This window comes from Mixophyes fleayi, chromosome 5 (assembly GCF_038048845.1).
Source record: "Mixophyes fleayi isolate aMixFle1 chromosome 5, aMixFle1.hap1, whole genome shotgun sequence".
NCBI classification, from domain to species: Eukaryota; Metazoa; Chordata; class Amphibia; order Anura; family Limnodynastidae; genus Mixophyes; species Mixophyes fleayi.
In genome coordinates this window covers 122,498,182-122,570,270 of record NC_134406.1, presented here as the reverse complement: position 1 = coordinate 122,570,270, position 72,089 = coordinate 122,498,182, and the positions used below count along the sequence as shown (strand labels likewise).

Below are 72,089 nucleotides of genomic sequence, written 5' to 3'. Positions count from 1 at the left end.
CTAGATTCAAGTTAGCGCTCCTTAGATAATGCAAAAATGGACATTCGGTTTCACAACACAGAATGATAAACAGGTTTTGAACACATTGCGTTCTTACCTGTATATGACGCATCTCCACCCTTTGTTGAGGAACCAAAATCCGTAGTCCTTGCGTATTGTCCGGTAGCGCAACATCCACTGCGAGCCCCCAAATTGTTATGCATGTCTAATTGCTATCCAATAACGATTGTCAATTGCCAATATGTGGTTCCAAAATACAATGTGATTTAATAGCCAAAGGTAGCAGAATAACAAATCAGAATAAAATAAGAACAGCCGTTACTTATTGCAGGCGCTCTGGATCCAGTGTACAGTCATTCAGGTCTGAAGGCTTTGGTCAAGTAGACTGTCCACTAGGTCCAGAGCCCCTGCTTATATACAGTCAGTGAATACAGTAAAACAATGCAGATTATGTGGCTTGCTTCTATAGGTCCAGGCTTCAGGAGGGTCCAGTGTAATGCAAGTCATAGGCCAGTTCAAATGAAAATATCCAAAAGGTGGGGGCCAGCTCTCCAGGGGATGCACTCTGATTTTCCCGCCAAGAATCCAGTTTAAAATAGTCTATTTACATCACACAGACAGTATATTTTTAAACATTTATTCCCTATCATCACTAACTAGAGTATGCAATGTGCGATTTCTTTGGCGAATGAACAGGACAACTGAGGATAAATAGGGGATTAAAATTATACTAAACATGATATGTTTCCTGTAACCTGTACCTTTAATTTCACTAACATATATATATATATATATATATATATATATATATATATATCTTATAGTATTAACCGTAAATATTGCTACAGCTCGACATAAATAACTAATGTGTACTATTTATAAATGTGTATGTTCGTGTGTATGCGTGTAAATGTGTAAAACCTGTTGTTGCCATGTGTTGCGGCTGGATACGCTTCTCCACACCGTAGCGTGCTCTACGCATAATTTTCAGACAAAGACAATCAAGTTTGCTAGATATTAATTGAAATGACTTTATCCAATTTACTGACTTCGACACTGCCCCAGGTAACAAATCCACTGGACAATCATAGGGTCTGTGAGGTGGTAATTTGTCAGCATTCTTCTTACTGCAGACATCAGAGAAGTCTTTATATTGTGGAGCTAGCCGGTCCAAAATGTGAGGAGGGGAATTATATAACTTGCTCACATCTTCAACAGAGGATTCAGGTTTAGTCTTTGGAGCATATGTTTCTTGTGAAAAAGTCTTTGATTCCAAGTTAATGGATGGATTATTTGCAGCCAACCAAGGAATTCCCAGAATAATAGGAAACTGGGGAGAAGAGATCAGTAAGAAAGTCAGAGTCTCATGATGGCTTGGCTCAATTACGAGGTCCAGGGGTTCAGTTTCATGAGTAGCTGGACCAGAGTTCAAAGGAGAACCATCCACAGTTTCCATTAACACTGGTATCTGCTTCTCTCTAAATTCAATCTTATTTCTCTTAGCAAGCATAATGTTCATAAAATGCAGTGTGCACCGATCTGGAATCGAATTGGAATTGAGAAATGTGAGTTATTATTTCCCTTATTCTTCTCAGTTGATGCTAAGGAGGAGAGACAAGGAATAATTGCATTCACATACTAAGGAATGTCGGAAATCACAGACTCCTGATCTGAAAGTTCTGCATCTGCTAAGCTAGCCACGGTCTTCTGAGGTCTTCTAGGACACTTTGAGACATAATGTCCTGGTTTGCCACAATAAAGACACAAGTTCTCTTGACATCGTTGCTCCTTTCTCTCATTGGAACTACGCTTGTGAGGTGTGTCTACTTGCATGGCTTCAGACTCAAATTCCTTAGTGGATTTTACCTCAGAATTCCCATAATAGTTTGAAGTTGTGGGTTAACGATAACTAGGGTTAAGGCCTTCCTTTCTTGTCTTCTCTCAATCAGTCGAGCATCAATTCGAATGCAATGGTTAATGAAAGGTTCAAGTTCAGTGGGTGCCTCTGCTCGGGCTAATTCATCTTTAATGGTCTCAGAAAGTCCCTTACGGTAGACAGACACCTGCGCCTCAGATTTCCAAGTAGTGTCAAGGACCCATTTTCGAAAATCTGCAGTATATTCCACAACTGAACGTCTCCCCTGAAGTAATTTCAATAATGTTTTTTTAGCAGTGTCTTTCCGGTTCGGCTCATGAAAGGTTTGTTTCATTACTTTAAGGAAGTCATCAAATTTCTCTAATATTGGACTAGAAGATTCGGTATATAGGGAGAAGACCATGCAAGGGCGGTGTCCTTAAGTAGCAAAAGCATACACTGGACCTTTGACTTATCAGAATTGAAATGGGACTCTTACAGTTGGAAATGCAACTGGCATTGATTGATAAATCTACAATACTTTTGAGGGTCCCCTCCAAACCGAGATGGTGGGAAAGGAAGAGCAGCAGGGCATGGCGATGCTACAGGCACTTGTGGTGATCCTTTCTGCAACTCTGAGATATGTTCCTCATATTGAGACAATCTATAAAGAAGTTCCTGGAAACCACTATGTGTGTCACAAGCCTTTTGTGAGATAACTTTCTTACGTAACCTGTGATTGGAGAGCCAAAAAACTATCCTTCAGAAATTTCAGCTCCGCCTGGCATTCAACTAGGACGGTGGTTAAACTTGCCATGCGCCACTTAATAGGTATATCTTCAGTGGGATCCATTTCTAGGCTTGAGTATCCTGTAACGACACTGGTGGTATTATCTGAAGCCCAATAGCCGAGTAGATATCCAGCAAGTAGTCAGACATTTGCTGGGTCGGTACACAGGAGGGTTGTCAGACATTTTCTGGGTCGGTACAAAAGAGGAAGTCACAGATTCAAGGATGAGTAGCAAGTAGCAGGAGCTGAGGAAGCAGAATACTCAAGTACATTTCTGAACCAGGAAGTGCCATTTATAGGCCAAAACAGGAAATAGGATCCAAGATGGTTTCTCTGTGATGCCAAACTGGCCATCTTGGATAAGGGCAAATCTAAGGGCAAGTTTGAAAAATGCAGAGACCTCTAGTGGTCGGAGGTGCAAATGTCAAAGCAATTCCTTACACAGGCTTGTCTTATGAATTTGCATTTGTTATATAGCTAACACACAAAGAGGAGTGCTCCATTGCTAAGAGTCATTGCTAAAATAGAAATTATAGGGCTGGCTGTCTTGGTCTACATCTGCAGTTACATTTTATTGTTCCATAGCTCACTCAGAAACAGGAGAGGTGGCAGGGTTCAGTGCTAAAATTGTAATAATAGGGCTGTCAGTGTTCTTAAAAGTCTTCAGTTACATTCTATTGTGCCATAGCTCATACAGCAACAGGAGGGGTGACATTGTTGTTGTCACTCTCCAGTCTCAGTCATGATGATACTAATCCCTCATGTGCTAAAGCCTATGTTCAAGTGCATAGTGGTTTTAAGTCAGGGAAACAAAAATGTAAATAAAAAGCTTGTACCTTTTTTTTAAAGAAATAACAACCTCTCAAAAAAAGGTCAAAGTTTACTGTAGAAAAACATAAAATTGCCAAGATGCCATTCTACCCAAAATATTACCAGGCATACCAGCATCAGGTAGCTCCCTTTTCTTAGCTAGATTTCAGCACCTGCAATCTACACTGTCATCATATTAACCCTCATCATTGTGTGCATCTTACTCAAACAATACTAATTCACCCCCGGTGGAATCCACCATCACAGAAGTCTGTGTACTTTGATGTAATTGCTGATAATGGCCTTCCTCATGGAATTTGCAGTTCATTTTATGGCAGAGCTGTCACGATATTTGGGCAAATTTCTTAGAGCAGAGCAAATGTCAAAATGTTGTGCTGACTCATCTGCATCACCATGGGTGTCTTGTGAAAGCTAAGTTTTTCCTATAACCAGTTTCCAGAGAAACTGAAGGAGGAGACGTCATTACAAGATGTTGATAGCTCTTTGATCCTGGCAAAGCGAATTAAGTACTTAATCTACAATTACAATATAGTTAGCAGATTTATTTAGTTTAATTCCCTCCTTTAATTTCTCTAGTTGCTTCTCAAAAAGTATAATTAGGGGAATCACTTGACTCCAGCTAACAGAGTCTGCAGTCTCTTCACAGGTGACTACTTCGCTGGACTAAAGTACATCCCCCCTCAAATTTTAGTCTTCTTGCAGCTGCTTCATTCTCCTACATGCTGTTGCACAATCCCGAAAATGACCCAACATTTTGCGGGACACAGACAGCATCTCCTGCACGTGATTGTAATTTTTTAAAAAGTTCTGTACCACCAAGTTGATTGTGTGAGCAAAACAGGAAATGTGATGGAATTCCCCCTGCTGTAATGCTCTAACAATATTGGTGGCGTTAGCAGAAATCACATATCCTCAGGAGAGTCCAAGCAGGATAAGCCATTTCGCCATGACATCCCTTAGTTTTTCAAACAGGTTGTCGGCGGTATTAACTCTGACCTACGCCTTGTCCCGTGTCTGATAACCACCTCTCACTACCGCCTTCAAGACTTCTCCCGTGCTGCTCCCCACTTATGGAATTCCCTACCACGCTCAATCAGACTTTCCCACAGGCTTCAAATCTTTAGATGCTCTTTGAAAACCCATCTCTTAGAGATGACCTTATCCTTAATAACACTATTCACACTAATGCACCCTCACAACTATCCCAATCTCCACTCTGAGCCACACTCGCTCCTCTTGGTTTAGCTGTACCCTCTTACCTTTAGTATGTAAGCTCTCTAATGAGCAGGGTCCTCCATACCCTTTGTTTTCATGTCTCCATTCATTTTGTCTGCCTTGTCTGTTCTTTTTTTACGTATGTCTCATTTTATGTATGTCCTTGTCTTCCCTACTGTACAGCGCTATGGAGCACTGTGGTACCTTACAAATCTATGATAATAATAATAATAATAATAATAATAATAATAATAATAATATGCCTCTTAGTGAAGCAGATGATACACAGAGTAGCCTGCCTCAGAAATATGTGACTTACTTGGGTACATGCTGCTGCTGTTCCTGCTGCTGAAGGTGAATCACTGACCCAGTTGGCTGTCACAGTCATATAATCTTTAGTTTGCCCAGTTCCGTATGTCCCCATATCTGTGGTTAAGTGTACAGTGGGTAGAATGGCATTTTGTAGCCCAATAATTACATTTTTACGAACCTTCTGGTAGAGGTGAGGAATAGCTTTTCTAGTAAAATGGTGTCGTGATTGAATTTGCTAACAGGGACACAAGACCTCAAATAATTGTCTAACACCAGCTGCATTAATAGTGGATATTGGACGCAAATCTAATACTAGCCTAGTCTGTGATCCGCTTTGCGACTGGGTGACAGCTTTCTTTCTTTCTTCCTCTAGCAAAGGATTCTTTAACAGTCAATTGTTGTAAACTACTAGTAGTCTTCTTCTGGGTTGAAGATCAACCCCCAGCAGCAGCAGCGGGACTAAGGCTCAATAATTCTTCAGAGGAATCATGGTTAGTGGAGGAGTCATCTAGCCTTAGCAACTTTGATGCAGGACTAACTCCAATCACTTGTGAGGATATTGATGATGAAGGTGTTGGGGGTGTAGATTGCAGGTGCTGGGATCTAGATGAGAGAAGGGAGGTAGATGATCCTGGGCTGCTTGTTGTTATTTTTTTAACATAAGTTTCTGATTTTCCCAACAGCTTTCCATGAACTCGCTTCAAATGCCGTAACATGAATGAGGATCCTAGGTGGTTAAGGTCCCTACCTCTACTGAGTGTGGCTTTACAAACGCTACAAATGGCTAGACAACTGTTGTCAGGATTTGTCAACATTGACTGCAAATGACTTTAAATTAGTGTTAGTGAGGTTAATAATAATATAGGATAAAAAAAAGAGCCAAATTAGGTGATTTTAGCTTATTTTAACAATTTTTCTAAAAAAATACAGATCAAAACCAAAACCAAAACACACAAGGGTGGTTTTGCCAAAACCAAAACCAAAACACGAAGCTAATCCAGATCCAAAACCAAAACCACGTCACAGGGGTCAGTGAACATCTCTAATTCATACCGCTCATTAAGAACTGTGCTGGAGAGTATAAGGAGCTGTATATATATTTATGTACTGCTGCAAACATTATGATTATTGTGCTGGAGGAAGAGGAGTGTAAATAAAGAGTTCAGTTTGTCATAGAGATGGTTTGGCGCCCAAATTATTCTGACTTTTATTGCACTGCACCACAAAGTGACATCACCTGTGTCCTACTACGTACAAAGAAACACCTGCATGTGCAGTGACCCCCTGCTCATTTACACCCATGCCCATCAGCTAGCCAGGGCTTGAGAATGAGGTGCACTGAGTACTTTTTGCACCCCACACCACACACAGTGGCAGGGGGTTTCACTTAAAAGCCAGTCCATAAGGAAACATTTTTGGAGACACAGGAAATAGATCTTGTCACTGGTTATCAGATGACAGCAGGCTCAAAAGGCAGATAAGTTTAAGGTTTATTTTGCTTTGCTGGCACTTTGTAGTTCTACAAGTACCAGAATGATTTGGCAGCCATGGCTTTGCTAGTACTTGAAGTACTACATGCGCCAGCGTGCTCAAGATGTGCTTTCTGGGACCTGTAGTTCACTAGACAAAAATACTTTCATCTATTTTTACTGCAATTATTACCCTGAACCCACCTCACCATGTTGGAACAGCCCTAGTGTTTCCAGCCTGATCCCCTTAGGGAATTCAGCCATGATCTAAATGGGATTGGGTTGTTTGCCACTATGCAAGGGGACCACATGCTGCGGATTTCCCTTCTATAGTGTCACCAGCCATGCCTGTAATATTCTAGTGCTGATATTATCTTTTTTAGAAGAACCCCACGCTGTTTGCTCCCCACCACCACCAATTTTGCTTGTTACACTTTGGAGGGAGGCACACTTTATATATTTTTAATATATTTAGTTATTTCTCTTTTTACACAATAGCAAGGTCGATGCTGTCAGCTTCAGCATATATCTTGCTCGAGGGATCAAGAAATCACAACAGATATGCCTCCTGACAGAAAAAACCTGTACTTGCCCTAGGTTGTTACTCCACTTCCTTCCCCATGTCCATTTCTCTAAGCGTAAGAAATAGTAAATGTAGGTATGAGTCTCCTTTGGGATTTTTTTATGTGCACATGTAGTAACAAAATGTCCAATTCTACATCAGGCCCAATGTTGTCACATAACGAATATTAATGATAATAATACCTTGAAGTTACTAATTGGACAAATGCAATGTACTACACAACATGAGGAAAAAGAAAAGTAAGGATGCAATATTGAATAAATTCTTAAATTATGATCTCTACATTTAATAGACATTTTAAATATTTTAGGTGCAAGGATAGCAAACATCAGCTTGACTTGTGTAGAAAAAATGAAGCCCTTTTCATATAATGTTAAAAGCGTGAGGTTTTTTTTTGCATAAATAAAATATGACTACATTTGACTAAAGTTCCTACTACCGTAATTTAAGTTTAATGTTTCATAAATCATTTATAGAAATCTAAAAAAATCAGACTCAATAATCTAAATTATCCATCATTCGTACTAGATTGCAAAAGCACTTCACAATTTCAATTACAAAGTAGCTATATGTATTTATTGGGCCAGATCTAATGCAATTATTATTTTTTTTAAGTTCCCAAAACTTTTACTAATACTTTTACTATTTTGACTACTTGTTATTTTGTAAATAAAGTTTATATTCCCCCCGAAGTACCGCTGCGTTAAACGTACTACCTTTATTATGGTAATAATTACCCGGCTTTCTGCTCGCAGCTCAGGGAGCTACGAGCTAAAAGCCGGCGCTAAATCTACCTTAATAACGGTATTTACACGCACTATTGCCGTAATAATGGCAATAGTGCGCGGCCAACTGAATTCCCCCCTATGACTGTGAAAAAATACATGTGCAAAAGAAAGAGGATGAGGGGATGCAAAAGGATGAGGATGAATTAGAAGAGGATGAGGGGGAGATTTGTGTAGGCGACGAGGGCGCTAATGATGATGTCGATAAGGATGATGCAGACAGATACCAAATTGCCTTTCTCAATTACTATTTATATTCTACAGTCTATAACGACTGAGTAGTTTTCTATTTTACTCCTAGTGGAGAGGGGGTCTGATGCAAACAGATACCAAACTGCCTTTGTCCATTTCTTTTTTTTATTCTACAGTCTATGCAGGCTGCTTTTTTTGTATTTAACTACGAGTGTGGGGGGGGGGGGTTATGGACAGCCACCAAACTACATTTGTCCATTTCGTTTTATATTGTACAGTCTATGCAGGCCGTCTTCTTTTCTATTTAAGTAAAAGTGAAGGGGGGGGGGGCTGCTGCAGACTGACATCAAACTGTCTTTGTCCATTTATATTTATATTCTACAGTCTATAATGGCTGAATAGTTTTCTATTTTACTAGTAGTGGAGAGGGGGTTTGATGCATTTCTATTTAACGTACAGTGAATGCAGGCTGATTTTTTTCTATTTAACTACAAGTGGAGGGTGTAATATACACCCAAAGAGGATGGCTACATTGCCAATAGTCAAAGATGGAGGGGGAAGACAATCAGGTTTGTCTGTATAATTTGCAGGCAAGTGTTAGAATTAAGGACGGCCTACCAGGGATTAAACTGTTTTTTTCATAATTTATTATCTTTAGAATTACCTCACTTATCCAAGAAACTGGTGGAGCACTAAATTAGGTGATTTTAGACCAAAATAATTGTATTTTTTCAAAAATAGCAAAACAAAACCAAACAAAACCAAAACCAAAACACGCAAGGGCAGTTTTGCCAAAACCAAAACCAGAACCAAAACACGGGGGTCAATGACCATCTCTAATTTTTTCGGTACTCTGCATTTTATTTGGAATGCCCCAATCTTCAATGTCTGGGAAGTTCCATTCATTGTAGTTAGCAAAGATTTGCTCACTCCATTTGCATGTGTTGTTCAGGATTACATTTAACATTGTAGCAGTGTTTCATATTTAAAAATAGGTTTTAGGCTAGAAATTATTTTAATAATTTGTCCGAGCAGGCAGATGTATGAGTTATAAATCAATGCAGACAGTTTAATCAGTATGGATGTTAAAAAGCAATCAAATCATTTTAAATAATCCTAATTATAATACTGCATGTATCATTTTTTCAGTCCAGTCAATAAGTGTTTGAAATAAAAAATGTAAATGTTAAAATGCAATTAATATTTAAGGACTTGATAAAATCATCCCTTTAGTGTACTGATTATATTCTGTTTGATATAACATATATCCTTCTGCACTGTTAATTCTTTTTGACCGTTAATAAACACTTGTTTAAAAAAAAAAAAAATCATCCCTTTAGTACCATGCTCTCAAAAACCTTTAACCAAAAGTATTCTTTTAGTATATGTCATTTAGAGATTAGCAAAATGGTGGCAAAATAGAGTTTAATGAGAATCAAGTTTCTGGCTGCAACAAACATTTGCAGTGCTGCAAAGTTTCAGCAATGCAATCTTTCAATGACAATTACGCTTTTGCTTCACCATTCTGAACTCTTATTTGTGAATTTGTATTTCACGGAGCTGAGACAATGGCGGCCAATTCATACTAAAGTGTGGTGTAGTTGGAGTAGGACTGGCAACACTTAAGAATATTTAGCTGAACAGAAAGTATTGCTTATATCTGATCTTAATCTTCTTGCTTTTTCCATTTTTGATAATTTATTTTTTTCTGTTATGTTTACATTTTTAATATATATTGCAGAAATATCAGGAAAGTTGATTCAATAAGCTCTCACTTCAACTCATGTAGCTTTTGATTCATGGCTGTTTGGCAAGTAAGTGATTTAATAGAATCCAGTAATTTTAATTTTAAAAATTTCACAAAACTTAGCATTATCAATATTCACATTATTGTTTTAAAGAGGCATCAATTTAAAATAAGTGGTGCTCAGTTCACTGGAAACACTTAAGTGCATAAAAGGAAATTAATACTATTTTTCAGTCTATTCCATCTCAATCAAACTAAATGGATCATAAGGTCTTAGAAGATCTATTGGCCCTAACAGGCATAGGGAGGAACTTGGTTGTACACATGCATCAATGGCAATCACTCTTTTTGACAGCGATTGGCAAGAAAAGGTTTCAGAATTAGGTGAATGTTCATTATCATAGACAGCGGCATCTGACTAGTCATGAGCCATTCACAATGAACCATTTGCCACTTTCTACGAAATTCAACATCCACTTTCTTTCAAACCCTTCCTCACCGATTGTTGCGAAGTCTAGAATTTACTATAAGGTGTAGATACAACTCCTTTAAGGATACATGGATAGCTTAAATGTATAATTCAGGCTCAGAAGTGGACAAGGAGGAACTGCAGTGTAAACCTTTCTGATATATTTTTCTGGGATACAGACAGAACAGATTCTTATGAAATTTTTCTGATAACTTTGGCATAACAGGGTAGGAAACTCCTGTTTGGTTCCTTACTTCTCCCTGGTACTTGACCCCTGCTTTGTTCCTACATTATGCAACTCATGTTGTGATCCAGATCCCGGCTTTGTTTGACCTTGAACCTGCTTACTCACTGTTATATTGTGGATTTCACGGTTTATGACTCCTGACTTGCCTGACCCTGTCTTTGCCTGATTCTCCATTCGATCATTCAGTGCCTCGTGCCTCCTTGTTAATCTGTGCCTCGGTCATCCTGCTAACCTGAATCTTACACTCATGGTATGCTCCTTGATCTGATAATCCTGGTAGTCCTGGTATCCTTCTTCATCTGTTATACCTGGACATCATTCTTCCCTGCTCTAGTTCCCAAACTAACCTGGTTATTCTGACAAACCTGTATCTGAAGGTAGCCTGTCATGCCTGTTCTCTAGCTCCTCTGCTATTCGTGGTATCCTGTTCTTGTTACACTTATAAGCTTGTGCTACTGAAGTTACCACTGCCTCTATCTAGTATTATCTGTGTGATTCTTGTCCTAAATAAACACTCTGTTTCATTTAAACAAACTCTCTGTGGTTTTCCTACTAGGAATTCTTAACAATATAGTGTCCTGGAAAGTGTGGAATTAACCAAGTATGGGCTTTTTTACTTTTCTATTTTGTTTCCAAATATTGCATAATGTTGTCATAGCAGCTATTTATCCACCATATTTAAGACTATTTGGGTTTGGTTTATAAACCCATAGTCAGTCCATATACCTGAGAAAAGAGTACAATTGATTTTAATTACATTTATGTGTTGTTTGAAGCAAATATGTTATAGTAGGACTTGCAAACATGAGGACCAGTGATATTGGTTTCTTAAAGGTTTTCATATATATGAATAATACCTCATACTTTAATTTTGCTAGATACATAGGATATGATTTTTTTTTTTAAGTTGTTGTTTGTGCTTGTGCTTACCACTGAATATATGCATGTATCTAAAAACATAAAGTATTGTTTCATGGTTTGATAAAACAATTATGCCTGCATCTCAGTGTCAAGGGTGCATCACAGTATGCAGGTCCTACACTAATATACGTACTTCAAATGCCATTAAAATGCTGTCACCTTCCATTTGCAGAGGCTTACATCTAACGAGAGCTGGCCTTAAAGACACACAAATGAGGCATAAAAGACAGCAGCCAAGACAGCTGTGAGGTCACGTCCCCATGATAATTCATGGGGGTCCGGATTCAGTTGGGAGAGTGAGTTCGTAGTAAATAGTGGAAATTAAGCCAAGCGTCCGAGAATTGAGGGAAAAGGGAGGAGCGGGATATATCGTTTAGATAGCAAACACCTTGGGAGTGTCAGGAGGAGAACGCAGAGGGTAGCAAACCCGATGGGAATTTAGGAGGGTTAAACATGGGAATTATCAGAGAGGGATGCATAGAGAAGCCCTATCGCCTGAAGGAAGTGTCCAAGGCTGCCAGGGAGTGTGCGGCTGTTGAATGTGTCAAGACTCGTTTGGGGCGACAAGCCTGTGGAAGGCAAAGGAGGGTAGCGGTCGTGAGTAATCCCAGACCTTCAGCCTCAAGAGCCATCCACACCCTAAAAGCCGTTTGAACACACCAGAGGACATATTAAGCGAGATGAGCAGACAGATAGTAGCGTCTAAAATCGGGGCTACCCAGGCCACCACCCCGAGAGGACCTCTGAAGGACACGCAAAATCACGCGTGGGCATTTACCAGCACAAATAAATTTGGAGGTGATATATTGGAGGAATTTGAATACATAAGGAGGAATTCGAATGGGGAGCGTCTAACATAGGTACAACAACCATGGGAGTATGTTCATTTTCACTGCATTGATGCGGCTTATCCAGGAAATTAAATGACGAGACCAATACTGGAGATCAGATTGAGGAAACTTGGTTTGAAAAAGCTGATGTTGGGAAACACCTAAATATTTGAGTTTCTGTAGTCGCCAATTGAAGGGGAATTGCAATTCTAAAAGGGATTTGTCTGATTGGGGGATGTAGAAGTCTAAGGTCTCAGTTTTGTCAGGATTTATTTTATACCCCGAGAAATGACCAAAAGTGTCAAGCTCGGAAATGAGGGGAAATATGGACGTGGTGGGTTGAGAGATACTCAGTAGGACATCATCCGTATATAGGGCCAACTTGTGGTCTGTCTTGCCAACACGGATAACAGAGATAGTCTTATTAGCATGTATCCTGGCGGCTAGGGTTTCTATCACTAAAGCAAAAACAAGTGGTGAGAGAGGGCATCCTTGATGTGTACCATTGGAATAGTAAAGGGATATTAGGTAAGCCCGTTAGCTAAAACCGTGGTGGAGGGGGAGAACGATACATGGCGGAGACCTCACTCAATTTCCAGCAAAGCCCATTGATCCTGGCACACCAAACATAAATGGCCAGAAGATGCGATCAAATGCTTTTTCGGCATCTAGTGCCATGAGTAGAGAAGGGATTTTGCCATCATGAATGGAGTGAATCAAATCGATAGCACTCCTGGAATTGTCCAGTGCTTGTCTCCCTGTGATAAATCCTACTTGGTTGGGGTGGATCAGCATCAGGAGGAAGGGATTCAACCTAGTGGCTAGAATCTTAGCGTAAAGCTTTAGGTCAACATTAAGAAAGGAAATAGGTCTATAACTGGAACATTGTGTGAGGTCTAACTCGGGCTTCAGTATCACTGTAATGTTGGCCTGAGTGGTAGCTGGGTCAAAGGATGCCCCCTCTAGAATTTGGTTGAAAGAGGTTGTCACATGTGGGGAGAGCTTACCGGCAAAGTTTTTATATTATTGGACAGTGAATCTGTCTGATCCAGGGGCAGATGAGGGCTTGAGAGTCTTTATAGCTGTCAGGACTTCATCCGAGTTAATGTCAGCATTTAGAGCAGAGAGCTGGGTAAGAGTGAGTTTAGGTAGAGAGGTATCAGCCAAATAGGAGTCAAGCGTGTCCAACATGAGGTCCCCCTGGGTCTGCAAGGCGGGGAGATTATAGAGAGAGGTGTAAAAGTCCCTGAACACATTGACAATATCCAGAGGGTCATATGTAATAGAGTTAGAGGGCTTCTTGTGTAGCTTATCAATAAGAACACTTGAGCGTTTCTGCCGAAGATTCCTAGCCAGCATAGAATCTGCCTTGCTCAGCTTTATCAAAAAAACATTGCTGAAGCTTCTGCAGAAGGGAGGCTGCTTTACATGACACTAACGTATTTAATTAACCTTTCAGAGAGTCAATCTGAAAAGAGGATGGGGTCATGAGTTAATTTATTTTGTGTTAAGAGGTCTGTAATGCATCGTTCAAGGGAGGATGTTTCTAAGGTGGCAAGCTTTTTAACTTGAGAAGCTGAATATATAAGTTGACCGCAAATAGTCGCTTTGTGGGCTTCCCAGATGACACCTGGCTCCACCTCTGGGGATGAATTTTGCTTAAAGAAGTTAGAGATTGCTAGTTTGATGTCAACAATAGCAGTAAATCAATGAGGATGTATAGTTGGTGGGGGGTGGAAAAATGAGTGTAGTTCAGCACAGTGGAATTTTTAAGGTGCCAGGTGTCATAGAGGGTATGTTGTTTACAGCAGCGTAGACAGAGTCAGGGAGTCTCTAGAATGAGGGACTGGCGAAGATCTGGAGGAGGAGGAGGATTTTTCTAACTGTTGGACGAGTATAACATTAAAGTCACCCCCCACTATGTATGACTATGGGCCAGTCGCTCAATGTGTCGAAACACCTTGGTAAAAAAGAGACCTTGTCCCTGGTTGGGGGCATAAATGGAGACTAAAGTGATGGGTGTGGAGCGAAGAACACCTAGCACCAATCGAAAATGACCCTCAAGATTAGCATAGGAAAATGAGGACTAAAAGGATATTTTGCTATGGATTAGAATTGCAACCCCCTTTTTAACAGTCTGCTGAGGTGAAGAAGATTTGGGAAAACTGTTTACCCTAGAGCTGAGTATAAATACCTGTGAGATGGGTCTCCTGAAGGAAGACAATATCTGCTTTTTCTCTCCTGCAGGCTCCCAGGACCATGGTACTTTTGTGTGGGGAGTTAAGGCCATTATCTTTGATGGAAAGGAGTTTCAGTGCCATGGCTTCAAGCGGGGAGTATATCTTGGCGAGAGGTAGTCTGTTTGCTATAATGAGAGAGAGATAGTTATACCACAGGAGATCGGTAGGGGAGACAAGCAAAAAGGGTGGAGTAAACAGAACAGAACAGTTAGAGGTTCCAGAAACTTGGTTATATTACTCCCTGTTATATTGTGGATTTTACGATTTTACCAAGTGGGGAGAGAAAGATAGCCAGACGAGGAGGAAAGAGTAAGAACCCAATTAGGCGAGAACCCTGAGTCAAAGAAATCCTTGGAGGATTCAGAGATGAAGTAGAGAAATTAAACATTTCAAAGTTATCAATGTGAAAGGGTGCGTAGTGAGTGAACCTGAGTCCTTGGGCAAAAGTAGCTAGGACTGTGGACCCACAGTAAAATGTTTAAACATAACAACATAAGTTATGAACTAGAACAACAATAGTGTGTGGTGTAAAAAAAAAATCTAAGCATAAGACACAATATAGCTAAATAGGCAACGGGAGGGGGTAGAGGGAGTGGATAAGAGAGCATGAATCTCAGACTCATATTTGTGTGTGTTTTGAGGGGAGCAAATAGAAACCAGTAGAGAATCCATGTGCCTCAGGAAGTAACACTAGGTAGGATAAATTTAAAACCAATACGGAGTAGGTAATCAGGCAAGGTAAATTCTGTGAACATAACTATCACAATAATAATAATGAACAAGATAACCATATGTGGCATGACAAACAAATTCTAAGCCTATACCAAGTTATAGCTGAAGAGGAGAGAAAGGGAGGGAAGGGGGTATAGGGGAGGGGAGAGAGAATGAGGGAGGTTGAGATAGGGGAAGAGAAGGGGCGGGGAGGAAAGGGGAAGGAGGAAAAGGAATAGAGAATGTTAGCCTCGACAGGCATTTGTGTTTGCAGTTCGAAGTGTACTAATAGAGACAATAGAAAACAATTTGTATGAGTAAATAGCAAATGGCATGAAATAAATAAAACAGAACTGAACAAATGATCAAGTGAAGTCAGCAAGTCAGATTTGCAGTTGAAACGAAAATTCCCACTGATAGCGGATGTTGTGCTATTAGAGAAGTGATGGGCTGAAGATCTTGCTATTTTTGGATGGTGGACAGTGCAAGGTCCTGGAACAACTGAATGTCCATGTCTCGAAAGTGGACCACAGGCTTGTCCCGGGTAGCCCTTAAGATACGTTCTCTGGTGTGGAAATAGTGCAGACGGATGATGATATCTCGTGGAGGTTGGCCGGTTGTAGGCTTGGCTCTAAGAGCTCTGTGAACACGGTACATGAGGCAATCCACAACGGAAAGATCCGGTAGTATGTGGATAAATAAGTCCTAAGTAAAGGAGTGGAGCTCCGTCGTTTGGATCTCCTCAGCCACATTTCTAATGCGAACATTATTGCGACTGGAACGATTCTCAGAATCCTCTTGTTTCTCTTTCAGGGCCTCCACCTCATCATGAAGGCGGAATAGTTCTTTATCATATACAGTCTGCGAGCGACAAGGTAATATTATTGCATAATGATATAACCACCAATTATTCGTCCTTATTCAAATTACTATGGCATTCTCACGAATTTCACTCCAATCATCGGGATCGAGGGCCTCCGAAATGTCTCTTTCACAGGCCAATTCATGGGGGTCCCTTTTGGTCCTTCATAGCCAGAGAGAGTTATGATTAGAGGGTAGATATTAGGCCTTCCTGTGGAGGATTGGCAGAGACATAGGGATTTGAAAAAAGTGAGTGGACGGACAGAGAGCCGGTGTTCGTGTTGTGAAAGTTGCGGATTTGTAGATATTGGTAGAAAAATTTAGTAGGGGCCGTAATTGTTTTCTGGAGATCAGAGAATTGAAGAAAGAGGTCAGTACGGGTAAAGTCGTTCAGAAATCTGACACCTTGAGAGTGCCATGAGGAGAACACGGCAGGCGTGAGGCCTGGGGAGAAATCTGGGGAATTGAATAATGGTATAACCGGAGAGCGTTGAGGAGATAGAGCATATTTCTGAGAGACTGAGTCCCAAATTGTCAGAGAGTGGGAGACCATAGGATGGAGCAAAACGCTTTTTGGGCGGCAGGACAGTGGGAGCCATAGGAGAGATGCCAGAGCCTCGGCCTCAATGCGGATCAACATTCTAGGGGAATTAGAGCAACACCACAGGACACATTGTGCATGGTGAGCAGAAAGGTAGTAGTGTCTAAAGTTGAAATGCCTAGGCCACCACCCCGTGAGGACGTATGCAGAACCTTCAGGCGAACTCGAGGACGTTTACCCGACCAAATAAATCGGGAGATTGTGAATTGGAGAAATTTAAACACATAGTGAGGGACAAAGACAGGAAGAGCCTCAAATAGATAGAGAATTTTGATTGTGTTAATGCGACCTATCCAGGAGATAAGACAATGGGATCATGTGTTTAGATCGGATATCACTTGAGGAAATTAGCTTGCAAAAGTTGATGGTATCGCTTAGTAATATAAATTCCAAGTTATTTTATCTTTTGGAGATGCCAATTAAAGGGAAATATTTGTTCTATATGAGACTTGTCAGGTCCGGATATGTAAATGTCTAGGACCTCTGTTTTGTCTAGGTTGATCTTATAGCCGGAAAAAAAGACATATATAAATCAAGTTCGGTCAAAGAGAGGGGAGAGAAGTGGTCGGGTTGGTCACAGTGAGTAGAACATCATCGGCGTAGAGCGCCAGCTTGTGCTCTGTGGAACCCATTTTAATACCAGAGATCTGTGGGTTGGTACGAATCCTGGCATCCAAAGGTTCTATCATGAGGGCAAAATGAGAGGTGAGAAGGGTCACCCCTGTCGTGTGCTGTTTGAAATTCCAAACGGCGCTGAAATGATGTCATTAGCTGAGACAATGGCCGATGGGGATCTATATAAAGCCAATATGCCTCAGAAACTCAGAAATCTAAAAGAGAAACACAATGACTCGAGGACTCCACCATAAATGACCAAGAGATGCGGTCAAACGCTTTTTCAGCGTCTAGTGCCATAATCACGGAGGAGACTTTACAAGCATGGATAGAGTGGATCAAGTCAATGGTCCTCCTGGTAGAGAGCACTCTATCCCGTGAGATGAAACGCATTGGATACACGTTTTTGCATACACTCGTTTCCAGGAAGTGACGTCAGTGTGTTTCACATTGGAACACACACGGATTATTCTAAACCATAGAAGCTTGGGCAGCACCTCTCGGAAACAACGCCAGATCACATTAAAATGAGCCATTCAACAAAACAGATTTTGCTAACATCTCATTATATCCCTCGATCTGGGTTGCCCAAAACTCATTATAAGCTTTTTCTTTTCTTTTCTTTATTTGTTTTAAAACCTCATGTTTATCTGTTTAGCTTGCTGTACAAGTTATATATCTCAGTTTTACTACATCTGAGGTATGCTATATCTATAGCAGGTGATAATTGGAGTTTTGTCTGTTTGTTTGTTTTATATCATTTATAGACCCCGATGCATTATGTTTGCTCCTTTCTATTCATTATGTTTATGTATCAATAAATTGTTTTAGTACATCCATTAGTTTTGGTTAACTTATTTCTGAATTCCAGAAAGCATTGTTTTCATTTATGATTCTCAGATTTGGCCTTCTTAATGGTATTTTTTGAGGTCTACATACATTCGATGCAACTTTATTTACGCAATGGAACATCCCCTAAAGTCCATAAAGACCTCTTGAGATTGTATGACAACAGTGTCTACAGTTGGGACACTACAACTAACAATATTGACCCACCACAATAGGATCATCTTCCATCACGTTTCTACGGACCTAATTGGACATTATCAATAGAACTACCAATACTGTTCCAATAGTGCTGTTTGCTCTGTCATCAGCACTACAGCCTTTAAAACCATATGCATACTGGTATTTATTGTTGGTTTCTTTAATTATTGTAACTTCACTGGTATATTTGTACATATACCCCATCATTAACGTAAAGCTAATACAAGTGCAAATAAGACAATTTTGTTTTGTATATTTGACTAGTTAAGGAGGGAAACCTTGGTCGTATTGCTGCTGTCCTCAGCCTGTGTGATCTGTTCTGGTTGAGCGCAGTGTATAAAATAATCTCTAATTGTCCGGAGCTTGGCTACTCGGAATGAAACCGACCTGGTTGAGATGAATGATGGATGGCAGGAGTGGGTTTAATCTGTTGGCCAGTATTTTTGCGAATAGCTTGAGATCTACATTAAGAAACGATATCGGCCTGTAGCTGGCGCATAGGGTATGGTCCTTCCCAGGTTTTGGGATCACTACAATATTATCTCTAGTGGTGAAAGGGTTAAAGGAGGCACCTTCTAAAGTCTGATTAAAAAAAGGTGGTCAAGTGGGGTTCAAGGACCCCCGCAAACTTTTTATAATATTATACTGTAAAACCTGGGTTTAGGAGATTTGTTGGCTGCCAGGACTTCGTCTTGTGTAATAGTAGAGTTGAGGAGAGAAAGATGGGCTGTAGTGAGCTTAGGAAGGGCAGTGTTGGCTAGGTATGCACTCATGTTTTGTTCACGGAGGTCCCCACATGGCGAAGGAGAGGGAAGGTTATAGAGGGAAGAAAATACAAACAATAGTGGATTGGTCATATGTAATAGAGTCCTTAGCTGTCTTACAAAGTCTGTTGATAAAACCTGAGGCCCATTTTTTCCGTTGTTTCCCACCCAGCACAGAGTCTGCTTTATCGGCCTTATCGTAGTAGCATTGTTGGAGTTTTTGCATTATAAGAGCGGCCTTCCGAGAGATAAGGGTGTTTTATTGGCCTTTTAGAAAATCTGCGTCAATAGGCTAGGATCAGGGTTAAGTTTGTGCTGAGTGAGCAAGGCGAAAATTCGCTGTTCAAGAGAGGAGATCTCTGCAGTCGATTTCTTCCTAGCGGCATAGGTCATACTAATCAGGTGTCCATGAAAAGTGGCCCTGTGAACTTCCCAGACGACTCCTGGCGCCATGGAAGGGGACAAATTCTCTAAGAAGCAATTAGTGATAGACGTGTGGATGGTTAATGCTGTAGAGTCATTTAGTAGCATCGAATCGTCCAAGCGCCATCGCCAAGAGCGAGGAGGTTGGTAGATAAGATCCAACAAGATGTATAAACCCACATGATCAGTCCAGGAAAATGGAGTAATACCCACTTGTGTTGTATGGGATGTGAGAGAGTGAGAAACATGAAGTATATCAATGCGGGTGTATGCCTGATGAGGGGATGAGAAATGAGTATAGTCCCTAGCCGTGAAAATTTTGAATCCCCAGGAGTCATATAGGTTGTGATGTTTAATAAAGGAAGCTAGAGTTAATGAGTCTTTGAAGGAGGTGGGGCTCATTTTTGAAGAGGTAGGAGAAGATTTGTCTATGGAAGGGTGGAGAACTAAATTAAAGTCTCAACCTATTATCAGATGTCCCTGTGGTAGTACCTCAATAAGTTTAAATAGAGTATTGCAGAAAGAACATTGTCCCTGATTAGGGGCATAGACCAGGGTTGCAGCGGGTTGGAGCGGAGAGTGCCAGGTATCAGTATAAAGTTGTCCTCTGGGTCCGTATATGTGGAAGAATGGGAGAACCTTACTATGAATGACTATCGATACCCCGATGTCCGCCTTTTCTCTCCTACAGGATCCCAGGACTATAGTACGCTTGTGGGGTGTTAAGTCCATTCACATTAATGGAGAGAAGTTTCAACGCCATATGGACGTAATTAATTCGGTCTCAAGATGCAAAATAAGGACGAGGGGACAAAGAGAGAGGTGGTTAGTCCCTCCAGTGGTACGGGGGGGGGGGGAGAGGTAAGAGAGATATAGAAATAGCCACATTGGGGAAAGGGAGGGAGAAGGGTAAAGGGAACCCAAATTGGGCAAAAACCCTTAAACATAGGAACCCAGGAGGGGTTCAGAAGTGCAACAGAGAAAATACTCATTATAAAATTATAAACTAAGAGGGTGCTTGGGGGTAGGACTGGGGTCTCACTTTGAGGGAAGTCAGGACCGGTGGCCAGTTTTATCAGTATAAGAAGAGTAGCATAAGTTACCATGGCCACTGTGCAACATTTTGATAATAATAAGATGAGTAACAAATATAACTGACATACTTAAATATAAATATGGAGTTGGGAGAGAAGGAGGAAGCGAGGGGGAAGTTACAGGGGGAAATGAAGAGCAAGTGTCACACGCCGACCCCACGAGTGGGTACCGGCACCCTTACCCTCCTCCTGCAGGCGGTGATCCCAGCGTCTCATCCGATGGCAGGCGACATCTTGCCGTCGGCATGCGCAGACCCGCTCTCCCTTCTTCAGACCTCCCAATCACACCTCATTGGCCACAGACTCCTGGATGGGTTATTTAAAGCACCTGATTCTCCTGTCAGATGCCTGTTCTTTGTTCTTTGTGCTCACTTCCTGCAGCAGTAAGGACCTGGCTCTTTCTCTCTCTGTTCCTGCTGAACTCCCACTGTTCCAGTGACTCCATTGCTACTATCCTGAGTTACCACCATTGTGTCAGCTACAGCTCTACATCTCCAGTCCGCTGGCTATATTGAACTCCCGCTGTTCCAGTGCCTCCATTGCTACCATCCTGAGTTACCACCATTGTGTCAGCTACAGTTCTACATCTCCAGTTTGCTGGCTATATTGAACTCCCACTGTCCAAGGACTCCATTGCTACTATCCTGAGTTACCTCCTTGTGTACAGCTCTCGGCTGTTTCCTCTGTTCCTAGCTCCTCCAAACCACTCAGCCTGGTACTCCCTCAAGGGACCACGACCTGCGGAATAGGTGCTGCTAAAACCATACCCCCTTGCGGGGGTTCCTGGTGAAAACCACCTACTCATTAGACCCCGCGCCCTTGGGTGAGTCGTATCAAATCAGGCAGATTCAGGGGATCCCTTGGTCACCCTTGGAAACTGTGACAGTAAGGTAAGAGGGAAAGTATAGGGAGGGGGAGGAGAAGGGGAAGAGTGTAGAATGGGAAAGCAGGATGTCTCCATGGAGGAAGAGAGAATAGAAAACAAAAAACAGCAAATTTGAGCAAACAGCATATTGGAACGTAAATACAACAGCATACAAACTTCAACATGTTATGATAATGAAGTAGCAACATGAAATCAACAGCATAAGTTACTATAAACTACGTGTGACCGATTGGCAATAAGATAAGTAACACATTTAAGTGATATATTAGGAAATGGATCAGAGAGGGAAGGAAGAGGCGGAGGGGAAGGAGCAAAGACAGAGTGGGGAAGGAAATGATGGGTGAGGTAGGAGGGAGAGAACGGGGAGGGAAGGTTGAAAAGTGTAAGGTGGAACAGCAGATTGTTTCCATGAGGAGAAAGAGAAAAGAAAAGTAAGATCAAATATGCACAAGCCGCTTACTAGAATGGAGTGTGTAGCGTTGTACAAACTTCAACATATTGCAACAATGAATTATGAAATATTGGCAATAAAACTAAGTATATCAAGGATAATGTAAAAACGAACAGAAGGAGAGTTCAGTAGAGTCAGGAAATAAATCTGACGGTATGCACCGTCCGTGATAGGCATTAGCCTGTAAAGAGAGAGACAGAAACAGTCCCTTCCTCCCAGAAGTATTGGAAGAGATACTCTTGAGAAGAGCCCCGATTGAGTCATAGGGGGTGGCATCTCTGGCTCGTCGATGGGAGACCCTGGACCAAGGTTTGGTGGGGCTGAGCATTAGGGCCTTGGAGAGCAAGATTGAGGAGGAGGTGTGGTAGGGAGGATATCCAATTTAGCCAGTAGATCTTGGCCCTGAGCCAAAGTTTTGATCTAATGTAAATTATTAGCAGGAAAGACCTGAAACTGGAAGTGAAACTCCAAACGGTATCTATCTGTTGCGTTGACGAAGGAGTCTAGTGACTGGCTGTACGTCTCTATATTTCTGGATGGTGGAGCGCGCCAGGTCTTGGACAGGGGCGGATCCAGAAGTTAATTGTACCGGGGGCGATTTAGGGGGGGGGGGGCGATTTAGCCCCCCCCCCTTTTTGACACCTAAGGCTGCTGACGGCTGCACACTATGTGTATTATTATTATTATTATTATTATTATTCTCATTTATTTGTTAGGCGCCACAAGGTGTCCGCAGCGCCGTACATAGTACAAACAGTAATCCATACAGGGTTAAACAGTACAGAACAGTAAACACAAAGTACCAGTGCTTCAGAAACTCCGGGACAGACAAATGGAGTAAGGACGGAGCAGAAGAACAGGTGGGGAAACAAGAGGGAAGAAGTGCCCTCCTCAAACGAGCTTACATCCTAAGAGAGGGTGGACGAAACAGACACAAGCGGGAGCGTTGATACCAGGGGAGAGAGGGAAGAGCGAGCAGAGTAGGTGAGGGGTTAGGTGGATGATTGGTAGGCTTTAAGGAACAGGTGAGTTTTAAGTGCTCGTTTGAAGGAGCACAGCTTGGGAGCGAGACGGATGGAGCGAAGGAGGTCATTCCAGTGTAGGGGGGCAGCTCGGGAGAAGTCTTGGATTCTGGAGTGGGAAGTGGTAATGAGAGTGGAAGAGAGGCGACGGTCAGTGGCAGAGCGCAGGGATCGGGCAGGAGTGTGAATGGTGAGGAGGTCGGAGATGTAGGGGGCAGTAGACTGGGATAGAGCTTTGTAAGTGGTGGTAAGGAGTTTGAAGAGGATTCTGTAGGGGATGGGGAGCCAGTGTAGGGCAAGGCAGAGAGGGGAAGCAGAGGAGGAGCGGCGTGAGAGAAAGATGAGTCGCGCAGCCGAATTGAGTACAGAGCGGAAGGGGGCGAGATGAGAGAGGGGGAGGCCAGTGAGGAGAAGGTTGCAGTAGTCGAGGCGGGAGATGATGAGTGCATGGATGATGGTTTTGGTGGCGTCTTGTGAGAGGAAGGGTCGGATGCGGGCTATGTTGCGAAGTTGGAGTCTACAGGCTTGGGCAAGGGATTGGACATGGGGGGCAAAAGAGAGAGAGGAGTCAAGGGTGACACCCAGGCAACGGAGTTGGGTAACAGAGGAGATGGTGGTGTTGTTAACAACGATAGAGAGGTTGTGGTGAGAGGGGAGTTTGGGGGGAGGAAAGACAATGAATTCAGTTTTGGAGATGTTAATTTTCAGAAAGCGGGAGGACATCCAGGAGGAGATGGCAGAGAGGCAGTCAGATACGCGAGAAATAAGGGAGGAAGAGAGATCAGGAGAAGAGATGTAGAGTTGAATGTCGTCAGCATACAGGTGATACTGAAGACCAAAGGAGGAGATGAGCGCACCAAGGGAGGAAGTGTATAGCGAAAAGAGTAAAGGGCCGAGGACAGAGCCCTGGGGGACGCCTATTGGGAGTGGGGAGGGGGTGGAGGAAGAGCCAGACATGGAGACAGAGAAGGTGCGGTTAGCGAGGTAGGAGCAGAACCAGGCATGGACGGAACCGGAGAGGCCGAGAGAGAGAAGAGTTTGCAGAAGGAGGGGATGGTCCACAGTGTCAAAGGCTGCGGAGAGGTCAAGGAGGATGAGTAAGGAGAAGTGACCCTTAGATTTGGCTGAAAGGAGGTCGTTGGTAACTTTGGCCAGGGCAGTTTCAGTGGAGTGGAGGGAACGGTATCCAGATTGGAGAGGGTCAAGGAGGGAATTGTCTGAGAGATATCTGGTGAGGCGACAGCAGACTATCCGCTCAAGTAGTTTGGAGGCGTAGAGGAGAAGTGAGATGGGGCGGTAGTTGGCGACAGAGGTGGGGTCAAGATTGGGTTTTTTGAGGATCGGAGAGATAAGAGCGTGTTTAAATGAGGAGGGTACTACACCGGAGGAGAGTGATAGGTTAAAAAGGTGTGCCAGGTAGGAGCAGGCAGTGGGAGAGAGAGAGCGAAGGAGGTTGGAGGGGATGGGGTCAAGAGGACAGGTGGAGGGTGGAGAGGAAAGAATAAGGGAGCGGACTTCTTCGCCTGATGTGGGGCAGAAGGAGCACCAGAGTTGATTGTTGGATGGGGGTGGAGCGATGAGGACAGCTGGTGAGGGTTTAGAAGCGGAGATGTTAAGTCTGATGGCTTCAATTTTAGAAGAGAAAAAAGTGGCGAAGTCAGCAGCAAAGAGGGACAGCGGGACCGGAGGGGGAGGGGGAGAGAGGAGGGAGTTGAAGGTGGCAAAAAGGCGGCGGGGATTAGAGGACTGAGAGGAGATGAGGGACTTGAAGAAGGTTTGTTTGGCAAGGGAGAGGGCGGAGCAGAATGAGGAGAGAATAAATTTAAAGTGGAGGAAGTCGGCCAGGGAGCGAGATTTCCTCCAGAGGCGTTCTGCAGTGCAGATCCATTCAGCAGAGAGAGTTAGGGAGAGAGTCCTGCCCGGCTCCTCTGATTGTGTCAATCAGAGCAGTTGGGCAGGACTCTCTCCCTAACTCTCTCTGCTGAACAGATCTGCACATAGTGTGCAGCCGCCGGCAGCAAGCCCCTGCTAAGGGGGGGGCGATCGCCCCGATCGCCCCCCCCCCCTCCTGGATCCGCCACTGGTCTTGGAACAGTTGTATGTCCATGTCAAGGAAGACGGTGGTAGAGCTATGTCTGGTAGCCATGAGAATCCGCTCCCTAGTACGGAAGCAGTGAAGGCGGACAATGATTTCACGCGGGGGCTAATCAGAGGAGGGTCGAGCTCTAAAACCTCTGTGAGCTCAGTCCATGAGGCAGTCGCATCTGAGAGGTCTATGAGTATAAGGACAAATAGATCTTTTAGAAATGTAGGGAGCTGAGACGAGGAAATGAGTTCTGAAACATTACGGATGCGGATATTGTTCCGCCGAAAGCGATTTTCAGAGTCCTCTTGTTTTTCTTTTATGGCTTCTAGTTCGTCATGAAGGTGGGATATTTCTCTACTGAGGACATCAAACAATGTTGTTTTTTGCATAGGAAAATGGAGCAATATTATTGGACTGTGACTGATCAGAGTTATTAAAAGATGTATGTGACTCAGGATCAGTAAAAGATCTAACATGTCTCTGATGTCTGAACTTCCTACTGGCTGACCATTGGCATCTGTTTTCAATATCAAATAGGCATGCATATAGTTGCTTGTCTTTCTAATATTTTTTCACCTTCTTATATTTTTCTTTTTTAAAAGACAATAAATCCATTTTAAACGAGTTAACCACATGCTCTAGTTTAGATAGCTAATCTACAGAGGAGTCAGATTTCAAAATGCTGATCCCACTGCTCACCAAAGTTGATATTTTGCTATTAACAACCTCAATGTCAGCATTGTAGAACCAAAACCATTAAATCAAAAGAACATCAATTAAGTATTTGACACCACTGTGTACAGAAATTGACATTGTGTCGTCCAATAGTAGTTTGGTAACAAATGCTAAATCCTCTAGGGATCAGTATTTTTATGATATTGAGACAATGTCAATCCATGCAAATTGAGTTCAACCACACGTTTCTTCAACTTCAATAAATCCTGATATATATCAGAAGGCCTGTCCGCATCAAAAGCCAGTGATTCAGTATTGCCAAATAATATTTTAGAGATATCGGGCCTGATTCATCAAGGTACGCAAACGCACATGCATCTGCGTTGCCTACTTTGAGTGACGCAAGCACTCTTGCGATCGAAATAAGTTTCTTAAATAGCAAAAACACACCCCTTTGTGGTCCATTACAACTAAGTGACGGAAGTAAGCAGCGCAAGCGTTAGAAAACACACCCACCTGCGGATCTTTAAACATGCTACACGCACAAGCGACGGCTCTCAACTGATTGACGGCAAGCTAAGCAATGTATACTTCACGCCCACTGTGGGAGGGGCCAACAGTTTGTTTACGCACAAAACAACAAACATGGCTGGGCCTTATTTTTACGAGATAGCTCTTTACTCAATAATCACTGACAAATAACAATGATGTGCATCACTCTGAACTGTCGTTTTTCCTTTGCTACTAATTAGCATAATACACACTTGTAATAAACACATTGCTCACGATCTTTCTGTGTTTAGGATTTCAAATGGCCGTATAGTATGCAAAATGCATGGACCTAGCTACATTAAAAACACATGAATAACGAATGTATTAAAATGTATGTGGTGTAAATATATCTTGCCTTTTCTGCAAAATGCTTAGCATACTCTTCCATAAAGGATACACACATACAACTTCCTCACAGAGGAAGTGTTTCTGTCTGGATTAGAACTCATGAGTGACTGTATGGAAAGAGGGACAGCTACCCACTAGGCCAACCTGAGATTTGAACAAACTTATACAACACCAACCATACAGCATGCCTGCTACACAGGCAACTGACACTTAATACTACTCTTCATTATTCACACAAATTACTCACAAAATATCCATCTCACAGGTAGCTCACTGGTTAGCACTTTGGACTCACAACACAGCAGACATGAGTTCAAATACAAAGCTTATCCACAACTATTGTGTGGACTGGAAACATTATGCTAACAAGAAACGCAGGAACTTCACACAATGGTTTTTTTGTTTAGATTTGATTTGTACTACATTGTTAAAAATGCCCTCCTAATTATCCTGCATTCTAAAAAAACTTTGTTTTTTGGTGGGAGTTTTCGACAATGGCTCAGGACCCACAGTTCATAGGCACATTATTATGTGCATGCTCACATTTATTACTACGAATGGACTAAGAGGAGGGGGGGGGGTATTTGTAGGGGACAGCCTTCTTTGACTTAAATGCTACATTGACTGCCATCCGACTTTCGACTTTCATCTGGATCCACGCCGTACACGTTATGTCATGTACTCAGCTGTTTCAAAACACAACAGACCGCTTACCACACTCCAGTACCATGGAGATTAGCTTCGCTTGCACTTCTGCCTTACACCACTTACACCACTTCTGGGTACAGTTTCCATATGTTCTCTTCAATGTGTGACTGCCTTTGCTCTGACACTGGAACGTAACCTTGGACTATCACTACAATGACACATGATTTGGGGAAGTTGTGAAATAGCTAGGGCATTTGACCTTTTGGAATGTCTTGCACACAGGGCCTACAAATGGCATACCTCTTACAGGGGTGGCTTGTTGGTGGAGGGCACATGTTCCTTTTGGATGACATGCAAACAGCAAATCTAAACCTTTTCTGCTACAGCAATGATGTTAGAAACAATCTATCTTGCTGAAATGTTGCACATTTAGGATTTTAAATACATTCTCTTGTAGCCTTACACCCACATGTTGTGTAATGAGATGAATAAAGACACACACACCAAGGTTTTTTGGAAAATTAGTTATATAAAATGAACAACATATTTACAAGGAAAAACTTTAATATTTACATATAATACAAAAATTAAAATAAAGAGGACCAGTAGTCCAATGTGGCCTTCCAGTCGGCAACCAATCGCACCAGTTGCTGGCAGGTGGCATCGAGATTGCCGAGTAAGTGGCCCATTTGGGCCAACAATTGGGCCGGAGTGGGTGGTTGTGTGACCAATCTCCGACCTTCCTCCTCAGGTGCTGAAAGGAACCAAAAGAAAACAATGAATATACAGCTCAACCTAATTTGGCAAACAGACTGGACTTACTAGAGATGTGTACTGTTACATTACTTTCAAATGTTAGGCTTCTGGCAACAAAACCATTTGGACGCACATTAGACATTGCTAAGGCATTTGGATCAATGTCCTACATTCTGGTGAGCCACGGGGAGAGGGCCATGGACAGGGTTGTCTTATCCAGCATTATAGGCCCCAGGGCAAAGCAATACCATGGGCCACTACCTATACAATAACTCACAGGAATTAAAAATATGTTGGTTGATATTGGAATTTAAAATCAAGTGATTAATATGCTGACAAGTTCCCCAGGCTAGCGGCCACATATTTTAGGGCCCTGCCCTGCGTGGCCATGTGTTAAGATGGCTCTGGCTGTGGTTTGAGTGTTTAATGTACATCAAATTTGTAGCCAGATATTATGTGTAAAACCTGTGGCATTTATGTCACCATTTAATCAACATGTGTCACAGCAGGGATTATGTACAAGTTTAATGGACATCCTCAATCTTATCAAATTAGGTCCATCATTTTTCGCAAATACTTACTATCATCAAAGGCCACTAACTCTTGGCTGCCCGATGCTGCCTCCTCCAATCGTTGGTCCTCCGGGTCAGCCTCCTCCTCCTCCCCCTCCACCGAAGCTGCTGCCACTGCCACTAGCATCGGCACAGGCTCCTCCTCCTCCAATGACACTGCCACTGCCACCGGCTGCTCCTCCTCCTCCACCGCTGCCACTCGCAACGGCACCCCCACCGCCTCCTCCTCCTCCTGTGGCTGTGGCTGGCGCTGCTGGTCGCCCCCCTCCTCCTCTTCCTCCTCCTCCGCCTGCGCCTGCGCCTCCACCACAGCCCGGCGGCGTTGCCGGCGTTCCCAGCGTGCCCGGTCTGTTTGAAAAAAGGAAATATAAACAAAGGGACATGTTAACACAATCACCATTTGAAAAAAAGTATAGTATTATGTCAATCAGGTGATCATACATATTTAATAAACTTCTTTACATTGTCAGCAGGCAGAAATATTAGCTACTAACAATGAAGAAGCTAAACATGATGAACACAAAGCATTTCACATGACTTGTCGGCCCGGTACAGTGGTCTAGTGGTTAGCACATCTGCCTCACAGCACTGGTGTCATGAGTTCAATTCCCGACCATGGCCTTATCTGTGTGGAGTTTGTATCTTCTCCCTGTGTTTGCATGAGTTTCCTCTGGGTGCTCCGGTTTTCTCCCACACTCCAAAAACATACTGGTAGGTTAATTGGCTGCTAACAAAATTGACCCTAGCTTCTCCCTCTCCATGAATGTCTATATTAGGCAATTTAGACTGTAAGCTCCAATGGGGCAGGGACTGATGTGAATGAAATCTCTGTACATTGCTGCAGATTAAGTGGCGCTAGATAAATAAATGATTATGATGATGACCTGGCACAATTTTTGGTATTTTACATAAAGATGTGGAATATCGCAGTGGCCTAGTGGTCAGCACTTTGCTCTCACAGCACTGGGGTCAGGAGTTCAACTCCCTGATTATGGTTTCATATGTGTGGAGTTTGCCGGCTTGCTCCATATTTGCATGTGTTGTCTATCACACTCCCCAAACATACTACTGGCCGCCTAATTAGATTGTGTACAAATTTGGCCGTAGTATGTTTTTTCATGTCGGTGAATTTAAGTCTCCAAACTCCCATGGCCCTGGTAATGATGTCAATTAGTTCTCTCTTTATAGGACCACAGAATTAATGGATGGAGCTCCAAATCTTTGAATGTTGAGTATACTTTGGAAATCACCCTTTGTTGGGACTACATCACAGACTAAAATAGTCTAAATAGCCAGTTAAGTAATGATTGATTAGCTATATCTAGTACACTCTGTAATCTGTTTGCATCTTATGGGAGCTTGAAAAAATGTGTCTAAACACTAGAGATGGGCGGGTCCGGTTCTCCGAGAACCGAACCCACCCGAACTTTGGGTATCCGAGTACCGAGCTGAGCAGCTCGGTACTCTCCCGCCCATTCCGAATCCAAATCGAGGCCGAACGTCATTGTGACGCCGTCGGATCTCGGGACTCGGTTCTCGCGATACTTCAACTTTATAAACAGCAATCCATCGCCATTTGACAGAGGGAGAGAGCAGGGTGTAGTCATAGGCTAATTAGAGCAGGGACAGAGAATACAATATTGTTCTTGCAATTGCTCTAACCAAAATCGCTAGTGCAGAGAGGAGGATAGAGGTTTATTATTTTTTCTTCATATTTGGCACTCCCCAGCGCTTTTGGGGTGTCCCCCATAATTGTGCATTAATATTTCTGGCTGTCAAAAGTCATATCTGTCAGCAGTATCTACTAAATAATTTGTAGCACTCCTCAGTGCTTTTGGGGTGTCCTCCCTAATTGTGCATTAATATTTCTGGCTGTCAAAAGTCATATCTGTCAGCAGTATCTACTAAATAATTTGTAGCACTCCTCAGTGCTTTTGGGGTGTCCTCCCTAATTGTGCATTAATATTTCTGGCTGTCAAAAGTCATATCTGTCAGCAGTATCTACTAAATAATTTTTAGCACTCCTCAGTGTTTTTGGGGTGTCCTCCCTAATTGTGCATTAATATTTCTGGCTGTCAAAAGTCATATCTGTCAGCAGTATCTACTAAATAATTTTTAGCACTCCTCAGTGCTTTTGGGGTGTCCTCCCTAATTGTGCATTAATATTTCTGGCTGTCAAAAGTCATATCTGTCAGCAGTATCTACTAAATAATTTTTAGCACTCCTCAGTGTTTTTGGGGTGTCCTCCCTAATTGTGCATTAATATTTCTGGCTGTCAAAAGTCATATCTGTCAGCAGTATCTACTAAATAATTTTTAGCACTCCTCAGTGTTTTTGGGGTGTCCTCCCTAATTGTGCATTAATATTTCTGGCTGTCAAAAGTCATATCTGTCAGCAGTATCTACTAAATAATTTTTAGCACTCCTCAGTGCTTTTGGGGTGTCCTCCCTAATTGTGCATTAATATTTCTGGCTGTCAAAAGTCATATCTGTCAGCAGTATCTACTAAATAATTTTTAGCACACCTCAGTGTTTTTGGGGTGTCCTCCCTAATTGTGCATTAATATTTCTGGCTGTCAAAAGTCATATCTGTCAGCAGTATCTACTAAATAATTTTTAGCACTCCTCAGTGCTTTTGGGGTGTCCTCCCTAATTGTGCATTAATATTTCTGGCTGTCAAAAGTCATATCTGTCAGCAGTATCTACTAAATAATTTTTAGCACTCCTCAGTGCTTTTGGGGTGTCCTCCCTAATTGTGCATTAATATTTCTGGCTGTCAAAAGTCATATCTGTCAGCAGTATCTACTAAATAATTTTTAGCACTCCTCAGTGTTTTTGGGGTGTCCTCCCTAATTGTGCATTAATATTTCTGGCTGTCAAAAGTCATATCTGTCAGCAGTATCTACTAAATAATTTTTAGCACTCCTCAGTGTTTTTGGGGTGTCCTCCCTAATTGTGCATTAATATTTCTGGCTGTCAAAAGTCATATCTGTCAGCAGTATCTACTAAATAATTTTTAGCACTCCTCAGTGTTTTTGGGGTGTCCTCCCTAATTGTGCATTAATATTTCTGGCTGTCAAAAGTCATATCTGTCAGCAGTATCTACTAAATAATTTTTAGCACTCCTCAGTGTTTTTGGGGTGTCCTCCCTAATTGTGCATTAATATTTCTGGCTGTCAAAAGTCATATCTGTCAGCAGTATCTACTAAATAATTTTTAGCACTCCTCAGTGTTTTTGGGGTGTCCTCCCTAATTGTGCATTAATATTTCTGGCTGTCAAAAGTCATAACTGTCAGCAGAATCTACTAAATAATTTTTAGCACTCCTCAGTGTTTTTGGGGTGTCCTCCCTAATTGTGCATTAATATTTCTGGCTGTCAAAAGTCATAACTGTCAGCAGAATCTACTAAATAATTTTTAGCACTCCTCAGTGCTTTTGGGGTGTCCTCCCTAATTGTGCATTAATATTTCTGGCTGTCAAAAGTCATAACTGTCAGCAGAATCTACTAAATAATTTTTAGCACTCCTCAGTGTTTTTGGGGTGTCCTCCCTAATTGTGCATTAATATTTCTGGCTGTCAAAAGTCATAACTGTCAGCAGAATCTACTAAATAATTTTTAGCACTCCTCAGTGCTTTTGGGGTGTCCTCCCTAATTGTGCATTAATATTTCTGGCTGTCAAAAGTCATAACTGTCAGCAGTATCTACTAAATAATTTTTAGCACTCCCCAGTGGTTTGCGCTCAGAATGGATTCAAAGCAGTCCACATATGATCTGAATGAGCAACCAGGTTCTGTCACCAGTCCTGATGTTAGTGTTCCCAGTACGTCATCTGGCCAAGGCGATGTCAAACAACAGAGTGTTTTCAAATTAGTGCAAAAAACAAAAACCAAAAAAAAATTTACTGTATTGAAGCGAAAAAGAAGTGTAACTGAGCAAAAGTTAAGTGACGATAAAAAAAAAATTGCAAGCATGCCATTCTACACACGCAGTGGCAAAGAGAGAATGAGGCCTTCACCTTTGGCTATTAGTGGCAGATCCCAAAAAGTTACCCAGCCTACAATTGGTGCACAACTACTGTTACGCGTCAAAGCCGAACTGCAAGATAACAGTGAGGCATTACAGGAGAATATTTGCTCTGATTCACGAATGACAACAATCCCTGTGGAGAGTCCATCCAACAGTGGGATGTCTAATCGTGAGCATTCTGCTGATGTGTGCCTTAATAGCCCGAGTGTAGCCGGTGATACCCAAATTGAGGATGCCACTTTGGAATTAGAAGAGGATGAGGGGGAGATTTGTGTAGGCGACGAGGGCGCTAATGAGGATGTTGATGATTATGATGCAGACAGATACCAAATTGCCTTTGAAAAATGGACAAAGCCAGTTTAGGGTCACTCTGTCTATGACACCCTACCCTTAAGGATAAATTGCCCTAACAGCAGCCTTTCAAGATGGTATGTGATATGGAAATGCCACAAGTCCCTTTCCTCTTTGGGGGTAGATTGCACCCTACACTTACATAGAAAGTTTTAAAAAGATGTTATCGGCATCATCTTCAGCTTAATCCTCACCCTCATCAGTGTGTACGTCATCATCACAGACTATCAATTCATCGCCGCTTGAATCCGCCATTAGAGAACAGTCAGTGCTTGGATGTCTTGGATGGTGAAGGCCTCCCTCGTGGAAGATGTAGTTCATTTTTATAAACATCATTTTCTCCACATTTTTGGGAAGTAACCTTCTACGGCGATCACTGACTAAGTTCCCTGCTGTGCTGAACACTCGTTCAGAGTACACACTGGAGATTGGGCAGCTTAGGTATTGCAAAGCAAGTTTGTACATGGGTTTCCAAATGGCCTGCTTTTCTTCCCAGTAAGGAAAGGGACTGTCTGACATTTCCATATCAACTACCTCTTGAAAGTAATCCTCCACCATCCTTTGCATGTTTATACTCATATTGGATGGAGTTATGGGCAAAGTGACACATTTTTTTGAAAAATCCTTCAAACCAGCCCAGATGTTAAATTGTTCTCGTCTGCCCCCTGTGTCTTCCCTGCTTCTTTTTTGGAAATTTAATTTTTTACGAGCAACAGCTTGAGAAAGTGAAGGAGGACACGTTGTCAAGCCGAGGCCCAGTTCAGCGGCCAACTTGCTGAGCAATAGCTCCTTGCAAAAGTTCACATCTCGCTCATTTACAAGTAAAGACTCAATGTAGGTTTTAAACCTTGGATCAAGCACAGTGGCCAAAACGTACTGATCCGAGTTCAAGATCTTAATAACTCGAGGATCATTGTGAAGCGAATTAAGTACTTGATCGACAAGGCCAACATACTTTGCTGAATTGCTTGCTTTCAGCTCCTCCTTCATTTTCTCAAGCTGCTTTTCCAATAGTCTAATTAAAGGAATGACTTGGCTCAAACTAGCAGAGTCAGCACTGACCTCACATGTCACAACTTCAAATGGTTTCAGCACCTTGCACAGCACTGAAAGGATTCCCCACTGTGCAAGAGTGAAATACATCCCCCCTCCTTTCCCAATGTCATGACTTGTGCAATATGCTTGGATGGCTTTGCGCTGTTCCTCCATCCTCTGAAGCATGTACAGGGTGGAATTCCACCGAGTTACCACCTCTTGCTTAAGTTGGTGGCAGGGCAAGTTAAACTGCTCTTGGAGCTGCTGTAATCTCCTACATGCTGTGGCTGAATGCCTGAAATGGCCTGAAATTTTACGGGCCACCGAAAGCATCTCCTGCACCTCACGGTTATTTCGTAGGAAGCTCTGCACCACCAAGTTGATGGTGTGAGCAAAACAGGGAATATGTTGGAAATCACCCAGCTGTAATACTCGCACTATATTGTTGGCGTTATCTGAAATGACATACCCTGGGGAGAGTCCGAGTGGTATAAGCCATGCATCAATCACATCTCTCAGTTTGCGTAACAAATTGTCAGCCGTATGCCTGTTAGTGAAGCCGGTGATACAAAGAGTGGCCTGCCTGTGACAAATGTTACGTAGTGGTGTACATGCTGCTGCTGTTCCTGCTGGTGAAGGTGAATGACCAACCCAGTGGGCTGTCACAGTCATATAGTCTTTGGTTTGGCCACTTCCACTTGTCCACATATCTGTGGTTAAGTGAACAGTGGGCAGAATGGCATTTTTCAGCGCAATCTCTACATTTTTACACACTTTTTGGTATAGTTGTGGAATAGCTTTACGGGAGAAATGGTGTCGCGATGGAATTCTGTAACGCGGACACAAAACCTCAATTAACTGTGAAAAACCAGCTGCGTTTATTGTGGAGATTGGACGCAGATCTAACACTAACATTGCAGCCATGGCGTCTGTGATTCGCTTGGCGACTGGGTGACTGCTGTCATATTTGCTTCCCCTCGCAAATGAGTGTTTCACAGTTAATTGCTGAAATGTAGGACTGCTCATTTTATTAACCTGCCTCTGGGATGACGATTCACCCCCAGCAGCAGCAACAGCAGCAGCAGGACTAACGCTTTCTTCAGAGGAATCAATAATAGTGCCGAGTCATCCAGCCTTAAGTGGGATGCCGGGCTAACTCCGAGCGCTACTGAGGATATTGATGAGGGTGGTGTGGTGGGTGTATTTTGTAGCATTCGGTATGTCGGTGAGCGGAGGGTCTTAGCTGATGAGGGAGTGCTTGTATTCTTTTGGGAAGAACTTTCAGCTTTTCCCAACACTTTGCCATGAACTCTCGTTAAATGGCGTAACATAGACGAGGTTCCAAGATGGTTAAGGTCCCTCCCTCGACTGACTGTGGCTTCACATACACTACAAATGGCTATACAATTGTTGTCTGGATTTGGGTAGAAATAATTCCACACATAAGAAGTGGATTTTTTTGTTTTATGCCCAGGCATGACAATGGCCTTTTTCTTGTTACGTGCCAGAACTGCTGCCACTGGTGCAGGACTTACACAAACAACCTCATCCTCATCAACATCCTCATTAGCGCCCTCGTCGCCTACACAAATCTCCCCCTCATCCTCTTCTAATTCCAAAGTGGCATCCTCAATTTGGGTATCACCGGCTACACTCGGGCTATTAAGGCACACATCAGCAGAATGCTCACGATTAGACATCCCACTGTTGGATGGACTCTCCACAGGGATTGTTGTCATTTGTGAATCAGAGCAAATATTCTCCTGTAATGCCTCACTGTTATCTTGCAGCTCGGCTTTGACGCGTAACAGTAGTTGTGCACCAATTGTAGGCTGGGTAACTTTTTGGGATCTGCCACTAATAGCCAAAGGTGAAGGCCTCATTCTCTCTTTGCCACTGCGTGTGTAGAATGGCATGCTTGCAATTTTTTTTTTATCGTCACTTAACTTTTGCTCAGTTACACTTCTTTTTCGCTTCAATACAGTAAATTTTTTTTTGGTTTTTGTTTTTTGCACTAATTTGAAAACACTCTGTTGTTTGACATCGCCTTGGCCAGATGACGTACTGGGAACACTAACATCAGGACTGGTGACAGAACCTGGTTGCTCATTCAGATCATATGTGGACTGCTTTGAATCCATTCTGAGCGCAAACCACTGGGGAGTGCTAAAAATTATTTCGTAGATTCTGCTGACAGTTATGACTTTTGACAGCCAGAAATATTAATGCACAATTAGGGAGGACACCCCAAAAGCACTGAGGAGTGCTAAAAATTATTTAGTAGATACTGCTGACAGAAATGACTTTTGACAGCCAGAAATATTAATGCACAATTAGGGAGGACACCCCAAAAGCACTGAGGAGTGCTAAAAATTATTTAGTAGATACTGCTGACAGAAATGACTTTTGACAGCCAGAAATATTAATGCACAATTAGGGAGGACACCCCAAAAGCACTGAGGAGTGCTAGAAATTATTTAGTAGATACTGCTGACAGAAATGACTTTTGACAGCCAGAAATATTAATGCACAATTAGGGAGGACACCCCAAAAGCACTGAGGTGTGCTACAAATTATTTAGTAGATACTGCTGACAGATATGACTCTTGACAGCCAGAAATATTAATGCACAATTAGGGAGGACACCCCAAAAGCACTGAGGAGTGCTACAAATTATTTAGTAGATACTGCTGACAGATATGACTTTTGACAGCCAGAAATATTAATGCACAATTAGGGAGGACACCCCAAAAGCACTGAGGTGTGCTACAAATTATTTAGTAGATACTGCTGACAGATATGACTTTTGACAGCCAGAAATATTAATGCACAATTAGGGAGGACACCCCAAAAGCACTGAGGAGTGCTAAAAATTATTTAGTAGATACTGCTGACAGATATGACTTTTGACAGCCAGAAATATTAATGCACAATTAGGGAGGACACCCCAAAAGCACTGAGGAGTGCTACAAATTATTTAGTAGATACTGCTGACAGATATGACTTTTGACAGCCAGAAATATTAATGCACAATTAGGGAGGACACCCCAAAAGCACTGAGGAGTGCTAAAAATTATTTAGTAGATACTGCTGACAGATATGACTTTTGACAGCCAGAAATATTAATGCACAATTAGGGAGGACACCCCAAAAGCACTGAGGAGTGCTAAAAATTATTTAGTAGATACTGCTGACAGAAATGACTTTTGACAGCCAGAAATATTAATGCACAATTAGGGAGAACACCCCAAAAGCACTGAGGAGTGCTACAAATTATTTAGTAGATACTGCTGACAGAAATGACTTTTGACAGCCAGAAATATTAATGCACAATTAAGGAGGACACCCCAAAAGCACTGAGGAGTGCTACAAATTATTTAGTAGATACTGCTGACAGATATGACTTTTGACAGCCAGAAATATTAATGCACAATTAGGGAGGACACCCCAAAAGCACTGAGGTGTGCTACAAATTATTTAGTAGATACTGCTGACAGATATGACTTTTGACAGCCAGAAATATTAATGCACAATTAGGGAGGACACCCCAAAAGCACTGAGGAGTGCTAAAAATTATTTAGTAGATACTGCTGACAGATATGACTTTTGACAGCCAGAAATATTAATGCACAATTAGGGAGGACACCCCAAAAACACTGAGGAGTGCTACAAATTATTTAGTAGATACTGCTGACAGATATGACTTTTGACAGCCAGAAATATTAATGCACAATTAGGGAGGACACCCCAAAAGCACTGAGGAGTGCTAAAAATTATTTAGTAGATACTGCTGACAGATATGACTTTTGACAGCCAGAAATATTAATGCACAATTAGGGAGGACACCCCAAAAGCACTGAGGAGTGCTACAAATTATTTAGTAGATACTGCTGACAGATATGACTTTTGACAGCCAGAAATATTAATGCACAATTAGGGAGGACACCCCAAAAGCACTGAGGAGTGCTAAAAATTATTTAGTAGATACTGCTGACAGATATGACTTTTGACAGCCAGAAATATTTATGCACAATTATGGGGGACACCCCAAAAGCGCTGGGGAGTGCCAAATATGAAGAAAAAATAATAAACCTCTATCCTCCTCTCTGCACTAGCGATTTTGGTTAGAGCAATTGCAAGAACAATATTGTATTCTCTGTCCCTGCTCTAATTAGCCTATGACTACACCCTGCTCTCTCCCTCTGTCAAATGGCGATGGATTGCTGTGGAGGCGTGTATTTATAAAGTTGAAGTATCGCGAGAACCGAGCCCCGAGATCCGACGACGTCACAATGACGTTCGGCCTCGATTTGGATTCGGAATGGGCGGGAGAGTACCGAGCTGCTCAGCTCGGTACTCGGATACCCAAAGTTCGGGTGGGTTCGGTTCTCGGAGAACCGGACCCGCCCATCTCTAGTCCTAGCTGTCATAAAACTGCTATAAAAATGGGCCTTGCCATCACATTTTAACATGGCAATAATGGTATATTCGCCTACAATAAGCTAAGTTATTTGACCTTATCAATCTTGCACTCAATAATATTTGGATGTTAGCATTGTTGATAACATAACCTTACCTTGCATTTTAATCAACTTAATTTTTTGTTTTTGCAGGCCACCCCAAACATTACACACTGTCATTTTTTTTTTTTTGCTTTGTGTGCAAATATATAAAAGTAAGTATAAATAGGTCAGATATATTGTATTATATACCAATAGTTTGTATCTGCTCATTTAGCCATCTGTGTATGCACAAATATGTGTGTCATAGCTGTAATGAGAGTGTGACCAGAAGTGGCCTTGACCTCACATTTAACTGTAAAAGAATGCATTAGTAGCTTACACTATGCTAAGTACTGTTAGATTATCCATATCCCACACACTAATAACTGACTTATTGCATTGAGGGACACATGCATCAAAATGTTTAAATGTATTGGGACGCTTACATAACAAATAGCATTTGTAGTACACATTTAAGTGTGTTGCTGGCTGATTTGATTTACAAAAGTAATATTGCAAGCACCATATAGGCAGGGCCGGTGCTAGGGTCCACGGCGCCCTAGACATTTTTAAAAAAGCGGCGCCCCCCCGCAAAAATCGCCGCCACTCTGCTCCGTCTCCTCCCCTCCACTCACTCCCCTCCTCCCCGTGCATCTGAATGCTGTGCGGCAGCCGTGACAGGTATCACGGTCGCCGCACAGTTTTAAAGTCTTTTAGTATTCTGTGGCGCCCTCCAGAGCCCGGCGCCCTAGGCAAGTGCCTAACCTTGCCTAATGGGAGCGCCGGGCCTGCATATAGGGCTGGCTACTCCGACAAACTTAATGTGATATCATTAATTTAGGTATGTGGCTAACCTGTTAACCAAGGTTAGGCTTTTAAAAGTGGCAACTGGTAGTAGTAGCTGAATGTTTAAGTAGTATTTGTTGACCATTAATGTAAAAATACAGTGGACAAAGTAAATGTTGGTTCAATATAGAAGCAACAATGTTGATTAGAATAAGGGCCATGTGTTTTATACCTAGGTAGTAGTTTCCCAAATTAAACCTTTTAAGGGGGTGGATGGCCATACAATCTGTATTGGCACCTGATTGTTTGCATTGGCAAAACCTAATTTAATTATCTTTCCAATAGGAATATGTCTGAGCCAGGTCCCAGTGGCGAGCAGGCACCCGGGTGCCCAAGTATGCGCAAGGAAAACTTTTCAAATGAAGAATTAGAGGTTTTAATCTCTGAGGTTTTACAGTGATTCCATTCGGAGGAGCGGCAGATTACTGGGCCGGAGCGTCACCGTCATTGGGAGATAATTACGCAAGCTATTAATGACATATCGCCCCATGGGCGAAAAGTGCATGAGGTCTAGAAACGGTACAAAGCCAATGTTTGTTAAAAAGGGCTATAGAATGTGACTGACTGTGTTGAGTAGTATTTATTTGCTTTTGTTTATCTCTCTCTATATAGATATATATGTAGATTGTGTGTTAGTATTACTTGTGATGTAAAACCAGCCTTGTGTGTATAATCTTTTTTTCTATCAGGGCCTTAGGTGATGGTTCAAAGCAGAATGGGCCTTGGCCACATTTACATAATCAGTTGTGCACATTAACCACAATTGTAAATCCCAAGACATTAGTGTACAATGTGCCATTAATAAATGTGGTGTAATTTGTATATTGTTTTTAACCTTTACAAAAGCCAGATATTTGACACCATAATGTTTGTCTATTCCGCAGCTGGGCAGACTATAAAGCTAGACTGAAAAACAAACTGGCACAGCAACACCGGCATGCGCAAGGAACTGGGGGTGGCCCACCAATGGACATTTCATTGAACCCCCTTGAGGAGCAGGCAAGGGCAGCAATTTCTCTTGTGGAGATTTTTGGGGTGGGCGACATAGACACTGGCTATAGCCCACCCCGAACACGAGATTCCGCTCCACTAGGTACAATGATGAGTGTGCTTAGTTAATGTCTGTAAATGTTTCTATATGTCTGAGCAAATGTGTAAACTCTCTGGATGTGACTGAAGGATAACTTTGATTGCACAATATCTTAGCCTATCAGATTGGAGGAAATGTAATGTAGACAGTGAAGAAAATAATCCTCTATATATACAGTTTTGTGCATAATTAAAATACACAAAAAGTGGTAAAGTCTGATTTTGGTGACTGTAAAGGGCTGCAAACACATTAAATGTAATTTCAGACTTGACCAATGCTACATCAGGCGTACCTCAATATGTTCCAAAAAACCATTATTGTTCCCAAATGTTTTTATCTAATATCTTAGTGTTTGTTTTTATTCTCTCTACAGATTCCAAGCAGCAGCCCAATGTAGCCGTTCCAGAAGTTGCCCGTGATGTGGAGGGGGATCAGGTGGATCCAGCTGAAGATGCATGGGAGCGGTCACTCTCGGACGCATCACAAAGACTTACCAGCGCCACAGAAGCACAGAATGTTCACCTGGCACTTCTAGCGAGCACTGTCCAACACACGGATCAGCAACTTAACAGTCTCATAAGCACACTCTCCACTTTCATGAGCACACACACCTCTTTAATGACCACTCACAACTCTTTAATGTCCACACACAACACCCAAATGGAGAATTTAAATCAAACAATGTCACATATCGAAACACTCCTGGGTGATCTCTTGCATGCCCCCCCCCCCCCCCCCCACGCACCTCCGCCACATTCCCTTCACCCAGGTCAGATTTTTTGATCACCAGCCCCCATACCCAGTTGGCTGGTGGCTCCTCCCTCCCTGTTGTGTCTGACTCCTCCCTCCCTGTTGGTTCTGTTGCGTCCCCCCTCCCTGTTGGTTCTGTTGCGTCCCCCCTCCCTGTTGGTTCTGTTGCGTCCTCCCTCCCTGTTGGTTCTGACTCCTCCCTCCTTGACCCAACCCTCTGTCATCTTATGTATTTTGCTTTTGCCCGTGGCTTCGGCCAATCCCCTGTCGTGGTCCCTTCCCAAACCCCTGTCCATGAGGCTGCACCTTCACCTCGTCGTACACAATCCGTTTCCCATGCAGGTTTGGCTGGTTCCTCTGACTCCTCTACATCACGGGTGACAAGAAGTAGGACTCGGACTCAGTCCATTCAAAGTCCATACAAAAAACCAAAACGGAAATATTTTTTTTGCGTGAAGAAACCTTATGACATATATTGTGTCCAAATTATGTATTATTGTTTTACAAATAAATTTTATACAATTAATATACGTATGTGTTTCTTTATTTACTATTACATAATCTATTATGGTTTCTTTTACGCAATACTTGTTATGAAGTCTAAGCAAAATATTAACTCGGAACACACGGCCGGAATCATTAAGGTTCTTTAAGGAATAGGTATCTAATTTCAGTGTGGTGTCCAAAACGAAGTGCCAGATTGATTCAGGTTCATAAATGCAAAGGATCCTTATTACAATAAACTGCTAGAAACCATGAAATAATTAGAGATGGGCGGGTCCGGTTCTCCGAGAACCGAACCCACCCGAACTTTGGGTATCCGAGTACCGAGCTGAGCAGCTCGGTACTCTCCCGCCAATTCCGAATCCAAATCGAGGCCGAACGTCATTGTGACGTCGTCGGATCTCGGGACTCGGTTCTCGCGATACTTCAACTTTATAAATACACGCCTCCACAGCAATCCATCGCCATTTGACAGAGGGAGAGAGCAGGGTGTAGTCATAGGCTAATTAGAGCAGGGACAGAGAAAGAATACAATATTGTTCTTGCAATTGCTCTAACCAAAATCGCTAGTGCAGAGAGGAGGATAGAGGTTTATTATTTTTTCTTCATATTTGGCACTCCCCAGCGCTTTTGGGTTGTCCCCCATAATTGTGCATTAATATTTCTGGCTGTCAAAAGTCATATCTGTCAGCAGTATCTACTCAATAAATGTTAGCACTCCTCAGTGTTTTTGGGGTGTCCTCTCTAATTGTGCATTAATATTTCTGGCTGTCAAAAGTCATATCTGTCAGCAGTATCTACTCAATAATTTTAAGCACTCCTCAGTGTTTTTGGGGTGTCCTCTCTAATTGTGCATTAATATTTCTGGCTGTCAAAAGTCATATCTGTCAGCAGTATCTACTCAATAAATTTAAGCACTCCTCAGTGTTTTTGGGGTGTCCTCTCTAATTGTGCATTAATATTTCTGGCTGTCAAAAGTCATATCTGTCAGCAGTATCTACTCAATAAATTTTAGCACTCCTCAGTGTTTTTGGGGTGTCCTCCCTAATTGTGCATTAATATTTCTGGCTGTCAAAAGTCATATCTGTCAGCAGTATCTACTCAATAAATGTTAGCACTCCTCAGTGTTTTTGGGGTGTCCTCTCTAATTGTGCATTAATATTTCTGGCTGTCAAAAGTCATATCTGTCAGCAGTATCTACGCAATGGATTCAAAGCAGTCCACATATGATCTAAATGAGCAACCAGGTTCTGTCACCAGTCCTGATGTTAGTGTTCCCAGTACGTCATCTGGCCAAGGCGATGTCAAACAACAGAGTGTTTTCAAATTAGTGCAAAAAACAAAAACCAAAAAAAAATTTACTGTATTGAAGCGAAAAAGAAGTGTAACTGAGCAAAAGTTAAGTGACGATAAAAAAAAAATTGCAAGCATGCCATTCTACACACGCAGTGGCAAAGAGAGAATGAGGCCTTCACCTTTGGCTATTAGTGGCAGATCCCAAAAAGTTACCCAGCCTACAATTGGTGCACAACTACTGTTACGCGTCAAAGCCGAGCTGCAAGATAACAGTGAGGCATTACAGGAGAATATTTGCTCTGATTCACAAATGACAACAATCCCTGTGGAGAGTCCATCCAACAGTGGGATGTCTAATCGTGAGCATTCTGCTGATGTGTGCCTTAATAGCCCGAGTGTAGCCGGTGATACCCAAATTGAGGATGCCACTTTGGAATTAGAAGAGGATGAGGGGGAGATTTGTGTAGGCGACGAGGGCGCTAATGATGATGTTGATGATTATGATGCAGACAGATACCAAATTGCCTTTCTCAATTTCTATTTATATTCTAGATTATATAACGGCTGAATAGTTTTCTATTTTACTCCTAGTGGAGAGAGGATCTGATGCAGACAGATACCAAACTGCCTTTGTCCATTTCAATTTATATTGTACAGTATATAACGGCTGAATTTATTAGTATTTTATACAAGTGGAGGGGGGCCTAGAGAGACAGAAACCAAACTGGCTTTCTCCATGTCAATTAATATTGTACAGTCTATAACGGCTGGATTTTTTTGTATTTTATACAAGTGGAGGGGGGCCTAGAGAGACAGAAACCAAACTGTCTTTCTCCATGTCAATTAATATTGTACAGTCTATAATGGCTGAATTTTTTAGTATTTTATACAAGTGGAGGGGGGCCTAGAGAGACAGAAACCAAACTGGCTTTCTCCATGTCAATTAATATTGTACAGTCTATAATGGCTGAATTTTTTGGTATTTTATACAAGTGGAGGGGGGCCTTGAGAGACAGAAACCAAACTGGCTTTTTCCATTTCTTTACATATTTAACTATAAGTGTAGGGTGTAATATACATTCAAAGACGATGGCTGCATTGCCAATATGCATAGATGGAGAGGAAGACAATCTGTTTTGTGTGTAGAATAGGCCTACCAACGAAGAATTAAACTGTTTTTTTGGATGATTTATTACCTCAACAATTAGATTACTTGTCTCTAAAACAGTTGGAGCACTAAATTGGGTTAATTTAGGCCCAAAAACATGGATTTTCCAAAAAAATAGCAAAACAAAACCAAACAAAACCAAAACCAAAACCAAAACACGCAATGGCAGTTTTGCAAAACCAAAACCAAAACCAAAACACAACGGTAATCCAGATCCAAAACCGAATCCAAAACCAAAACACGGGGGTCAGTGACCATCTCTAGAAATAATGCAAGGGTAGTAAAATATCAGCCGTTTTTTTTCTAACGTTACATACTGTCTGTATCTTAATATTGCGCACAAATACTTGTTAGCTTATTTGAACACGGTAATTTTAAGTTCATCTAGGACCTCTCCTACCCCCCCCATAAGAAACAGCAAGCGGATTTACTAAGGCTAAACCCGCCGTCCAAACGGCCAAAAAATGATGTTTCCAAACCCGCCTCTGTATAAAGCGCCATGACGGTTTCAACAATGTTCAACATACAAACAGCCGGATTTACTATTAGGGGGTTTATAAAGCCGCCGGAAAACCGCCATTCAATAGACCAAAATGAAAGCGCTGCTTGTGAGCGGCGAGATTGCTCAAACAGTGTGCTTTTTCAGATATTTGGGAAATCAGAACAGAAGGAAAAGGGCCATTTCATGTACAAAGTTTTTTACTTTGGGATTGTATATGTTAAAAGGCCAGTGTCTTGTAATTGCAGTGTTGTTTTGGTTTCTTTTTCTCTTGTGTCTTCCCACCATGCAATTTATTTACTGATTTAGTAGAGGTGTGTTATAGCATACCTTTGTACTTTGGTAAACTAGGTTCAGGTTACTACAATAATCGGGTTGTGTGGCTATGTATGCACCTGAAAAGGGGTCTGATATTATCCTGGCTGGCTGTTTGATACATAATCTAGCAATACATCAACTTACCCCACCGATTATTGCAGTAGACAGTGAAGAAGAAGGGGTCCGTGTCACATGGTGATGTGCAGAGCACAGAGGGCGGAAGGGAGATTAGAGACTGTCTAATTGCAAACTACTTTACGTGTAAGTACATAGTATGAAAAACATTTTTTGCTCAAAAATGTGTTTTATGTGAGTGCAATTTTAGTATTTTATTTTAAATGTTTTGTAATTTGGAACCTTTAAAAACAGGATAGTGTGTACTCCTCATGTGTTAAATATGAACATCCCTGGAATGTGACAGTCAGAGGTCAATGTTTAAGTGAAATTAGTGCATAGTTGTTAAAAAATCAGTATACTCTTGTTTAATGTGCAGAAAAGAAAGACTGACACAATAGAAATTTAACTGCATTTATTGCAGAACACAATAAATAATAACGTATAATGGTTATAGAAACTTGACAAAACATTAATCAATAACAAACATTGTGCTAGCGATGCCTTTTTGCAGGCATATCGCTATGCTTGGTGCCACTCTCTCCCCTCCCTCGCCCACCCCTGGTGCGAGCACCTCTCCTTGGAGGAGTACTCTGTAGAGATGTGGTAGGCGTACTAGCGGCACTGGTGGTAGCTGAAGACATCGGTGCCGGTAAACGGGCTACAATTTCTGAATGTAGTTGCCCTGCCAGCCGGGTCACATTGGCATTCCCCTCACGTACTGTGGAATGTAAGGCCTCCACAGCCCCAGTCATTTGGGCCAGCTGCACATTGGTCTGTTCTAAAGCTGTTGCCAGACGGTTGATTCCAGCAGGGAGTAGACTATTGGAGCGGTGTATCCGCCTCAACTGGGCCACAATTTGTGACATGTGGCGAGTTTGCCTGTCCATGAACAATGTCTGTTGCTGCTGGAATGCGCCAATAGACAGCGCCATTTCTCTGGCTGGGTCCATACTTTCAGGTGCAGGTTGGTGGTGTGATGGTTCAGCAGGGCCAGGTGAAACTTCCTGGAGGCCAGACACAGTGGCATCCACTGTTACCAGGGTGATGGTCGTTTGATCCTCTGGCTCAGGGGACATTTCCAGGGACTCCGCCTGAGGTGGCTGGTATGAAGAGGGCCCTGTGTATGAAAAATGACGGTAAGTATATAGTATATAATATGTTTGTATATTGCATTCTGAACACTGGAGAGGAAAGAATATTCTTTAGCAACTACAGATTCTTTCACAATATTTGCATTCCTGATTTCTAGTCCTATGCTACCTGCTTACGGATGCACTTATTATCCTTTTAATACCCATTATCATTTGGACTGTGTAGTACATGCTGGGTTATGTTGACTAAACTACATGCTATAAAAAGTGGAGATGTTGCCTATAGCAACCAATCAGATTTTAGCTGTCATTTTGTTGAATGCAATAAATAAAGTAAAGGTATATTCTGATGGGTTACTATAGGCAACATATCAGTTTAGTAAAATGTAGCCCTAACTTCTCATTGCAAACAATAAAAAGAAAAAAAAAAAAATTGACAGCAACATTTGCACAGAAAATCAATTAACTCCATTATTTCTCTCCTAAACAGAAATCACGCACCTGCTTGCTCGTCTGTGCCCGAATCTCTCGCTGAAGGTGGAGGTGTAGGTCTGGCACTGGGACTGAACTGCGGTCCTGGCGAATCTGGATGTATTAGAAAAAGCATACAATGTATTTCCAGAAAAAAACAATTTCCAAATATACTGTTTATTGCACAAATGTGTTTGCAAATTTTTTTTTCTTTTGCTATGAGAAAAAAAAACCTTTACAAACTATTAGAGTCAAAAATACAATTTGAAAAACAACCAAAAAAAAAAGAAAAAGAAAAAACTTTTGCAAAGAGATAAGCAGTTTTACAAAGAGAAAAACAATTTTACAAAGAGAAAAGCAGTTTTAAAAAGAGAAAAGCAGTTTTAAAAATAAAATAAAAATTTAAATACTGTTAGAGTAAAATATGCAAATAACTCACCAACTACTTGTCCAAAAGAGGGTGAATCCGTGTCTTGGACGTTTATCCCCTCGACAATCTCTGGCGGCATTATCTGTCGCAGCTCCTCCTCGTACGTTGTGTACTCAATACGAAGAGGGGGGCCACCACCCGTGCGCCTGGTTGCCCTCTTTTCCTGGGCCATCTTCTCTTTCAGCCTCCTTTTAATATCAGAAAACCGCTTGCGGCAGTGCGCCACTGTCCTCTTTAGTGGGCCCACTGCGTTCGCGGCATCACAGACACGCCCCCACAATTGGTGACGCCGCCTTAGAGGAGTCCGGGCTGCCAGGTTGCCTAGTATGACCTCATAACAGGGAACGATATTGTGCACCAACACACAATTCTCATCATGTGAGAAGCGCACATTCCTCCCTGTCTTGGTCTTCCTGCCCTGACCTGTCTCCTCAACCTCTCCCTCTCCCTCCTCTGACCCCTCAACCTCCATCTCCCTCTCCTCAGCCTGTTCTCCCCTCCTATCTCTGGACATAATGACAAATAAATGTCAAACACACAAAACACAGAAAGACTTACAAACACAAAAGACAAACTACACTAAGTACAGACACACTCTCAACACAGTCACACACAAGTAACACAGACAAAGGACAAGTCAAATACCAAAAAAATAATACAGAAAATAAAAGAGAAAATAAATGTACAAAACAGAAAAATACCACAGGACTACTCACACTTCAATCAGATATTGCTCCACCAATCCACCAAACTCCAACTCTCACCAACTCACAGCAAACCACTATCCTCCAAACTCCTCTCACAAAACTCCTCAAACCCCTATCAAAGAAAAAGTGTCAGGCCAGTGGTTTATATAGGGCTTGTGATGTCAAATCTCCTGACTTTGAAAATAGCCAATAGTAACAGGCCAGGAGACAGGTGTAATTTTCAAAAAAAACCGCCTTTACACAAAAGCGCCGTCATTTAAAGCAAAAGCGCCATGTTCTATTCAAAGCCGCCGGCGGCTTTGAGCATTACATCCCCGGCGGCTTCAAATTGAAGCTGATATGCGCCCATTAGTAAATCCGGCTGTTTGCAATGCAAACCCGCCGGAAAACCGCAGCGATGCATGGCGGCTTAAAGCCGCCATGCATCACGCCTGTTAGTAAATCTAGCCCCAAGTGTGCAAAGTCTGGACTGGCCAAAGTGTAGCAAACATTAAACAAAAAAAAAAACAAAAACAACAAAATTAAAAACATAATTACATAAACAAACCCTATTCATTGTCCAAACACCATATGGTCATATAGAACCACCACCAAAGTGCTTGCAAACGTGATACTTACCAGCGCCATAGACGCTTTCACAAATCAGATTAGTTAGATTGAACTTTATGTGGCGTACAAATGTGAAGGGAGTGAAACACTAAATACAGAGTACTAATGTGTTTTTAAGGTAGGGGCAAAAAACACCACACTAATAAAAGTGATTATAGCACAATAAAATAAATCCTAAAACCATGGCAATTCTTACTGCAAGGTGTTTTTTAACAAGGGGTATGTAAGAAACTATATCTGTTTTATACTTACCACACACACAGACAAGATTGTCTTAAAATGGCACACAACCCACACAATAAGATTGCTGAAATTGCCAGCAGAACCGATATCTGTGGGGGAGAGTAAACAAGTAAATTTAAAAAAAAAAGAAAAGGGATAATATTTAATCATTTCACTACATTCTAGAGGACTGTATGCAGTTACGCCTCTAAGTATACACAGTAGGGATGTGCACCGGCGACTTTTGAGGTCTCGTGTTTTGTGTTTTGGATCCGGATTTTCTCGATGTTTTGGGTTCGGATTTGTTTCGCAAAACACCTGCCGAAAGGTTTTGGTTCGGATTTAAGGTTTTGGATTCGGATTTTTTTTGAAAAAAGCATAAAAAGTTCAAAAATCAAGTTTTTGGGCTTATTTTCACTCCTACGCTATTATTAACCTCAATAACATCCAATAACAATAATTTCCACTAATTTAAAGGCTATTCTGAACACCTAACACCTCACAATATTTTTTTTTTTTTAGTACAAAACCTTGCAACAAGGTATCTTTGTGGACTGCGTAGAGGAGTGTTCCCCACAATACAATTAAAAACCCATCAACAGGTCTGCATTACACCCAAAAATAGTATCTGGACTGCGTAGAGGACTGGCCACTGGCCACCACAATATAATATATAGAAAACCTTCAACAGGTCTGCATTACACCCAAAAATAGTATCTGGACTGCATAGAGGACTGGCCACTGGCCACCACAATATAATATATAGAAAACCTTCAACAGGTCAGAATTACAACCAAAAATAGTATCTGGACTGCGTAGAGTAGTGGGCACTGGGCACCACAATAAAAAATATATAGAAAACCTTCAACAGGTCTGAATTACACCCAAAAATGGTATCTGGACTGCGTACCTCCTTCGCCGCTCACTGACCAGGTTCCCCACTGCACTAAAAACTCTTTCCGAGTACACACTGGAGGGGGGACAACTTAGGTAAAATAGAGCCAGTTTGTACAGGGGCTTCCAAACTGCCTTTTTTTCCTGCCAGTAACAATATGGACTGTCTGACATGTCTACTTGGATGGTGTCAGCAAAGTAATCATCCACAATTTTTTCTATTGTGACAGCATCCAATGCAGCGAGAGTAGACATGTCTGCAATGGTTGGCAGGTCCTTCAGTCCGGACCAGATGTTATCAGCATCCCCGCCAGCGCCTCTTTTGGGAAAACTGAGCTTTTTCCTCGCAGCCATAGATGTGGAAGAAAATGAGGGTGGAGCTGTTGGCATGTCACGGTCCTCTTCAGAGGACAATCTCCTGACCAGCAGGTCTTTGCACCGCTGTAGACTTGTGTCCGCCGGAAACAGAGACACAATATACGCTTTAAACCGAGGATCGAGCACGGTGGACAGAATGTATTCCTCTGACTTTAAAAGAGTGACCACCCTCGGATCCTGGCAAAGCGTACGAAGGGCTACATCCACAAGAGCTACATGCTTGGTGTAATCGCAATGGCTTACCAGCTCCTCCCTCACTTTCTCCAGCTGCTTCTGCAACAGCCTGATCAGGGGAATGACCTGACTCAAGTTGGCAGTGTCGGAACTGACTTCTCGTGTGGCAAGTTCAAATGGCTGCAGAACCTTGCACAACACGGAAATCAGTCTCCACTGCGCTTGACTGAGGCGCATCCCCCCTCCTTTGCCTATGTCGTAGGTGGCTGTGTAGGCCTGAATGGCCTTTTGCTGCTCCTCCATCCTCTGCAGCATATAGAGGGTGGAGTACCAGCGCGTCACAACCTCTTGTTTGAGGTGATGGCAGGGCAGGTTCATGCTTTTTTGATGTGCCTCTAGTCTTCGGTAGGCACTGGCTGAATGCCGAAAGTGTCCAGCAATTTTGCGCGCCACCGCAAGCATCTCCTGCACACCCCTGTCACTCTTGAGGTAATGCTGCACCACCAAATTAATGGTGTGGGCAAAACATGGGGCGTGCTGGAAATTGCCCATATTTAATGCCCGCACAATGTTACTGGCATTGTCTGACACCACAAATCCCCATGAGAGTCTAAGTGGGGTAAGCCACTGGGAGATAATTTACCTCAGTTTCTCTAATATGTTGTCAGCGTTGTGCCTCTTATTAAAGCCTGTAATACACAATGTTGCCTGCCTTTGCACAAGCAGACATTTTGTAGATGCTGCTAATGATGCAGCTGTTGCTGTTTCTGCGGAAGGGGATGCATCTACCCAGTGGGCTGTCACAGTCATATAGTCCTTCGTTTGCCCAGAACCACTTGTCCACATGTCCGTGGTTAAGTGGACAGTGGGTACAACCGCATTTTTTAGAGCACTGAGGAATCTTGATCGTACTTCTCTGTACATTTTTGGTATCGCCTGCCTAGTGAAGTGGAATCTCGACGGGATTTGGTACCGGGGACACAAAACCTCCATCAACCCTCTAAATCCCACTCCACTGATGGCGGACACCGGGCGCACGTCTAACACCAACATTGCAGTTACAGCCGCAGTTATACGCTTTGCAATAGGGTGACTACTATCGTATTTTGTGGTCATGGCAAACGACTGTTGGACGGTCAATTGTTTTGTGAAAGACTTAGCGGTCTTACGACTTCCCCTCTGGGAAGATGACCGACTAACAGCAGCAACAGCAGCAGTGGCAGTAGTAGGCGTACCGCTGCAGGATTCCTCGGATGAATCCCGTATTGAGGAGGACTCAGTCTGGCTGCTGACTTGGGCTGCAGGACTGAATCTGATGGAGATTGTGGAGGAAGTTGACAAGGAGGGTGTTGCTGGTGTGTATCCAAATGGACCACGGGATTTAGGTGTCCCTGTACCGATGAGGGTCCTAGCCCCAGTTCCTGAACTAACCACTGAACTATGAAGGTTATTCAGGTGACGTATAAGGGAGGATGTTCCTAGGTGGGCAAGATCCTTACCCCTGCTTATTTGAGCTTTACATAAGCTACATATGGCCATACATTGGTTGTCTGGATTTGGATAAAAATAACTCCAGACCGAAGAGGTGCATTTTTTGGTCTTCTGACCAGGCATTACGATGGGCTTTTCATCCCATGGACATCAGCTGTTTCCCCCCCTGGTGCCTCATTTACAATAACCACATCACCATCTTCATCATCAAGTTCCTCCACAGCGCCAGCTACATCATCAATAGGCTCCTCCCGAGCCACCTCTTCCCATACAGTGATGGGAAGGTCAGGCTTGACAACCACCAACACCCTTGGACTCGCCTTGAGGATTTGTGATAATTTCTCTTTAGAAGGCAGAGTTGTTTGCTGTTTTGTTGCTGACAGCATAACTCTCTTCAATTTTTTGTAGGGGGGGGGGAGGAGGAGGAGGGATAAGATCCGTGGGGGAAGCTGAACCACTAGTCATGAACACGGGCCAGGGCCTAAGCCGTTCCTTGCCACTCCGTGTCGTAAATGGCATATTGGCAACTTTACGTTTCTCCTCAGATGATTTTAAGTTTCTCTTTTTGCTACTTTTTCTTAACTTTGGCTTTTTGGATTTTACATGCCCGGTACTAGGAGATTGGGCATCGGGCTTGGAAGACGATGTTGATGGCATTTCATCGTCTATGTCATGACTAGTGGCAGCAGCTTCAGCATTAGGAGGAAGTGGGTCTTGATCTTTCCCTACTTTATCCTCCAAATTTTTGGTCTCCATTATATGTAGCACAAGATACTGCAGAATGTGTGAACTTGGTAATATTGCAGTACCAATGGACTTATACTGCTGGATTGGTTTTGCAAATTTGGTTAAAATTACTTTTTTTTTTTAAATTTTTTATAACTTTTTTTTTATTTATTAAAAACTTGGGAATAATGGGGAAATAACTATGCCCTTAGAAGCACAGAGCACAGGACACAGCACCACTGGACTAAACAGGACACAGCACAGGACCCAGCAGCACTACTGAACTCAGCAGGACAGAGCACAGGACACAGCACAACTGGACTGATACTGCAGAATGTGTGAACTTTGTAATATTGCAGTACCACTGGACTTTTACTGCTGAATGTGTGAACTTGGTAATATTGCAGTACCAATGGGCTTATACTGCAGGATTGGTTGTGCAAATTTTGTGGTAATTAAAAAAAAATTAAATTAGTTTTTGGTATTTTTTTAAATAACTTTTTTTTATTTTTTTAAACACAGGGGAATATTGGGGAAATAACTATGCCCTTAGAAGCACAGAGCACAGGACACAGCACCACTGGACTGAACAGGACACAGCACAGGACCCAGCAGCACCACTGACCTCAGAAGGACAGATCACAGGACACAGCACCACTGGACTGAGCACAGCACTGAACAGCACGAGATATAGCAGGACAGAGGTCCACCTAACACACCCTCCCTCTACCCTGATCAATGCCCGAGTGAAGATGGCGGCGACTAGCGGGGAATTTATAGGATCCGAGTATCGCGAGATCCGACAACGGGATTATGAGTCAGAGCCTCAGTTTCAGATTTGAATTTGGCGCCAATACCCGGATCTGTCTCGGATCCGACTCGGATCGGCAACGTTCGGGTGGGCTCGGATTTCATAAATCCGAGTGCGCTCATAAATCCGAGTGCGCTCATAAAACCAAGTATTCAGGAAGTTATATACGAGAATATTGGTGATAATATAGAGGCATTGTGGGTGGAAATATCCAGCGGAGGAAAAAGTTCAGAGAAGTTTCTGATAGGGATATGCTATAAACCGCCAGATATTAGTACAATTGAGGAAGCCCAACTTCTACAGCAAATTGAAAAGGCTACACAACTATGTCAAATTTTAATTATGGGGGATTTTAATTATCCGGACATTGATTGGAGTACTGAGACCTGCGGTACAGCTAGGGGAAATAGGTTTCTGAGCACGCTAAAAGACCATTACATGTCCCAATTAGTTGAGGAACCAACTAGGAACCGGACTATACTGGACCTAGTAATAACAAACAATGTAGACGTAATATCAAATATTCAAGTAAAGGAGCACTTGGGAAACAGTGATCATAATATGGTCTCATTTGAAATTAGTTTCCAGAAACAACAGTATAAGGGATCAACTAGGACTTTAAACTTTAAAAAGGCAAATTTTAATATGCTAAAGGAGTCTATAAAGAGCATAGACTGGGACAAAGCCTTTGAAGGAAAAAATACGGAAGAAATGTGGGCCGTCTTTAAAATGTTGTTGGAAACATACACGTATAAGTTCATTCCTATGGGAAATAAATGTAAAAGAATTAAGTCTAAACCAATGTGGCTAAATAAAAAGGTAAGGGAAGAAATGCAAAGGAAGAAGAGTGCATTTAAATTGTTTAAGTCTGAAGGGTCAGAGGAGTCCTTCCATAGGTACAAGGAATGTAATAAAACATGCAAAAAGGAAATTAGATTGGCTAAATTAGAAAATGAAAGGCACGTTGCAAAAGAAAGTAAGACAAACCCCAAAAAGGTTTTTAAGTATATAAATGGCAAAAGGATTAAAAAAGATAATATAGGACCCCTAAGAAGTGAGATGGGTGAATTGATAAATGATACTAAGGAAAAAGCAGAGATATTAAACACGTTCTTTTCTTCAGTATTTACCAGAGAGGAACAAATGGCAGGAGTAATACATAAAAATGGAAATGAAACCATGCCATTAATTAATACTTGGTTGTCAGAGGAAGAAGTCCAAAGGCGACTGAAGAATATTAAGATAAATAAAGCTCAAGGTCCAGATGGCATACACCCAAGGGTCCTTATGGAATTAAACTCGGAAATAGCTAGACCGCTATTCTTAATTTTCAGAGATTCAATCTCATCAGGCTCAGTACCAAGGGATTGGCGAATAGCAGATGTGGTGCCGTTGTTTAAAAAGGGGACGAGATCACAACCAGAGAATTATAGACCTGTAAGCCCTACATCAATAGTGGGGAAACTACTTGAAGGTATTTTAAGGGACAGTATTCAGGATTACTTGGTACGCAATAAAATTATTAGTGGGAATCAACATGGATTTGTGAGGGATAGGTCATGTCAAACTAATCTAATTAGTTTCTACGAGGAAGTTAGTGGGAACTTAGACCAGGGCAGGACAGTAGATGTGGTCTACTTAGATTTTGCAAAGGCCTTTGATACAGTGCCACACAAGAGGTTGGTTTACAAAATAAGGGAACTGGGTCTAGAAATCAAAATTTGTACTTGGATCGAAAACTGGTTAGAGAATAGGGAACAGAGAGTTGTGATAAATGGAACATTTTCTAATTGGTCAAAGGTCTTAAGTGGAGTACCTCAAGGTTCCGTGCTGGGACCACTCCTTTTTAATATATTTATTAATGACCTTGGTGATGGTTTAGAGAGTAAAGTTTCTATTTTTGCAGATGACACTAAACTCTGTAAGGTAATAAAATCAGAGCAAGATGTAGCTTCTCTACAGAGAGACTTAAATAAACTGGAGGATTGGGTGGCTAAATGGAATATGAGGTTTAACACAGATAAATGTAAGGTTATGCATTCAGGGATCAAAAACAAGAACGCAATCTATAAATTAAATGGAATTAATTTGGGAGAATCTATAATGGAAAAGGATTTGAGAGTGCTCGTAGACAGTAGACTTAGCAATAGTGCTCAATGTCAAGCAGCAGCTGCAAGGGCATAGTATTGGCATGCATAAAAAGGGGCATAGATGCAAGGGAAGACAGTGTAATTTTGCCACTGTATAAATCGTTGGTAAGACCTCATCTTGAATATGCAGTACAGTTCTGGGCACCACTCTATAAAAAAGATAATTTGGAACTAGAAAGGGTTCAGAGAAGGGTGACAAAATTGATAAAGGGTATGGAGTCATTAAGTTATGAGGAAAGGTTAGCCAGTTTAGGCATGTTTACTTTAGAAAAGAGGCGTCTAAGGGGAGATATGATTACTATGTACAAATGTCCCTTAAAGCAGGATGAAGGAGAGGAGGGTGTAGAGGAGGCAGGGGCACTGGTAAATAGGCGGACAGGGAAAACTAAATCTGGCAGAAATGTCAGGTTTGGTTCTGAGGAGAATTACACACTCATTACTGCAATAATTCCCTGCTATGTTACACCTGTATGTTCCACAGTATGAGAATGCCCAACAGTAGCTAGAGGAGTTTGTGCAGCCAGAGGCGTTAATAATACTTCATTTGCATGAAGAGCCTTCTTCACAGCCTGCACAAGTGGAAAGACAGAAACAAGAGCAGTCTGCTGAAGATGTATCAAGGCATGCCGAAACACCTTTTCAACTAGACATGTGTGACACGGGCACCCTCAGGTGATTCATACATGGACAACTTCTTGCTTGAAATAAACAGTACTTTATTATTCCATCACAATAAACAGCAAGCACCTCATCTCTGCTGTGAGCTGTGGAAAAGACACAATTTAAGCATGTAAGTAAAAGCAATCTTTATACTTTAACTTTGTTGTGCATCTCTTATACATGTATATCTCTGAACCTAGGTGCACTGCTATATCTGTGTGTAACCTGGTCTGCAGCATCAGCATTTGCCTGCAGACTGTCAGCTGAATTGTTGATTCCTCTCTTAGAGGTCTGTGGAAAAACACTCCCTTTGTCATATATGTCCCTCCCCCTAGTGTCACCAAGTAGGGTGGCATTAGAGATGGGTGGGTCCGGTTCCCCGAGAACCGAACCCACCCGAACTTTGGGTATCCGAGTACTGAGCCGAGTAGGCTCGGTACTCTCCCACCCACTCGGAATCCAAATCGAGGCCGAACGTCATTGTGACGTCGTCTGATCTCGGGGCTCGGTTCTCGCGATACTTGAAGATTATAAATACACGCCTCCACAGCAATCCATCGCCATTTGACAGAGGGAGAGAGCAGGGTGTAGTCACAGGCTGATTAGAGCAGGGACAGAGAATACAATATTCTTATTCCAATTGAGCTACCAAAAATCGCTAGAGAAGAGAGGAGGATAGAGGATTTTTTTTTTCAATATTTGGCACTCCCCAGTGCTTTTGGGGTGTCTCCCATAATTGTGCATATATATTTCTGGCTGTCAAAATTACTATCTGTCAGCAGTATCTACCAAATACTTGTTAGCACTCCCTAGTGCTTTTGGGGTGTCCCCCATAATTGTTCGAAAATATTTCTGGCTGTCAAAATTACTATCTGTCAGCAGTATCTACCAAATACTTTTTAGCACTCCCCAGTGCTTTTGGGGTATCCCCCATAATTGTTCATAAATATTTCTGGCTGTCAAAATTACTATCTGTCAGCAGTATCTTACCAAATAATTTTTAGCACTCCACAGTGCTTTTGGGGTGTCCCCCATAATTGTGCATAAATATTTCTGGCTGTCAAAATGACTATCTGTCAGCAGTATCTTACCAAATAATTTTTAGCACTACAAGTGCTTTGGGCTGAGAATGGATTCAAAGCAGTCCACATATGAGCAGAATGAGCAACCAGGTTCTGTCACAAGTCCTGATGTTAGTGTTCCCAGTATGTCATCTGGGCAAGGCGATGTCAAACTACACAGTGTTTTGAAATCAGTCCAAAAAACAAAAATAATTTTTTTTTTTACTGTGTTGAAGCGAAAAAGAAGTGCTACTGAGCAAAAGTTAATTGCCGATAAAAAAAAAATTGCCAACATGCCATTCTACACGCGCAGTGGCAAAGAAAGAATGAGGCCTTCACCTTTGGCTATTAGTGGCAGATACCAAAAAGTTACCGAGCCTACAATTGGTGCACAACTACTGTTACCCATCAAAGCCGAGCTGCAAGATAACAGTAAGGCATTAGAGGATAATGTTTGCTCTGAATCACAAATGACACCCTGTGGAGAGTCCATCCACCAGTGGTATGTCTAATCGTGAACATTCTGTTAGTTTACCCATAAAGAAGGGCCCTTTCAGCAGTTCTGCTGATGTGTACCTGAACAGCCCGAGTGTAGCCGGTGATACACAAATTGAGGATGCCACTTTGGAAATAGAAGAGGATGAGGAGGAGATTTGTGTAGGTGATGAGGGCGCTAATGAGGATGTTGATGAATATCATGCAGACAGATACCAAATTGCCTTTCTCAATTTCTATTTATATTCTAGATTATATAACGGCTGAATAGTTTTCTATTTTACTCACAGTGGAGAGGGGATCTGATGCAGACAGATACCAAACTGCCTTTGTCCATTTCTTTGTATATTCAAATTTCTAGTTCTACAGTCTATGCAGGCTGCTTTTTTTATATTCAACTACAAGTGGAGAGCGGGGGGGGGGGGGGGGCATAGATAGCCACCAAACTACCGTGGTCCATTTAATTTTACTTTCTAGTTCCACAGTCTGTGCAGGCTGCTTTTTTTATATTCAACTACAAGTGGAGGGCGGGGGAGGGGGGGGGGGGGACATAGATAGCCACCAAACTACCGTGGTCCATTTAATTTTACTTTCTAGTTTCACAGTCTGTGCAGGCTGCTTTTTTTTTTTTTTTTAAATCAGGTAAAATTTTATTGTATTTTTTCCTTTAAACAACAAAAAAAAGCCCAACACAGTAGGCTATCCCCCCAACTATACCCCATACAGTGTTACAAGCATTGTCAAGTATTTATACACCATGCAATTAGAAAAAACAAAAAGCATTAACATTCACATTTCCAAGTAAAGATATATACATTTTTTTTTTTTTTTCCAGATATAGTGAAATAATGGTACAGCTTTGGTAATACAAGATACAGTCATTGATCTTAATAACATAATAGGTGGCTGGATGTCCGTCCCAAGCTTCAATCAGGAGAGTTCCACTTCCCTCAATCCCTCCGTGACATACGGGGATATCCTCCATCTATACCATATTCTTTCATACTTATCCACCAAATTCCTGCTGGTATACATGAACCTTTCATGGCCAACTGTATCGTTAACAAGTTCAATCCAGCTATTCAATGTTGGAGCTTCTGGTGCCATCCATTTCCTAGCTATCACTACCTTTGCCAGCATGAGTAACGTATTGATAAGCAATCTAATGAGTCTACGAGTTTTTTTGTTCAGGCCTAAACCGAATATACAGAGCCTTGGACTCAGGGCAATCACTCCCACCTCCAATCTTTTAATACAGTCCTCCACTTCTCCCCAAAAGGATGAAACCAGCGGACACTCCCAAAGCATATGCCAGAAGCCCCCCTCCTCGCTCCTACATTTGGGACACAACACTTTCTGACCACCACTGAACTTAGAAAGCCGAAGAGGGGTGAGATATGCTCTGTGTAACAGAAAAAATTTAACTTGGCGAAATCTAATTGATGTGATGACCTCCTTTGGGCTACATAACACCATACCCCATGCCTTATCACTAAGACGCCCCAGGTCCCCCTCCCACCTGCATCGCAGCTCCGGCAAGCCCCCTTCGCCAGATCCTTCCACCAAAATTGAGTACAGAAAAGAGATTTTCCGCCTCTGGCCCAACCTTGACAGTTGCACCCTTAAGGAATCTGCGTTAAAGTTCGGGGTAGCTTCCCGAAACTGCGAGGCCAGAGCATGTCTTAATTGCAAATATCTATAAAAGTAACCCCTAGGTAGTTCATGTAGTGTCTGAAGTTGTTCAAATGAATATAATATACCGTTCTCATACAGTTGTCCAATGTGTGTTATATTGTAGTTCCGCCAAGCTCCAGCCCCCTCCATCTTAATCAGTTCTCCAAAATCCAAATTGTCCCATAGTGGAGTGCATGGATCTAGATCCAATCCCCCTCCAATCTGGGACGACAATCTCCAAACCTTCATGGCCTGTATTAATAAAGGGGGGTCCCTCCCAACTTTTCTTCCGGCCAGAAGAAACTGCACACGTGTATGACTAGATCCTGTCTCAGAAACCAAAAAATCATGCAAGTCTAGACCCAGCCTTGACCTAAACCAAATTTCAATATGTGCTAACTGGGAGGAAAAATAATAAAGCCGTAGATTCGGCAAAGCCAAGCCCCCCGATCCTCGAGAACGATATAAAGTAGTGAGTTTAACTTTTGCCCTCCTGCCCGCCCATATCAAAGAGGCCATAAGACGTTCTATGTAACGGAATGTACTATGGGGGATATAGACCGGCGACTGCTGCAAAACATACAGAAACTTTGGTTGAACTATCATTTTGACCAGATTAATTCTACCTGTGACCGACAGTGGCAGCTGCTTCCACACCCCAACTCGGCTCTTAAGATAATCAATCTGAGGTTGAACATTACGCTGAATATACTGACCCATATCACTAGAAATCCAGATACCAAGATATTTAAATACCGGAGTCCATTTAAGAGAAGTCTGCAGAACTTGGCCCGTAGGGCAGGTTCCCCTGATCGGAGTTACGCTAGATTTATCCCAGTTAATCAAAAGTCCCGAGTATCTACCGAACACCGAGACCACATGGAGTAGATTTGGCAACGATTTATCAGGATATGACAAAAAAAGTAGCATATCATCTGCATAAAGGGCAATCTTGTCCATCCTGCAGCCCATCCTTAAACCAGTAATATCTGGCTGCATTCTTACCACACATGCCAATGGCTCTATGGCAAGGGCAAACAGAGCAGGGGACAGGGGACATCCCTGTCTGGTACCTCTGCCCATAACAAACTGGCGGGACATAAAGCCATTTACACAGACTCTAGCTGTAGGACAAGAATACAAAAGTCTAATCCACTGAATAAAAAACGGTCCAAACCCAAATTTCAAAAGCACCGCCCACAGGTACCTCCACTCCACAGAGTCAAAGGCCCTAGCAGCATCCAAGGACACCACCACCGCCTCCTCCTCCGCAGGATGGGGCAACTGTAAATGACAAAAAAGCCTTCGCAGATTTATGGCCGTAGATTTTCCTGGCATAAAACCGGTTTGATCAGGATGCACTATCTCACTAATCACCCGGTTCAACCGTGTCGCCAAAATTTTTGCTAAAATCTTAATATCCGTTGCCAGTAACGATATCGGTCTGTATGATTCTGGAAACAAGGGATCCTTTCCCGTTTTAGGGATAAGAACTATAATGGCTTCAGACATAGACGGAGACACAAACCCCTGATCTCTAAAACTTGTAAACATGTCCTTCAGGCGAGGCACAAAAAACCCCAAATGTTTCTTATACAGTTCTATGGGTATCCCATCTATGCCCGAAGCCCTACCGTTTGGGAACGATGATATTGCAGCTACAATCTCCTCATCAGAAATTGACAATTCCAAACTTTCTCTACCATCTATACTCAGTTCGGGTATGGAAACAGCCGCCAGAAACGTATCTAAATCAGAGTCTGAGTACTCAGCTCTTGACGTATAAGCCTCTTTGAAATACGTATAGAAAACATCACTAATCTCTTCAGTCACGGTATGTACGACACCCAAAGTATCAGTAATCCCCGCCACTACAGTCGCCGCCCTTTCAGACCTAGCTAAATAAGCTAAAAACCTACCACACTTATCCGCTTCAAAGTATTGTGTATGTTTAGCAAATAACAACTTACGCCTTGATTTATCTAGCAAATAATCCGACCACTCTCTCTGTACTGTTAACCAAGCCATCCTATCAGAAACCGCATGAGAAGAGAGATATACTTCCTCCAACCGCACAACCTCTTTTTCCAATCTATCGCCTTTCAGCCTAGATTCTCTCTTGAAACAGTTGATGCTTCTAATTAAAGAGCCTCTTAAAAACGCCTTAAAGGAATCCCAAACGACAGACAGAGCTGCTGTATCCACATTGGTAGCAAAGTACTCCTCCCATTGGGACTCTAAAATATTTCCATCCTGCAATAATGTCAACCAAAAGGGGTTAAGCCTCCAGAATGCTTGACCTCGAGAAACATTAAGTTCAACTGTTAATATCAATGGAGAGTGATCTGAAATTCCCCTTGGCAAATATGCGACACCAGAGACAGCCGGCAGCAGTTCCCCCGATACAAGTCCTAGATCAATTCGGGAGAAGGCGTTATATGAAGTGGAGAAACATGAGAAACAAACCTCTGCCGGATGCCTCAGGCGCCACACATCCACCAAACCCATTTCTGCCACCAAATCAGCAAACTTTGATCTCTTAGCATGTGTATTATCCCCCACCTCCCTCCACCTGTCAACATTAGAATCCAACACATTATTGAAATCCCCACAGCAGATCACTGGAGTATCAGGAGACAGAGAAATAAAATCACTGCACTTTTTTAGGACCTCACCACTATAGGGAGGGGGGACATAGATTGATAGCAGGTTTATACGTTTGGAATCGAAGCAGCCCCTTACAAAAACATATCGACCTAATGGATCCGACTCCACCACTTCCAGAATAAAATTTACTTTCTTTCGTATAAGGAGAGATACCCCTCTAGAATGGCCCGTATGAGTAGCATGATATGCCCATCCAACCCACGGTTTCTTAAGGGCCAACACTTTACCAGCCACTAAATGGGTTTCAGTTAAACATATAACATCTGCCTCATACTTTTTCAATTGGGATATGACCAAAGACCGTTTAATTTTATCGTTTAGACCACGTACATTCCAGGTCAGGATTTTTATAGACCCCTTATTCACCTTCCCAGTCGCCATAGCACAAGGGAATACACATGAAGCATCTTACCATAACCGTCAACCCCTTCCAGCCCAGGCAGACACCCAGCCACCAAACAACCACATTAGCATTTACCAAGATAGACAGTCTCAACATCCGAAAGCATTTGTATAAAGATAAAGTACCATACTTGTCACTGTATTGTAAGAACTCATCCCTCCCTACCCTATTCAAACAACCCCCCTCCCCGTATATCCACCCCCAACTCAGACATACCTGGATCCCCTCATAACTATCCCTCATCTCCTTAGACAACGCACACACCTATCTCCCCGTACTTATGGAGATACCTATATGCACTGAAAAAAAAGAAGAGGGAGACCGCGACCCTTTAAGCAAGGGAAGCTCCCCAACCCACAAATTCACCCCTAGTACTCCCCTAACCCTCCTATCTATTGGCACCAACAACAGAATTCAGCAGTTTCAAATACTATCACCTTATACATAACATATAAGTATCCAAATACCTACAGTATTAATGGCAGTATTTCAATTTTGTATAAACATACATCCAAGTGATATATATTATCCAAAACATTATAGCTATCAAAGGCACATAGTCCCCAGTGGTATCATCTCAGTTCAATAGACCAATACATCACCAGGAGCATCTTCAATCCGGACGAAGACCACTAGGAGCTCTCCTATCCAACCAGTGAGTCGCCTCAGACGATGATCCAAAGAAAAGGGTAGTCCCATCTGCAATCACCCTCAATCTTGCCGGGAAGAGCATAGCATATGGCAATTGCATTTCACGAAGACGACGTTTCACCTGTATAAATTGTGCTCTGCTTATTTGCACATCCACCGAAAAGTCAGGAAATACAGCAACTCTCTGGTTTTCATGCATCAGGGGGCCCTTAATCCGAGCCAAACGCAGGATAGCATCCCGATCTTTATAATGCAACATCTTGGCAATAAATGTGCGCGGCTGTGCACCAGGAGGTGGTCTCTGTGTCGGGATCCGATGTGCCCTTTCCACCGCAAACTGGGCCGTGAACTCCTCTCTGCCGAATAGCTGGATCATCCAGTTCTCAAGAAATGTCTCCGGAGAATTTCCCTCCGCCTTCTCAGGGAGACCCACCAGTCGAATGTTACTGCGTCTGAGGCGACCCTCCATATCTGACATTTTCTGTCTAACTGACACCATCTGAGCCTCCAGACCGGCAACCTTCTGCGGTAAAGGGACTGTAGTATCTTCAAGTATAGATATGCGAGCCTCTGTCTCCGACACACGTTCCCTAATTTTCTGAAAGTCCTGCCGCATCAATGACAAATCAACCTGCACTTCTCCGATTTTATCCATTACCTTCTTTTCAGAGGCAGCAATGGCTTTCAGGACCTCCTGAAGAGTAGAATCAGCAGGTGTTTCTGCGTCTGTAGAAGACTGGGGTACCCGCAGCTCAGACGCAGGAGCTCCCCCTGCCGCTGTAGCAGGATTAGTGCGAGCATATTTCTCCAGCTTGCTGGCAGCAGTGTTACTTGCAGCGTGCTTTCCCATGATGGCACCTGCTATGCCCAGATGTTGATAGTTGCACTCTTAGGTTATTCACTTACAGCTCAGCTTATAAACTTGATGTTATAGCAGAACACCCAGTCCTCAAATCCACAGCACCTTGGATGTCTCAAATGTAGATAAAAGCACTATGTTAAGTGATCACTGAGACACATGTACTTTCAGGCAGCTCCTGTATTCAGGCACTTCACAGAGGGAGAACCTTCAGATACACCTAGTATTCTCTTCACTGTGGCACAAACAGCAGTCCCACATCACATAGGTTTTACCAGCTGAGCCTTTACTCATACAGAGATGTATAGACTCTGCCTCCCTCCGACAATACTCTCCCAAGATGGCGCCTCAAACCACTTCACGGCGGGAACCCGAGTACTGACCTTCCACTCCTTTCCAATTGCCAGATATCTTCTCTCTACAGAGCCAGCTGTCCCCACTCTGAACAAGTAAGTATGTATTTCAGTGTTTTACTCTCCGGCTAGAGTTCAGTCTTTTCCCCGCCAACAGGTTCCGCCTCAGCAGCGCTCCGGTCACTCGTGACTCTCACAGCCGCCCTGATCTTCCAACATACACCAAACTTGCCTCTGCTAGTGCCAGGACAGTTCCCCCACAAAATTATTGCGGTAAGAGGGAGTTACAGGTCATCAGGATGTCCGATCAGGATATTTAGGCTGGGGAGCTCCGGTATCTGCAACCTACACCATGCTCCGCCAGGCCACGCCCCCGCAGGCTGCTTTTTTTAATATTCAACTACAAGTGGAGGGTGTAATATACACCCAAAGACAATGGCTACATTGCCAATAATCAAAGATGGAGGAGGTAGACAACCAGGTTTGTCTGTATAATTTGCAGACAAGTATTCAAAATAAGGACGGCCTACCAGGGATTAAACTGTTTTTTCATAATTTATTAGCTTTAGAATTACCTCACTTATCTAAGAAACTGGTGGAGCACTAAGTTAGGTTATTTTAGACCAAAAAAAATTTATTTTTTTCAAAAATAGCAAAACAAAACCAAACAAAACCAAAGCCAAAACACGCAAGGGCGGTTTTGCAAAACCAAAACCAAAACCAAAACACGAAGGTAATCCAGATCCAAAACCGAATACAAAACCAAAACACGGGGGTCAGTGACCATCTCTAGGTGGCATGGACATCACGAGGAGCGCATCTTTATGAGTCTATGCAGTCTTTTTGTCCATCTGATTTTTAAGGCTTAGGACAGCGGTTCCCAAAGTGTCACAGGGGTGCCGCGGGCCACCCATAGAAAAAACAAACACCACAAAAACTTACCAATCCGCGCAGCGCCAGGACCCAACATCCTCCTCTCTCGCACAGCTTGTCACTGAATATCGACATTCAGTGACAAGCTGCGTGAGAGAGGAGGGTGTTGGGTCGCGGCGCCGCACGGATTGGTAAATTTTTGTGGTGTTTGTGTTTTCTATGGCTGGCGCGCGGCAGAGGGGGCAAAGTGAGAAGGAGCGTGAGAGAGGGCAGGGGAGGGGGACAGCATGACAGAGTAGCGGGGACAGCGTGACAGAGGAGCGGGGACAGCGTGACAGATGAGCGGGGACAGCCTGACAGAGGGCAGAGGAGGGGGACAGAGGGCAGAGGAGGAGGACAGCGTGAGAGGGCTGAGGAGGGGCACAGCGTGAGAGGGCTGAGGAGGGGCACAGCGTCAGAGGGTGGAGCAGGGGCACACCGTGACAGAGGGCAGAGGGTACAGCGTGACAGAGGGCAGAGGGCACAGCGTGAGAGAGGGCAGAGGGCACAGCGTGAGAGAGGGCAGAGGGCACAGCGTGACAGAGGGCAGAGGGCACAGCGTGAGAGAGGGCAGAGGGGACAGCGTTAGAGAGGGCAGAGGGGACAGAGTGTCTGGGGCAGAGGGGACAGAGTGTCTGGGGGCAGAGTGTCTGGGGGCAGAGTGTCTGGGGGCAGAGTGTCTGGGGGCAGAGGGAGCAGAGTGTCTGGATGCAGAGGGGGCAGAGTTTCTGAATGCAGAGGGGGCAGAGTGTCTGAATGCAGAGGGGGCATTTTTGCATACAACTAAATAATTATTTCTGTCCTGACCTAAATACTTATTACAATTTTTTGACCCAACTACTTCTAAAACAGGACTGCTCAGTAATTATTTTGGAGGGGTGCTTTGAAAAAATGATGGAGACTCTAAGGGTGCCGCGAACTGCAAAAGTTTGGGAACCACTGGCTTAGGACAAGGAAGGTTCTATTGTTTTTTTAAATGTCCACACAACCAAGCCTACCAGCACACTAACGGGATCTTTGTTTTCACGCCACCTGAGAATCTTGTTCTGAAACAGCCTGTTTGTCACACACCAGGCTCTTAGGTTCTGTCACCTACCTCTTTGCTGCCTTTCCAAGTTGTCCCTGCAATCCTCAGGCTCTGCTGGTTTCAGACCTCTTTGTAAGATGCTGTCCAGTCTGTCTCCACTCCAGAGATACCACCAGAATCAGACTATGGGCGTGGCCCTCTTGGATTCGGTCACATGATTCCTCTCAGCCAATCAGGTAATAAAAGCCTCCATTTTAGATTCCCTCCAAAACCAGTTCATGGGAGCTGCCATCTTGGATATAGTCACCTGATCCATCTCAGGAACTCAGAGTGCTGCTTCTACCCAGCTGATTGCAGTCTCCAATCAGCAATCAACAACTATAAAAGGACTTCCTGGAGCCCTTACCTGTTGCCAGTGCAACGTTGTATTCCAGACCCCAACCTGGTTCCCAGCAGTTTGCAGTCTCACTATCTTGCTACAGTCTTGCTACTAACCTAGCTCTGACAGTGCAGTCAGCATTCTGGCTCCAGTCCGATTCCAGCATTCCAGTTACAGCAATCCTCTTCCAGCACTCCGGTCACAGTATTCTGGTTACAGCATTCCAGTTACAGCAATCCTCTTTCAGCATTTCGGTTACAACATTCCAGTTACAACCCAGTCACAGAAATCTGGTTCCATTCCGGTTACAGCAATCCTCTTCCAGCATTCTGGTTACAGCATTCCGGTCACAGCATTCCAGTTCCAGTCTGGTTACAGCAATCCTCTTCCAGCATTCCGGTTACAGCATTCAGTTTACAGTCTGGTCTAGCATTCCGGTTCCAGTCCGGTCCAGCAAATCAGTTCCTGTTTGCTCCCCCCTTCTAATGTAACCACCATCTGCACCAGTCTATTCATTATATACAGAGGGAAATAATTAGACCACCCAGCTTTGTCTATGTAGTCACCAGTTCAGCTCCAGAGACAAAACCCAGTGTGGGTACAGACAGATCCTCAGGCGTGATACTGTTTTTTCTCTCTCCACTCATGGCCTCTTGTTTAGCTAAAGAACGCATGTGAGCCCTTTCTAATGGTGACAGTACTACGATAGTGGGATAGGTTTTCTGGAATTCAGGACAAGCCTTACAAAACCTTTTTACAGCGACGTAAATTTTCCTTCCTCGTCCCAGTGTCTACTACCCACCATATAGCCAAAGGGCAATATTGACTTGTGGAAATACCAGTTAATCTACCTTCTTCCCCTTCACAGCAGCAAATAATACTTTATTTTTGACCACATAAGATGGCATACAGTCTGCCAAGTTGACAGGTCTTGCAATATCTCCAATATTACTAGGCAACTTGAAGACATGCTGTAAAGTCACCACCTTTCTCTGGTCATGTGGAAAGTCTGACACACTCAACCGCTCTGGATAACTAGACGAGTCTATACCATCACCAATAGGCAAGATGGGGACACCTGCGTCATCACCAGCCAATGCTGATATTGATTGTTTAGGCTTCCTTGAAAGTTTTGCCAAGATCAGTTTGAAGATCGGGCTTCAAACTGGTGTATCAGTTGTCGGCATGTCTGTATGGATTTGCTCACTGTGCACCTCTTTAAACAGTGAAAAGTCTTACCCTAGAACAAAGGGATATGGCAGCATAGGTGCTATGGCAGCCACTACCTCCACAGTTTGGCCCTTGAGTCTTATGGTCAAAAGAATCAGTCGCAATGCACAAGTGCACGATACAAGTTTATAACGTAGAGACTCTTCCCACAGCCTTAGCAAGCTGGGGAGGCGATACTCCCAACTTGCCTTTAAAAGAAAGTCTCTTCAGGTGTTCTGTAATTCCTCTTCACTTCAGACACACCCTGTCAGCTCTGCTGTTAGCTGTGGAAAAGACACAGTGAAAGCATGTAAGTAAAATCACTCTTTATACTTTTACTTTGTCGCGCATGTCTTACACCTGTATATCTCTGAACCTAGGTGCACTGTTATACCTGAGTGTAACCCAGTCTGCAGCCTTTTTCTGCAGACTGTCAGCTGAATATCTGCTTCTTCTCTTAGATGACTTTGGCAAACCATTCCCTTTGTTACACATGTCATCACCTATAAGTGAAATTCTACAGTAATAATCTATGGACTGTCAAAGATTACATATGGGCAGTGTAAGCCAATACATGCACATGGGCTTGAAGGGACTGAGTTCCATAGAGGTCTCACAAAACAGGAACTCAAATGCTCTCTGTATCACTATACAAGTAACAAATGATATGAATAGGCAGATGCGGTCAGCGAGTTCAGTTAAAATATGGCAACCTCAACAAGCTACATTGAAAGAGCTAAGATTTCAAGAGCAAAGTAGTAATCCGAAAAGTATCCAATCCAGCAAACCAGCTACATCTGCACCTATCACTTCACCCAGATACAGCATGTGGACCAGGGGGAAGGACAAACCCAAGAAGACCAGCATATGGTTAAAAAGTAAAAAATAAATGTTATAATAATTTAAGCATCTAATTATTTTTCTATACAAGTTAAATTACTCTATTGTGTTTTGGTGAAATTACATTAGGTGATGGTCCATGTACATGAACCAAGGTGTAATAAATAGGGGGGGATCATTGGTAGGTAATTTTGGTTTTATTCTACACATACCAGGTTCAGGTTGACACAGGTATGTTAGACAGTGCAATCCTCACTAATGAGGAATTGAGTAAAAACTTTAAATAAAACTGTATGTTGGTGGTTTGTTTGAAATTTACAACAATTGTTTATAATTACAAATGATTACATTAAATACTAACATGCAAAGTAGTTTAGTCCTTCTGTGGCCTGCCTCCCTTCTATCTGTTTTGTCCACATAAGCTGATCCTCAGAGCTCCCCTGCTTCATCACTGTTTTTAGCTATTACAGTTTTAATTTTTATATGAAAAAATAAGGTTATTTATTACATTAAAAAATAAAATAAAACCATTTAAAATATAAACATTGTATTAACATTATTACAAATTTAGAGATCTCTCTAGCATTATTATAGGACTCCATAGGCCAAAGCATGCAAATTATAGAAATCTCTTCTGTCAAACCCAGCATTATTTTTCCGGCATTTTGGATAGCGATTTTCAGCCACTTTGCTAAACTATAGCTTAATACATTTAGCGATTTGTATTCATATAATGGGAAAAGATGAAATGGCTCTGTAACGCTTCAGTGCCGCAAATAGTACCTGTCTCGTTACCCGCATTTCATTCATCTGGAAACTGCCATGTTCCAGCATCAGACAAACTTCATTCATTCAGTCAGCTACATTCAGTTTTGCACAGGTGCACTTCTGGATCTCCCTCCTCTTGTCTTTGGCTGAGCATTCCTGGAGCACTATTTAAACCTCCTGGATTCACCTGTCTGATGCCTGTTCTTCAATCTCACTTCCTATAGCTTGTGGTTCTGGTTCCTGTTCTCCTCGTGGTTTGCCTGTGTTCCAGTCTGCTCTCAGTTCGTGGCCTGTGCTGAACCATCGCTGCTCCAGTACATCTCTTACCATCTCCAGTGTACTTCATTGTAACAGCTTCGGTTCTCTCATCAATACCACTCAGAGCCGCTACTACACCTGTGACTCCTCAGCTGCTATCACGAGTTACCTCCGTTACTTCAGTTTTCTCTCTGTCTCCTGCTATGTTGAACTATTGCTGCTCCAGCACTGCTACTACCATTTCCATTGTACTTCATCGCGACAGCTTCAGTTCTCTCATCGCTACCACTCAGAGCCGCTGCTACTATTGTGACTCATCAGCTGTTACTACGAGTTACCCCTGCTACTTCAGTCTGCTCTCAGTCTCCGGCTGTGTTGAACTATCGCTGCTCCAGTACTGATATTACCATCTCAACTGTACTTCATTGTGACAACTCCAGTTCTCTCACCATCACCACTCAGAGCCGCTACTACTACTGTGACTCATCGGCTGTTACTACGAGTTACCTTCACCACGTCAGTTTACTCTCAGTCTCCTGCTCTACTGAACTATTTCTTCTCCAGTACTTCTATACCATCTCTGATGTACTTCATCGTGACAGCTCCAGTTCTCTAACCGCTATCACTGTGAGCCGCAACTGCGTTGGTGACTCATCGGCTGTTCTCCCTAATCTACCTCTGCTTTCCCGTGTGTGCTCAGCATAACTCCAGTGCTGTACTCCCGCTGTTCCAGTATCTATACCAATCACTCCTGGATACACCATTGTGACAGCTTCTGCTCTTTCCCAGTTATACCACAGGACACCCGTTCTCCTAGTGCCTCGTTTGTTGCTGCCCATCAGTCTTATCTCTAGTGTTCCTGTTCCCATACCATACACCTGTGGGTTCTAGTCTCTACCCGCTTCGCCTGCCTCCTCCACACCGTTCTGCTGTTCACCCACTCACAGGACCGAGACCTGCAGGTTTGGTGCCGCAAAGACCATACCTCCTTGCGGGGGTTCCTGGTGAAAACCACCTGCCTGTTAGACTCTGCGCCTGTGGGTGGGCCAAACTATGTTCAGCAGAGCCTAGGGATCCATTTTCCATAAGCCAACAATGACAGGCTCTTTAGAATACAGCTTGTTTTAAGTGGTTTTCAAATTGCCTAAAAAAAATGACTGATACCTTTCTCCCCAAATGTTTAAACATGCAACATGTGTGCTCAGAAGATGACACAAAGTGTGAGGACAGAGCATGGTGCCACTAGCCTGACCAGTTGAGTGAAGAGAAAATTACACAAAGATGACTTAATTGTAATATTTAGCTATGCATTATGTGCAGTTCATCTTCATCAGTTTATTTGTATGCAGTTAAAAAATATTTATTTATATGAACAAGTTAAAAGAGTCTTGATCTGCAGCATGCCAAATGTGGAGCGAGAGTGTTAGTCCCACAATAGATATCAGCTCTTAAGCCAAGTGTTATGTTCTACAGAATATTTATGTGATAGTGTGAATGCTACTGTCATGTGATGTAATGGTATGCGAGTTGTGCAGTGATTTTAACTTGCAGAAATTGGTTTGTGCTGGAGAAAAGACATATAAAGACTATAATAAGATTATAAATAAAATGTTTATCTCCTATCTTGTAGCACTCTTTAGTCAACTACTCATCCGTAGCTGAGTTTCTCTCACATCAGGATCCCGTAAGTTAAAGGTAACAAAAAAGTGTCCCACACGCAGTTTTGATAACAGTAGAACAAGTTTAATGCAGATGCAACAGGTGTAATACTGCACAGATACTTCTGATGAAATAATGGGCACCAGGTGATCTTCTAATTGAATAAATTATTTATAAAATGTATTTACTTACAGTCTCTTATATTTGCCTTAGTTGTTATAAGTTATTTTTCAATCAAAATTCACAGTGCACAATTTTTTGAAATAAGAACATTCTAGAATCCCGTTGTTTATTTTCTGTACACAAAAATAGAGAAAATCCCCTAGGATGACCAATCTTTGGGGATTGAATATTTAACTCACATAATTATTTTTAGTTTCATTGTGGCTTCTATGAACTAAAACGGGGGATAGCAATGAGTACTTACTGGTTTGACCAATTTGTTTTCAGCAAAATGGGAGGAAGATACTACCTGGGCTAATAACCCACTTGCTACATACCTGGTAAAATGATTTAGATATATAGATGATTTTATTATATGGAGGGGCACATAATCTGTTTTTAATGATTTTATTATACATTTAAATAATAATGAAGTGAATTTAGAATTTATGACAGAAAAAACACAGAGAAGGCTGTTATTTTAGACCTAGAAATCTGCACGTAGGATAAAAAGATTTGCACTTAAACATAAAATAAACCGGTAGATTTCAATTGGTATACACATGTGACAAGTAATCGCTATAAAAAATGGCTGCATAATATATCAATCAGACCGTTTAGAAGAATTCAGAGAATTGTTCAGAAGTAACTCTTGAGGATGGTAAAATCCTTGTTAACAATTTCAAAGTTCACAATTATGATGAAAGAGAAGTAGACAGAATTAAATTAAATTGCAGGAGAGGATAGAAAAATCTTTTCACATGTATAAAGAAAGTAGACAAAAGAACATCAGTGGAA

At 42.6% G+C, this 72,089-nt stretch overlaps 1 protein-coding gene across 1 annotated transcript; it reads right to left on the bottom strand.

Annotated features, from left to right (window-relative positions):
* Window positions 1–15,902: 15,902 nt before the first annotated feature.
* LOC142159475 (uncharacterized) lies at window positions 15,903–47,171 on the bottom strand. Its single transcript, XM_075214376.1, has 5 exons — window positions 47,102–47,171; window positions 46,693–46,776; window positions 45,714–46,217; window positions 16,142–16,269; window positions 15,903–16,058 (listed from the first exon to the last, which is right to left on the bottom strand). Exons 1-5 carry the CDS (start codon window positions 47,169–47,171, stop codon window positions 15,903–15,905), a joined length of 942 nt encoding a protein of 313 aa, XP_075070477.1.
* Window positions 47,172–72,089: the final 24,918 nt, after the last annotated feature.

Excerpts from the sequence above, each read along its gene's own strand:
- LOC142159475 (XM_075214376.1), bottom strand. The coding sequence starts at position 47,171 with ATGCCGCCAGAGATTGTCGAGGGGATAAACGTCCAAGACACGGATTCA. Across the intron at positions 16,270-45,713 it reads AGCTACCACCAGTGCCGCTA|GAAGGCCTAATATCTACCCT; the intron begins GTACGCCTACCA and ends AATCCTCCACAG. Across the intron at positions 16,059-16,141 it reads CGATGATTGGAGTGAAATTC|ACTGTATATGATAAAGAACT; the intron begins GTGAGAATGCCA and ends TGTCGCTCGCAG.